The sequence below is a fragment of the Ruditapes philippinarum genome, unplaced genomic scaffold (genome assembly GCF_026571515.1).
Source record: "Ruditapes philippinarum isolate M1 unplaced genomic scaffold, ASM2657151v2 ctg1266_1_1_1_1, whole genome shotgun sequence".
In the NCBI taxonomy this organism is placed as follows: Eukaryota; Metazoa; Mollusca; class Bivalvia; order Venerida; family Veneridae; genus Ruditapes; species Ruditapes philippinarum.
Window position 1 is genome coordinate 10,166 of NW_026851704.1, and position 72,089 is coordinate 82,254.

General features: G+C 31.3%; 5 protein-coding genes across 7 annotated transcripts; 4 read left to right on the forward strand and 1 right to left on the reverse strand.

Moving 5' to 3' along the window:
• Positions 1–7,684: 7,684 nt before the first annotated feature.
• On the forward strand, positions 7,685–12,094 carry LOC132737635 (uncharacterized). The gene is made up of 4 exons (XM_060724973.1): positions 7,685–9,628; positions 9,843–9,865; positions 9,991–10,442; positions 10,928–12,094. The coding sequence occupies exons 1-4, from the start codon at positions 8,539–8,541 to the stop codon at positions 11,583–11,585; spliced, it is 2,223 nt and encodes a 740-aa protein (XP_060580956.1). The 5' UTR covers positions 7,685–8,538; the 3' UTR covers positions 11,586–12,094.
• Positions 12,095–25,993: 13,899 nt separating this feature from the next.
• Positions 25,994–38,251, forward strand: LOC132737678 (gamma-aminobutyric acid receptor subunit beta-like). 3 transcript variants are annotated; one of them, XR_009626771.1, is made up of 10 exons: positions 25,994–26,232; positions 26,654–26,727; positions 32,057–32,127; positions 33,084–33,170; positions 33,749–33,831; positions 34,437–34,565; positions 34,889–35,196; positions 35,521–35,541; positions 36,019–36,265; positions 37,327–38,251. XR_009626771.1 is itself a non-coding variant. In XM_060725018.1 (9 exons), the coding sequence occupies exons 5-9, from the start codon at positions 33,774–33,776 to the stop codon at positions 36,124–36,126; spliced, it is 624 nt and encodes a 207-aa protein (XP_060581001.1). In that variant the 5' UTR covers positions 25,994–26,232; positions 26,654–26,727; positions 32,057–32,127; positions 33,084–33,311; positions 33,749–33,773; the 3' UTR covers positions 36,127–36,266. The 3 variants fall into 3 exon arrangements, 1 of the variants encoding a protein (XP_060581001.1); XR_009626766.1 differs by having other exon boundaries at positions 25,995–26,232; positions 33,084–33,311; XM_060725018.1 differs by lacking the exon at positions 37,327–38,251 and having other exon boundaries at positions 33,084–33,311; positions 36,019–36,266.
• Positions 38,252–44,497: 6,246 nt separating this feature from the next.
• Positions 44,498–51,587, forward strand: LOC132737693 (17-beta-hydroxysteroid dehydrogenase type 6-like). The gene is made up of 5 exons (XM_060725030.1): positions 44,498–44,869; positions 45,210–45,468; positions 45,893–46,056; positions 50,254–50,359; positions 51,189–51,587. The coding sequence occupies exons 1-5, from the start codon at positions 44,545–44,547 to the stop codon at positions 51,280–51,282; spliced, it is 948 nt and encodes a 315-aa protein (XP_060581013.1). The 5' UTR covers positions 44,498–44,544; the 3' UTR covers positions 51,283–51,587.
• Positions 51,588–52,431: 844 nt separating this feature from the next.
• On the forward strand, positions 52,432–56,378 carry LOC132737644 (uncharacterized). The gene is made up of 2 exons (XM_060724980.1): positions 52,432–53,654; positions 55,884–56,378. Exons 1-2 carry the CDS (start codon positions 52,701–52,703, stop codon positions 56,376–56,378), a joined length of 1,449 nt encoding a protein of 482 aa, XP_060580963.1. The 5' UTR covers positions 52,432–52,700.
• Positions 56,379–67,510: 11,132 nt separating this feature from the next.
• LOC132737706 (transient receptor potential cation channel subfamily V member 4-like) lies at positions 67,511–70,528 on the reverse strand. The gene is made up of 2 exons (XM_060725037.1): positions 70,091–70,528; positions 67,511–69,744 (listed from the first exon to the last, which is right to left on the reverse strand). The coding sequence occupies exons 1-2, from the start codon at positions 70,523–70,525 to the stop codon at positions 68,218–68,220; spliced, it is 1,962 nt and encodes a 653-aa protein (XP_060581020.1). The 5' UTR covers positions 70,526–70,528; the 3' UTR covers positions 67,511–68,217.
• Between the last annotated feature and the right edge of the window lie 1,561 nt (positions 70,529–72,089).

A 72,089-nucleotide genomic window follows, 5' to 3' on the forward strand; every position in this document is an offset into this window, starting at 1 on the left:
GAGAAAAGATCGCGAAGTTCATTCTCTGAACGTATTGTATTTTTGTTCTTTTTTCTCAATAATTGAATAATTATTTTCATCTCAAATTGAAACTGAACATTTTTGTAAGCCTAGTTCATACCATATATCTACTTACGCATATCTGTTTCATGTCAGTATGCACTTTGTACATATCTTTTTTTGTTTTCTTTTTCTGTAAACTTATAAATCAACATCATCTATACTCATCTTATTTTCTAATAGCTTCTTTTTGTAACATTCGGATTGGTTTACATGGCATTTATGTTACTTTTTTCACTTTTGTATATGTATGCATGATCGTGTTTTACATGTTCTTGCTATCATTGTCAACAGTTTCATAGATATTTACAAACTCCCCTATACGATCGTGCTTACTCTTCCTTCGTGTTCATGGATCAAACTTTCACAGCATATTTCACCCTACCACATATCAAAATATCCTTTTATAAGGTAGTAAGTATATTTTTTCTACTTATACTATTGTTAATTGCCGGTGATGTTCATCCGAATCCTGGAATATCAACAAATTCAGACAGCTCATTTGCATCTATTTCTTCTACTAGTACAACTACATTATCAGAATTAATGAAAACTTCAAGTTGTCTCTCTTTTTTACACTACAATGTACAAAGCCTCATAAGTAAAATTGATATTTTGGAAGCAGAATTTGGTATGTTTGATATTCTGACGTTCACTGACTCTAACATTACACACACCGAAACAAACATTCAATCCTGTCATACTCCAGAAAGAAAAGATAGGTTTGAACACAACTATGGAGGTGTAATTTTGTATGTGAAGGAAAACTTCACTTTAAACGGAGGTTAGACCACTAGAATGTATATTGATTGAAATCATGCCGTCTCATTCAAAAATGTATCCTATTTGCAGTCTTTTATCGTCCCCCAACTCAGATACTTCTATACTAATCTAATTGAAAGAATCTATCGGCCTAGCCCTTGATACTGGTATATCAGACATTATTGTAAACTGGCGACTTTAATTTTAATGAAACGAATCCACAAATGACCCGAACATTAAACTCTATCTGTCAGCAATTTAATCTTGAGCAAATTATTTCTGAGCCTACGCACTATACAGAGTCATCTTCTTCTATACTTGACCTCATCTTAGTATCTTGTAGTCAAAATGTATTGAAAATCTGGGGTAGGTGAACCAGTTCTAGACCAGAATTTAAGGTTTCATTGTCCTATTTATGCCTTTCTTAAGTTTTCAAAACCTTGTGTTAAGTCTTTCAAGCGTCTTGTATGGCTGTATGACAAAGGTGTCTATAATTTACTTAGAGATAAAATTTCTGCTACAGATTGGGATCAATTTAAGGACAACGATATCAACAACTACGCTTCCTTATTTACAAACAATATACTTAAACTTGCAAAGCAATGTATTCCAACAACGAAACATTAATGTAAAACACAAATGATAAACCATCGATATCGTCACACACATTAAAAAGAAAATTACTAAACGCAAAAAATATTACCATAGAGCCAAATTAACACAAAAATCCCATTCACTGGCATAAATTTAAAACATTAAGAAATGAGGTCGTATCTCTGATTCGCACTGCAAAACAAAACTATTTTCAAACATCTGGCCGATTCACTAAAATCAGAAACTCTAACATCAAAAGACTGGTGGAAACTCCTTAAAAATTTCATTTCTCCGGCTGATAAACAAACTATCCCGCCTCTATTCAATCCTGTTACATGTGAACTTGTTTTTGATTCATTTTCAAAAGCAAATATTCTGAATGAATTCTTTTCTGCACAAGCTTCAATAATCAACCAAAACACTGAATTTCCTAGAAACCTTTGCAATCTCCAAGAAATAAACTAGAAATGTGTTGCATATCCCCTCAAGATGTAGAAGACGCTCTAAGATCTTTAAAAACAAACAAAGCTTCAGGACTAGATGGAATAAATAACAGAATACTACGAGAAACTGCATCTGTTCTTAAACACCCTCTTTGTTCTCTATTCAATCAATCTCTTCAATGCAGTACGGTGCCCCTTATGTGGAAAGATGCAAATGTATGTGCAGTTTTTTAAGAAAGGTGACCCCTCATTACCGAACAATTATCGACCAATATCTTTACTTTGTTGTATAGAAAAGGTACTTGAGCGTATTATATTCAAATATGTTTTTAACTTTTTTCGTGATAACAAATTTCTTTCTTCTGTACAGTCTGGCTTTACACCAGGAGACTCAACAGTTAATCAGCTTACTTATTTATACAACACCTTTTGTAAGGCTCTCGACGATGGATTAGAAGTAAGAACAGTATTCTTTGATATAAGAAAAGCTTTCGACAAGGTATGGCATGATGGTCTTCTCTATAAATTAAAAAATGCTGGATTAAATGGAAAAATGCTGAACTGGTTCTCTGATTATCTTTCTAACAGACGTCAATGTATCGTTCTTCCAGGAGCTCATTCTAATTGGTCAACTGTAAATGCAGGAGTTCCTCAAGGATCTATTCTGGGGCCTCTGTTGTACCTGGTATACATTAATGATATTGTTGACGATTTAAACTCAAGTATACACCTCTTTGCCGATGTTACTAGTTTGCACATAATAGTTGACTATCCAATAGCTGCCGCGACAACTCTTCAATCTGATATTGATAAAATTTCAAGTTGGGCTGATAAATGGCTTGTAACATTCAACCCTTCTAAATCGGAAACTATGATCATGTCACGCAAAACAATAAGCCTTATCATCCGCCACTTCTAATGCATGATCAGCCTATCTCCTCAGTAAAATAGTCATAAACATCTTGGTCTTTACTTTTCTGATGATTGCTCTTGGCATGTACATATTAATTCTATGAAAGAGAAGGCTTGGAAAAGAATTCATATCATGAGAAAATTTAAATTTACACTAGACAGAAGAACACTAGAAGTTATATATCTATCATTCATAAGACCTCTCATTGAATATGCAGATGTAGTCTGGGATCAACTGTACACAATATGAAAACTTTGAACTTGATAAAATTCAACATGAAGCCGCCGTATAGTCTCAGGGGCCACTAAACTTGTATCTCTTCAGGAACTTCAAAGAGAAGTTCTTTGGGAATCGCTCGAAAGCCGTAGACAGAATCACAAACTTATTTTTGTTTTACAAAATGGAAAAAACGGTCTCACACCAGATTATTTATCGTCCTTAGTTCCACCATCAGTTTGGAGAAACGTCTATGTACAATTTTACGAAATGCTCCTGACAATGCTAAACAATACGTACAAGAACTTCTCTTTACCATAATGCATTTCTGCCATCTACTTTTAGAGATTGGAACTTACTATCAACAGAGGTACAAAACTCAATATCTTTGACCTCTTTTTAAAACGCAAACTTAAAGGTAATATTAAAAAATGCCCCAAATACTATTATATAGGTGAAAGAAAATGGCAAGTCATGCATACACGGCTCCGAACAGAATGTAGCTCTTTAAACCATCACTTATTCAGAAAAAATATGTCCCCCTCACAAATTGTCAATGTGGTCTCCTGGAAAGTAACCACCACTTCTTCTTTGAGTGTCACTTCTATAAATGATATCAGACTCAGACTATTTGATGCTGTTTCTAATATTTGTACTATAACACTTCATACCTTACTAAACGGAGACCAGAATCTTAGCCATGACATTAATTCTAAAATTGTTCAAGCAGTTCATGTATATATACGTGAAAGTAACCGATTTTCATGAGCAAATAATATGCCAACTTGACCTATCCGAATGAATCTTCTTTACCTTCTTTCTTATTCTTTTCAATTATTTATATTCTTTAAAAAAAGATCTTTTGAACAATAGCTAAAATCTTCGATTTTTTTTCGTTTCAAATATGTTAAAAATTAACTTCATTGTTTCAAACAATATTGCAAACACTGTCATAATTTAACTGCATTGTGCAAATATGTAGGAGAAGACCTTTATAAGCTTTATAGCTTTCGGCTCTAATCCTTTTTCATTCGTGTATCTAATTATTGTAAATGTATTAACAACATGTACTTGTATCATTGTTTGAAATAAACTATGTTTAAACTAACGCAATAAGAGGTATTTTTTATATATATTTTGACCTCTTTTTTGGGTAAATTACGTGAATTGTACGTGCCGTTTACTTTCTTTGATTACTTCACAATATTTTACTTTTAAATACATTTTCAACTAGAACTCCGCGAGTCGGATGTGTCGCCTTGTGAACAATGTAGTTTAGGGGAAATGGCCAGGACAAAAATGAAATATGAAAATTAACAAAGGGCAATAACTAAAAAAATAATAAGTGCAGAGCAGCAGTTTCTGTACACTGCACTTCTTATCAATAAGATCTATCATTCTATGATGTTTCAAGTCCATAGCTTTCATACTTGAGGAGAAATGACCAGGACAAAAATAAAGTAAGAAAATCAACAAAGGGCAATAACTCAAAAATAAGAAATGCAGAGTATCAGTTCTTATGCACTGCACTTCTTTTTAATGAGATCTATCATCCTATCAAGTTTCAAGTCCATAACTTTTATACTTTCGGAGAAATGGCCTGGACAAAAATTAAGTATGTAAATAAACAAAGGGCAATAACTCAAAAAATAAGAAATGCAGAGTACCAGTTCTTGTGCACTGCACTTCTTCTTAATGAGACCTATCATCCTATGAAGTTTCAAGTCCATGGCTTTTATACATTAGGAGAAATGGCCCGGACAAAAATAAAGTATGAAAATTAACAAAGGGCAATAACTCAAAAATTAGGAAGTGCAGAGTACCGATTTTTGTGCACTGCACTTCTTAATAATGAGATCTATCATCCCATGAAGTTTCAAGTCCATAGCTTTTTTAGTTGAAGAGAAATGGCCCGGACAAAATTAAAGTATGAAAATTAACAAAGGGCAATAACTCAAAAAATAAGAACTGCAGGGTACCGGTCCTTGTGCACTGCACTTCGCGTTATTGAAAGAAGCATGCATACCAAGTTTGAAGTCAATCAGACTTATAGTGACTAAGTTATGCTTTGGACAAGCTTTAGGGGACGCCGACAACGACGCCGACAACGACACAGACGCCGCCGACACCGCCGACAAAAGTAACCCCTATATGTCACCTTTTCAAGGCGACACAAAAATCTTATGAAAATTAGCATGAATCTGGAGGCATTCTGCTTTAAAATTTTAGGTATCTTTTAATAAGCATATTAAAACTATTACTGTCCAAGGCATTAGGATAAACCATTACGAGCGTGTCAGATCTGTCTATATATAAATCAGACACATGGTGCCGGATTCCTGGCACAATACGACATTGACACTTAAGGGTAATCGTCATGCCACAGTATAAAACGAGTATTACTATTAAGCCGTAATGGTAATGTTTCCCCCTTAATTTTAAAAACTGCGCAGATCTAAAAGGATATTCGTATACGTAGAAAATATTTGGTTATTCTAAAAGAATGCAGTGCACAGCCAACCATTCCGTCGCAGCCATTTTACACGTACATAAAACCTCGCTGGTACAACCTACTGTGGACGTTGCACCTGGTCGGTAGATGGCACGTAATAATATTAAGGTCATTAGATCAAACATCGGGGTCTTAATGACGCTTAATATACAATCATTGTCCAATCAATAACTTGTATATACGGCACTATGACAGTATAACGATGGCACAAATGACGTGTGTGGTTTAATTTATCTCGTGCGCACGAAAAGTATGTCGTAGCCACGAGTCACTAAGTCGTGCGCACGAGATACTCTGTCGTGGCCTCGAGTGACTAAGTCGTGCGCACGAGATATTAAAGTTGTGCGCACGAGACACAATGTCGTGGACACGAGTTACTTAGTAATGTGCACGAGATAAATAATTGTTGCGCACGAGATGTTATGGCCATGAGTTACTAAATCGTGCCCACGCGTTACTAAAACTTTCGATATCAACATGTCAACAATAAGGAAAGACATTTATGACTTTAGATATGAAATTTAAACTATATAAACTGGGATATCAGTATAACCTAGCCTAGGGAAATCTGCATTTACGCTGAACCATTACAGGTGCTTTGTTTGTAAAAGTTTTTTATAAAAATAAAAAAAAATAAAAAGTCGGTTTGATTTATCATAAACAAAAATTCTAAATGCTTTTTATAGACTTAACCTTTACATTATCAGAATTTGCATTTCACCCCTAACTCTAGATTTTAAGAAGTAAACATCCCTTGGCAAAAAAATATCTGGAACCCTGGTAATTACTTATTCCGTTTTGAAGTAACCCTATTTAGGTTACCCTAAAACGATCTCACCCTACCTAGACGTAGCTTTATTGATTTGAGTTAACAAAGAAATTCTGTCATAGTTCGCCATTCGTCTCTCATGATACATATAATATATTGTCAAAATTTTCTGTTAACTATGCACATTTGTATAAAAATCACAGTGACATTGACATTTGAATTTTACAATACGAATAGTTTAATAGCTTAATGGCTTTATTGTTTCAAATGAAATCAGATAAGAAATGCAGAATACATTTGGCATGTCATAATGATCCAATCACTAAAATTTATTTAGTTTGTCTCGCAAATGATTTTCTTTATCTGATTCTTTTTATTTATTTTTTTTTTTTTGAAAAACAAATATTGTTACAATGACGTGAATCTTTTGTAAAAAGCAGACAATTGAATGATCTCTGTCAAAACAAAAATGCTGAATCAATAATTTCGTGCAGTTTATTGTTTTGCATTGTTATTGTTAAGAATTATGGCTTTTTATCTCTGTCGATCTGTTATGGACAAATCTTTAAAGCAGCATGCCTCCAGATTCATGCTAATTTTCATGAAATTTTAAAATTATATTTAAATGTATTATATTGTGAAATAACAAAAAGGAAGCAACTTACACATTATCAAAGCACTTGCAACAAACGTTAATTTCCTAAAAGAGATCAAAGGATGCAAAAATAACCCTCACTGCTTAGTGACATAGTAGAAATATAGTTATAAATTCTTAAAATTCAGTCATTAATCGCATATACTAACACGTAAATAATTACTTGAGTCTTAAACAGTCGGGAAAGTTTTTTTAAAAATTTCTGCTGTTTGTTTTTTGTTGCATATTTTGTAATCTAGGCAAAACACTCAGCTGAGATTTTTCCTATATGAATCAATGAAACAACTGTACTGCTATTATATCAATACAGTTTTCAAATGCTCATTGAAAGATTACTGAGTACAATGGGTTAGTAAGAACAAAGGAAAAGTTCCAAACCATGCGATAATGACGGTATAAATATTTTGATACTTTAAATGGTATGGAACGATATAAAAAAAAATTTTATCACAAAATGCACAAGCATTGATTGGGACAACGGTTTTTGCAAATGAAAAATAAGGTTAAATCAACTTGTGTTATTCTGTTTAGGTTTCGTAACTGGTCTTATCCAAAATCCAAAATGCCGTATCAGATGAAAAACAAAAATATTAAAAAGCGGCATATAAAGTTTTGGAAGCCGGAACTAGGTGCTGATATAATATGTTCTGTTTTGATTTTTGTACTACGCAAAATGCGCATGTGCGAAATGAAACATCCTATTCTATGGAAATTTCGTTTCAATAAAATGTCTGTTTTGAATCAAATATGCACAAAAGAAAGCATCAACACGTATGAAAAGTTCAGTGTCAAGACAATTCTTAAAAATATCAAACCTATACATAATTAGAGACATAAATCAAAAAGTCTTTTTTTTATTTTAACGTCTATTTAGATTATCGGAGAGAAGTATAATTATTATTTATTTAATGAAGTTAAAAACTACCCCACTGCAAAGAACAAATATCATAAATACGTTTTAACTTTTTCTCATGCTTTGTCTTAAGAGACCATTGCATTAAGCGAGCATTTTAGATGTTTCCTTTGCGTGGTCGCTTAATTAATGTTTGTCTGATATCGACATGAAACTTAACGGCTATATCTTATAAAGTTTATGTAGGGCTAGCTTTAAGATATATATGAACCATGTTTAAACAAATTCAAATGCCTTTAAAATACCAAGGCCTCTATGATAGGAGGTGATAATTCAGGTATACTAACGAACCGTGAAGGCACTGATTACAAAACATTGATCGTTGTGTTTCTTATCCCTGCAAATTGAACAAATGTTTAAATATATTAACATATGCACATTCAATGTTCGGTAATTGGACAAGTTAGAGCCGTTCAATAACGTTTCTCCCGATATCAACGATTAGGGATAGTTTTGCTTTAGCTTCTAGAAATTGAATATTTTCAGTATTATTTTACAAGGAATATTTTTTAAAATTAATATGAAATGAGAGAAAGCCAACGCAGAATCTTATAAAAGGACAGATTCATGCTTGTAAAGTTACTAGACAAGTTTTTGATTGCTGATAAGAAACGAGACTTAATTGTGATAAGACATATCGGAAAACGAAAAATCTTGAAAAGTAATTTTAGTTATTCTCGATTTTTGTTACAAACAATAATATGCCTTCACGTTATTCAAAAAACGATTTGCGTATTTTAAAACTGTACGCCTCTTTGGAACGGATTGCTATGAATGATGATATGGAGAGCAAAGAGCTTGAAGAAATGAAATCGAATTTTACATCGTTCTTTGCATATCTGAATAAAACAGGAAAAAAAGAAAAAAAACGTTATCTATTGGATTCAATTAAAAGTGAAACCTTTCTCCGGACTACACAAGTACTCGAAGCTGATTTGAGGGAGATCGGTATAAAAAAAATTACCGATTTTAAGCTAAATGGGGAGTCACTATTATTTCGTGCAATGTCAATCAAAAAGGGAAATGGTCTGCGAAAGGACATCCTTGAAGACATTATTATAAACTTGATTGAGAATTTTCCGGATCTCATCACTTTGGAACAGTTTCATAAATCCAATGAGAGTACAGGAGTTACCCCCATTCATCTTGCCGTAGTGCAAGAGAATCCAGAGCTCCTACATTTAATGGCAAAAAGTATAGAAAATAGTTTTAAAGGGGCAATAAAAAACGCAACCGGTGAAAAATTTCAAGGCACAGTAATGATGGCTGGATCTCTACTTGGCATTGCTTCTTTGAAATGCAACGAGAAAATATTCAGCATTATTCTCGAGAAGTTTGATCATGAGATGGATGTTACAAATGAAAAAGGTGATAATATTATCCATTCTCTAATAAAATATGCTTGTTTTCAACCTGATAAACTAGACTCAGTACTCAACATGTTAAGATACATCATATCTTGCAAATTTCTTCCAATTGAATCGGGAAAACAGAAAAACAAAATCAGAAATGTATGCGGATTTTATGTGGAAAATGACAGCAAGTACAGGAAGCAAGTTGGAAAACTATTGATGATGAAAAATAGGGAAAAGCTTACACCTCTACAATTAGCAACTAAACGGCAGCAGTTCAAAATATTTGAAATTATATTGAACGATGAGGTATGCTTATTTTTTATATTTTTAAACACCTTAAATAATATAAATTATGCGAATGTGAACAAATATGCAATGCTAACAAGACGATTTTTGTTTGCTTTTCTTTTCGGTGCCTTCAAGGGGACAGTCATTTGTCAGAATTGAGTAAAATTAGTCAAAGTGGTATAATGAATGAGGAATGTATTGGTATAAATAAACTAAAATTATTGTGAATCAGATAAAATATGTTTAACTGTGCAACAATATAAATTTGATAAAAATCATATCAACACAAATAGAGCAAAATATAATAAAACCATACAATTTTGATATTTGCTCAAAGAAAATCATAACTTGTTTCCAATTAGTCACTGGCATTGAAACATTTTTCGTTCAATATTTACATTAAACATATTTTGATTACCTGATAATCTTTCCTGACAACCTCGTAAACATAATATCATCATAAAGAGATCAAATGTGTGACATTAAATGGTATTTCATTCCTTTTGATAGGTATACTTATCACAGGAATCAAATGATGGTATTTTCCAAAGAAACCAATACGACATCACAGAGATAGAAACACTTGCATTGAAAAGTGACGTCAAAGGAGCAGATAATGAGGACATCAAGGACGAGAATCACGAATCCGTATTGGAATTTGTTCTTCATCACCAAACAGCTAACGCTTTTTTGTTTTCAAATGTCACCCCTTTGAAAGAAATTATCAAAGAAAAATGGAATCACTACAAAAAATGGATATATGGAAGCTTTGCTTTATATTTGGTCTTTTTGGTTCTTTTGTCTATTTCTGCCGTTTACAGGTCACATTTAAAAGAGACAGTAAACAAAAATGATACAGCTCAGTTTTTGTACTGTGTAACGAAGAATGGTTTTGTCACTTTTGTTTCAGTTCTTGGTCTCATTTTTGATATCATAGTGATTGTCATAATCATAACAAAATTGTTATTTCTAAAAACCCTTTTAATTTTTAAAAAAGTCTAGAAACCCATTGGAAAGATTTAAGGGTGGGATTTTTAAATTGCCATACTCAAAATGTCATGTTTTCCGGGGGTTACTTTTTTATTCTTAAAATGGTTTTTTGGGGCTGATTTTTTTTTGCGGCACTTTTATGCTCCCTGAAAAATTTTACCCGGTTTGAAATTTTTTGCTTGGTTTTTGGCCCCGTTTATTATTGGTTTGGGATCCCGGGGTTTTTTTTTTTCTTCAAACAAATTTTAAAAGGGTCCAGGTTTTTAAAACGGGGTTTTTGGGGGTTCCCGAGAATTATAACAGATATTTAAAAAAGGCTTGTATAATGGTTATATTTTTCATTTGCATTTTTTATTGGGGGAATGTATATGAAATGCCCAAAGGAAATGATACGGGGAAAAAGACGATTTTTTTTAATTTTTTGGGAAAAAAAAAATTTTTTAAAATGAAAAACAAACATGCTTGGTATCGGAGAATTAGATATACTTTTTCAAGCAAGGAAACCAACATTAGCCGTGCTGGTATTTTTGCTATTTGTTCTTCTAACAACTATTCTTCTTCTAAATGCACTTATTGCAATGATGTCCAATACTTGCACAGATTTGATGAACAACCATACTGGTTATTCAGCCTCAAAGATGCATTATCGTCTCCAAAAGTTAGCTTTAATTGTGTTTCTTGAGAGTTTTCTTCACAACGGGTCACTTAAACGGGTCGGTGAGACCAGACATAATATCAATAGGTATGACAATGAGGTACAAAAATTTGTTAAAAAAGATCGGCTATTCTGGACACAAAGTTTTGTGAAGGAAGATGTAGAAACGGCCATTGAACCTTCGGACGAGCAGTTGCAACATATAGACAGGACAACTATTTTAAAGAACGAACTGATTGAAACGATTAAACAGGGACAAGGTCAACTACCAAAAGTGAAGAGACCTAAAAATGCAAAACGTAAAGTTTCAGATATATTAGCCTTTCCCTCGGAACTCCAGACAGTACAAAAACGCCTTGACATCAAAGATTATGAGCAAAGACAATGTGGACGATGTATGGATGAAACAGTGACATGTTTGCAGTCACAAGAAATAAAAGAGGTCACAGAATTTATTTGACATTTTTGTAAGTCAATACAAATTTAAGGTTATACCCGAAATAATCTATTGTCTATTGCGTGTGTTACACTTATAATGTACAATAGAAAATAGATTCCGATTTATAAACTTAACCATTTGTTTTGAGAATAATACTAGTAACTGATTGATAGTGCAAAGATTTAATCGTTACAAAAACGATTGTAATGACCTTCAAATATGTGTAACGTTACATTACGTTTATGTGTATAAGCATGAAGCGTGTTTATAGCTTTACCTGTTTGTTAAACTTTATGCAATTTAATGTTTCAATGTAACCTTTCCAACGACTGATGTTAAAAAAATATGCAAATACATGTATATTCTGTATGTAAATATACTTAATGTGTAAACTGTAATCCACTGGTACGAACACAATACGTTGTATTTATTTCATTTCATCTGTAATAAATTGAATACACTTTGATCAAGATTTATGTATATGTGAAACATTTTTAATTTTCTTTAAACATCAGGACATTTGAATTAAAGATTTTTATATGACAACAATACTCAGTTTTAATATAAAGTAGTATTGGTATACAATACAGTAACATAGACATTTTTATAAAACACTTGAAGTTGTGTTTGAAAACTTTATACAGCCTTGAGTGAAAAAAAATGTTTTATTTCGGAAGCCTGGCGTTTATGTGCTAAATACATGTATACAACTACTAGGGTGTGTTATAATTTGATCAAACGTGTCACGATATCATTAACTACGACGTCTATAGCAAATGCAAATAGACCAGATGCAAAATTGTGTCTTAAAAAGCATTTTATTCATGCCAGCACTTCCATAACTGAATGTTTAAATGTTGAAACATGTAACAAAAAAGACAAGTTAAGGTGACTTCTGGAAAACAAAAATTTACAAAGGATTACTTGCTGAATCTGTTTTAAAATATCTCGTAGTTAAGTCATTTTTACACATGCAGTTATATAAATACTTAATCCTTACCGCGCTAAAAACTTTACATGGACTTGTCCACCTTTCAATCTTGACAAAAAATTCTTTACCAGTAATTACATTATAGGTTTGTTACTATTTCTCTGTTCTTATCAATCCATTATACTCACTCAGTACACTTTCGATGAGCATTTGAAAACTGTATTAATATATAACTTTGCAGTTTCTTTTTCATTGATTAATATCGGGGCAAAATAACTCAACTGAGTTTTTTTCGAACCTTGTATACATCAGCGTAGTTACTCATGCGGCAGGTGTAATTAATGAAATGAACTTTATTCTCATATAATCAAAGGTACATTCGATGAAGGAATTATTTCAACTAAAAAAGCCCTTTAATCTTGAATAAACATTACTTTTTCCACCAGATAACATTTTAAGAGTAATCTTAATAAGTTAAGTAGCTAGTTAACCTCTTAATTAATTAGTTAATTATATGGTTAACTAGTTACGTAACTAGTTTACCACTTAACATTTAGCTGGTAAAATAAAAAATGATGGCAGTTGTAGGCACTAACATGCATTTATTTCCCGTTATGATTACCATATAACTAACTAGTTAATTAAGAGGTTACGAAACTAGTTAACCTCTTAATTAACTAGTTAGTTATATGGTTATCTGATGACAGAAGTATGCCACCATAGGTATGTCATTCTATTTCTTAAAAATCTTACCTTGGGAAGTTATGAAAAAGAGATCTGATTTAAGGTATGACAACCCTAATGCATTATTGCATTATCTCAGCTTTAAAGAGTATTTAAGTAGGCTACAAATACAGTAAACTGTATTAAACTGAGGGTAATGAGTTCAAACCGCAGTATGGTAAACATTTTTCTTTCTTTTTCAACATTATTTATGTATCATTCAGGTCTATTTTGAAAGAAGAAATGTTTGATTTTAATTACATAATTAGTATACGTATTTATTGGCTGAATTATTCAAGATTCGTTTCCAAATTTGGCATCCAATATTTTCAAAATTTACTAAAAACTACACGGTATAATAAATTACATTTTGACAAGATCAGCCTTTATACTGATGAAGAGAAATTAAACAAGCTTTGAGAACAGCCCCTCAATTGGGTAAGTTATAGGGATATTTCGAATGAGAATGTCTTAGCAGGAAAATAGTAAAGAGGTGTTAAAAAGGGTGGTGTATGGTAACAGTGTAATATATACATATATCAAACATTTTTAGAAGAAATGATCATTTCGCTGCAGTCGTTTGTTAGTCAATGTTATTATTTGTTATTGAATAAATAGAAAACATTCCCATACGGATGATATTATAGATTATCAAGAGTTCCATTATTTCATAAAAAGAGCCCTTCTATTATTCAAAAAAGTGTCGATAACTCGTAAACAGTACGTAAAAATGTTCGATGCTGGCTAATTTTTTGTAGGAATAAATGAACGAAATCAACATAATTAAATGAAGCATAATAAAATAAAAGCATCTATATCAAAACTGCAAAAGTGAGGATAAGGTACACTGAAATAACAAAAAGGCAACGAAGAAAGCGGTAAATTCCTGTATATATTTTTGTGTATAATTATTGAAAATCATGTATTTTTATTTTAAATTGTTGTGTATGATTACTTTGTTGTTTTTTGTTGTTGTTTTTTTTGTTGTTGTTTAAATGAGCATCTAGCATTTTAAAACTTGCAATATAACAAAGAAAACACAATTGTTAAATCGTTTTCCTATATAGTCTAAAGATCATTTAAGGATACAAATGCCTAAGTTTATATATGATTGATATCTGATAGACATATTGTCGAGACAATAGAATAATTGGTCTGTATCGTATATACCCGTTCATTCATTGTTCATTGTTTTTGATATAATAAAAGATACTGTTTGATATTACAATTGCATATGTTCGTTGTTTTTCAAAATGATAAAGCAAGTTTTAATCAAGTAGAAAATGAATTTTAAAAAGTTGAATTGGTGTGCATGTTTGTATGATTATTTTTGTGTAAACTCAAGAGTTGGTTATCTTCTATTTTATCTATTTTATGTTGACTTAAATTGAATTAAATATGAAGTAATTACAAAGATACCTTAATACGATATGTTGTTGCATCACGATATCTTATATAATAAGATGTTAATAAATTCATACATGCATATCAGAAATTAAGGTAAATCATGGATCTAACTATTAAAACCTTTCCTATTAATTACAGTTTTCAGTTTTTTTGCTTTTGCATGATTATATCAATCAGTTGTTTTTATTTCATTTTATTTATGTATGTATTTGTTTTTTAAGTTTTTTTTGTGACATTCATTGATTGATTTTAATAAATAGACAAAATAAAAACAATGTTTTCATGTTGTGTTTAATTTAACTTAAAGCAACATGCCGCCAGATTCATGCTACTTGTCATGTACATATTGTAAGAGTTGTTGTAAAATGTAAGATTGTGTGAAGTGAACAAAGAAATTGCATAAAAGAGGTCAAAATATGCAAAATAGCCGTAAGTTAGTAACACAGTAGGTATATGGTTATGATAATGATTGGTGCAAAATTTATAATAAATCACCATTAGCTTGAATCATTTTACTTGTCTTAAAATCTTAGTACTTTTCTCTCAAGTTTGATTTTCTTGAATCTATTTGGCTCATCTGAAGGCATGCAGCTTTTAGCGTGTCCTCGAATGATTATACTCAAAACTCTTCAATACAATAAATGCATTCATTTGTAGGCAGGTTTCTCAATTCGGCAATATAACTATTAATCTGTACACTAGTATGATTTGGCCCTGTGCTAAATTTGGAACAATAGAAATATTGTAGATAATTTCGTGATTTAAACAATTTTATTATATAAAAAAAACACTATTTTATCAAATTTAACATAGCAATACATCTTTATCCTACGATAAGGAAATTCAATTAAACTTCTAAATATAAAATAAAACTAACTAACTATGTTCTTATGTATTTACCTTGTTTTGGTTTTTTATTGTTCCTTAAGCATTTTATTCAGATATATAAGCAAATTAATATTTAATAAATTTTAGATATTACATAAATAAAGTTCTTACTCGATAAACCAATCAACTGAATCTGATTTATTAAGCATCTTTAGAATAAACATAAATTATTTATTTCCCGAATACATATTAATATAAACATTTACAATAGAAATCAAACATTTTTATATTCAAGGAAAGGATGAGAACGGACGACTCAGTCTTTTAAAATTCCACTCCTTAATGTATTTTTGTGTCGAACTGACAGTATTTTAGGGAATTAATGTTGAAAACAGATACTTAGGGATAGAGATGATCACATTAAATTTATGTCAGAAGTTGAATTTTATCAGAAATGTCGATTTTCGAATCGAAAGAGTGTGCACATTCTATACCCGGAATGATACAAATAGTATGAACTATTAGGAGTATATTCAGCTCCTGTGATATCAGTACTGACGCAAAAAAGAAGTGAATTTATACGATTTCAAGTTTGAAATTTCTTGAACTTCCTTTATCCATGAAAATAACTGTTCCCGTGTTTGTCAATGTTATCATCAAGACTTCATGAGTCTATATATAGGCCCCATATAAATGTTAATGTTTTAATCAAAGGCTTTTCAGTTATTTATTGTTTTGTTTTTAAATATTAAAATAACAGCTAGATACAAGTCATATCACACTTTTTGAATTTTTGGATTGACAAAGAACTTCTAATCTATATATTGATTTTTAAAGATATTTCAAAGGAAACATGACAGACCAATATCTTCATGGCGTCATGAATAACAATGGCATAAAGTAAACTTAGATGACGTCAAAGTATTTTAATTTTAAAAAAGCTATAACAATCTACGTAGCAAAACAATATTTTTAACATTTGTTTAGCATGATTTATATACTGGTGTAGTGTTTCATTACTTGGATCCATTTTGTTAGTTTGTAACTTCAATAATAACTGTGTTATGTTTTACCGCTTCAGTCGTTTTGTTTTATCGAACATAGATTTAAATTCTTTTTTATTTTTGTTTTCTTGTCCATTAAGATTTTTTATAATTAATTCTTTTAACATTTTTCCACTTTGGTTAAATCCACTCTATTACACGACATGGTTACACTTTTGCAATGTATATTGAATAATGTTATGCACTAAAACTGATCGGTCAACTTTTGAAGTCTCCCTCACAAGAGGTAAGGTTGAGTAAACTAAACAAATACCACTTTGCACATTGTGAGTTACTTACCGGAAGTCTACTCCAGCGTTACTTGAGATGACCGTTCGTGAGTTTAAGTCACGATTGAGATTAAGTATCGTTTCTGAATACTGGTCATAATGGTGAAGATCTTGAATTACGAGTAATGAGTGGTGTTGAAATAACCTTAATTTTGTTACTATATACATGTATAGTAAGATAGGTATTAAAGCTATAACACTTTGAATACATGTTTTGTATAATGACAAAAACGGAAACGTTCTATTAAAAGAAATACAATATACCAGTTTTCTATGTAATTGGGACTATTAATAAGTTCTGTTTAAACCATTAAACACTACCGAGTTGATGATTAGAAGTGGTGTAAGCGAAAAACAATAAAACAAAGCAAAAATCTATTAAATAGATATATGATTGCATGTATAAAAAAAGAAAGAAATATTTTAACCTAGTTTCACTTTGAATTCAAGGAAAATGTTAATCTGATCATTTCCTAAAATAGAACACTGTATAGATTAAACAAATAAACTCGTTTGACTATGTTTTTGTCCTCTAAAAGTTATATTGTAAACACCTAAGAGTCCTACATTTAAGACAAACGATATATTGTTGAAATACTGTTGTTCATGTTGTTATCATATCAAAACTATCAAGCTAAATATAACAAAACACTCTTATACTTGTCAACAGTACTTTAAACAGTAAAAAATCTGGTCTTGTGGTGCATTTTCTAAAAAAAGGAAATGGCCGCCATTTGTTTTTTTTGTCGATTCAACGTCCAATTTTCCGAAGATGACTACGTAGGGTCATTCCCTGATTGACTATATGTACCCGACAAATTAGTAGTTTATAACCTACACTTTATTTTGCCTCTAAAACATTATTCGGTTGAAAAGTGAATGTAAACATCCGGTCCAGACATCTGGTGACAAAATTTCAAAATCCATATTGGTAAGGTCTGAGTCTTAAGGGAAATATACATAAGACAGCTTAACGAAACACGGTTGGATAATTCTTCAAAAAAAAGAGAGAAGCTGATTTTAAAAGCACTTAATGTGTCTTAGATAGATCTAAAAACTATATAGAAAAATAGGATGTCGTATTTCCACATGAAAAAAAAAGTTAGATAAAAGATGAAGAATATTCCGGATCACCAGCTCAAGACACGTATATATGGGTGTGTCTTTTGAATTTCTTTATGAAATACATCTCATTTTATGCGTCAACATGTACTAAAAATGACAAAGAAAAAACCCTTCTAATCTAAAAGTTAAACATTGGAAGGTAAGAATTTAAATTTGCTTTGTGTAAAGTTTTATTACAGTTTTTTTTTTTATTTTATTTCAAATCAGATTTTGTTAAATATTCTTATTATCGCATACATTAATTAACGACTATTTGAAGTGAAAAAGAACCATTTTTCATTGACGCGCCTATAGTATAACGCTAATATTTAGCACATCTGAACGCTTTGTTTGTATAACGCAATTTACGTCACGTCAAAATATATGCACTGTCGTGCAATACCATTTTTACGAAATCGCAAAATCGGCAAGGGTATGTGATAAATCAAGATACTGAACTAGCTCGACTAGCGCGACTAGTATTATATCCGATGGGACTATATTTATATACCTTGTATAGTGACATAGGTTATTAAGCTTAACTACCTTTGAATACATGTTTTGTGAATTTGACAAAAACAGAAACGTTCTTTTTAAAGAAATACAAAATATACAATTTTCTATACAGTTAGGAATATTATTTTATGTTCTATTTAAATCATTAAACACTGTTAATGATTAAGAATGGTTTAAACTACATACAATAAAAACAAAACAAAAAAATCCACAATAATGCAAACTCATTAAAACAGCTTTATTTACTTATACAGCGTTTTTGTTGAAGAGAACTATTCAATAGTTATATGATTGCATTTATAAAGAAGAAAGAAATATTTTAACCTAGTTTCACTTTGTGTTCAAGGAAAATGTCAATCTGATCATTTCCTAAAATAGAACACTAGAGTAAAAAAATAAATTCGTTTGACTATGTTTTTGTCCTCTAAAAGTTATACTGTAAATACCTTCGAGTCCTTAATTTGAGACAAACGATGTTGATATAGTGTTGTTCATGTTGTTATCATATCATATCATCACTCTTATTTTTAAATCATCATTTGGTTGAATATTGAATGTTAACATCCGGTCCAGACATCTGGTGAAAAAAACTACAAAATCCATATTACTCAGGACTGAGGGAAATATACATACGACAGCCACAAAACTAAGTGTTATTTGTATACATTTATGATTTTGGTTATTTGTACACATTTCTCTTATTGTGTAATATGAAAATATGGCCGCCATATTTATCTCTACTTCCTCTGATTTTTTTTAAAGATTGCACTCCCTTTGAGGTGGTGTAAAAAAACCAAAATCAATTTATTGATTGATATAATCTCTAAAATCCCCAATAAAGACATTAATCAAGATACTGAACTAGTTTGACTGATATTAGATCCGATGGGATAATCAAATTGATTACATTGCAAGTTATAATAAGAACTTACACGTGTTTCAAAGTGGATTGGTCTACAATTGGTACATTTTCCATAAGATTTTCAAATATTGATAAAAACAACAGAAATGTATCATTTGAAAATTCTTATAAAATATTTCCGGATGAACAGTTGTTGATAATGTTCTTAGTGATTTATAATTAGTATCAACAATATTTGTAATGAATGATAATATTTTTGTTTAGAACAATTTGATATAAGCAGTACTTTGTTTGATTAATGCTAATTACGTCACGTCCAAAGATGTGCACGGCGGTGCGATACCATTTTTACGGGTGTATGATAAATAGGGGATATTGAATGAGTGTAGGTTTAATACTAAATTAATTGAACGAGTTTAATTCAACACCGATTCAAGGTCCAATCTGCATGTATCCGGTTGATTTCAGAGTATCTTAAGCGCTCCCATACATGATGGAACATTTCATGTACATGTTCATCAAAATGACTCCAAATTAAAACCAAATTCAGGCCACAAACGTGCACGGTCCATAGTGATAGTGATTAAATTCGAGTTCATATCCGAGATGACGGTGAAATTTTACACACATGAACAGTGACGTCATGAGTAAGATGAAAATGTGATATTTTTACAATTGAATGATATTTAGTCTTGTTATATAAAAATGTTATAAATTTGACTAAATAAATGTGATATTATATGTCAGTAAGCACAATAGCTTTTCCTTAAAAAACTGAGCATGCTGGTACATTTTTTCAGCGCATGAGGGTCAGAAACCGTATAAAAACTTCCCATTTCTCCTTATATAAAAAAGGAACAGCAATTTATTTTCTTCGTTTATAAGTCCGCTATATCAGGTCATGTTATAAAAAGAATATATATTTGAAGAAACTGGTTCAGCCATTTCGATACACAATCAAAAATTCTTTAAACAACCGCTGATATTTTAAGCATAACATAATAATGAATTATACAAAATAGAGGGGTATATTTGCCGTTATTTTTAATTATTTGCTTATATTTTTCAATTATTGATAGAATGTCAAGCTCCTGTGATATTTCTAAACAGTAGTAAGTTTGTATGAATATATGTTTCATCTTGGACAATATCGCAAATAATGATAAATGATAAACATGAGACTCATTAGTATTGTATTGATATTTTCCGTTACTTTTATGTTTTCTTTTCATTTGATGTTAAAATAACATCTCACATACACTAACGCCACATGTTTTATCCACGACAGTAGTTATAAATGATATTAGAGAAATAACGGCAATTCATAAGCAGCGAAATGATGTCATTCTCAGATTGATGTCATTTTAAACTGACGTGGTAGGGGATAATGATTGATTTATCTGGGAACAATGTATATAATGCAATCCAGTCTGGCATGTAAGATTTTAATTGTTGAAAAATTGTAAGATAATTCTTAGTAAGGAATATAAGGTGAAATTTATTATCATTCTACATTTTCTTCAAATCTTTAGTTTAATACATTATTCTTTAGCGACAGTAGGATGCGACATAGTAAAACATTTTCTTACTAACCAGATAGAAAAATCCGTAAGTGTTACTAATAATAGCGGTGTTGGAAAATCTCATCTTACATAGGCTGATCTTACACTCCACGTGAGAACTTCTTTTCGTATTCCTAGGCATCAACACAAGGGCAGTAATACAGCATAACTAAATAATGTAAACAAATAGGAGTAACTTCCCTTGTCATGATAGAAAAAACGCAAAACAAATAAGATGGAAAAAGTAAATTTTCTTGTTGGTGACACAGTTAAGTGCGGTTTAAATGGTGGAATGGGCAAAATAGTTGAACTAATACATCCACTTGGTACCTATGCTGTGTATAAGGTACAACTATTCAATGATGGGAAAATTTTCACTCTGGAAAAACATGAACTGGTAAAAGGTCTTCCTGATGATTTAATGATGTTCAATTCTGACATGTACAATCAACTTATTGTTCCAAAAAAGACAATTCAAGTGCAAACATCCAGCCTGAAGCTTTTTAAAACTTCAAGCCTAGACACTCTTAACAGCTCAAAACTTGACAACCTTGTGTCTGACACTTCTTCACCTCTCCCTAAAAAAGTAAATAAAAGTGCTTTACCTAACTAGATTCCAAGAACAACTTCTACTACTGGTGAAAACAGGATCTAAATTGCCAAATATTTCCCAAACACTTCAATGTAACAGGTTTGCACCTCCTTTTGAAATTGAGGTCTACATTATAGAGAATGAAAATCAACAAACAAGAATGAAAACAATATCACATCAAAGACTCCTTGAATCGTACCTTGTTGGTAAAAATGAAAATCGCAAAATCCATGAAATCCCTGCTAATGAGCTAAATCTGTACCTTTGTCAATTAATTTTCAGTGTGCGCCAGAAGAATGGGGATAAATATGAACCAGTCACAATACGAAGCATGATCAGCAGTTTTGAAAGATATCTGAAAATTTAGTTCATGAGTATGAATTTGGAAAGCTTCGTGAAGTATTAATTAAAAGTGTAAACAAAAAGACTAACAAAAACAAGGCCGTGGCAATAAACTTAAAGCAGCAGGCACAATCAATGATGACGAAATAGAACTTCTGTACACCTCAGGACAGTTGGGTACTTCTTCCCCTGTTGCACTTATCAACACTCTATGGCTGAGCAACACTCTACATTTTGGAATGAGAGGTGGTGGCATTGAACACAGACGACTATGTTGAGATGATATTGCCCTTTGCTTTGACAGTTATCTTGGTAGGTCAAGTCAATATTTTATTTATTGTCGGAATACCATATATTTACATATTTCAATAAATAAATAATTGTTGTAAGTAGGAATACATTTATATATTCCTAATAGAATTGAAAAAGTTTGATAAATACTCGCTATGTACTAAGCTATTAACCAACATCAAATATAGATTACAGTAAATTTATTGCCAGGTGTAATTAAATAATTTAAAACAAGACATTAGTTACTTGGAAGACAGGATTATCATGGATTAATCAATTGTTAGTAACAAAATTTTATTTAATATTAGCATCCTGATATTTTAATCACTCTTAAAAAGATTAAAATATCATGTAAGTGAATAATAATGATAAAAGATACTAAAATGTATCATTTACAGTCATCGAATTTAGATCTAGCCCGATGGCCCATGGCCAATGAAAAATAGTTCAGGCCATTGTAAATTTTAAGACAATTTAGTTTAATATATCAAAGTACAATAAATTCAAAACTGAAATTCGGGCCAGTAAAAACCAATGACTGCATTTATATTGGATAATGGATACCATAAAGATTTGCATTAGCATGTAGCTAATCATATAACAAAATAATAAACATTATATGTGTAAACAAAATCTTTTATTGAATTTACAGGCAAGGAGTATTTACAATTTAATACTGGCTATGAACAGGCTAAATCAAACCGAGCCTGCAATATTTTCAATTTCGTCGCTTTTGGCGTCCTTCAGGGATTCCGTTTTTCTCGATTCGATATGTTTCTGTTTTGCTGAAATGTGATTCACATAACGTCTGTGGAATATCCTTAAGATTTCAAAGCAAAGGAACATGTACACATCAAAGGAATCAATCTAGTAGTACTTATAAAATAGTTAAAAACAGAATCCCCGAATAAAGACAAACACGGAAAAATGAAACTGATGCAAGCGCGGTTCTATAGAGCCTGTTTATGTACGGTATTGGTAATTGCAAGCTCCCCTTCACGCCCTAGCCCTACCTTAAGCAGAATTCAAAATTGGACGTGAACTGGTAAGATTTTGAATTTTTAAACATCCGCCTGCAGATTTTTCATATTTCATATTTAATCTTTTAATATATATTTATTAAACAGCATATATGTACATTTTAATCAATACATGAGATAGAAATATGTCGTATGTAAAGTTTCTCTGAAGACATGCTTTTGTTTTGTATTATTTAGGTACCTTGTAGGTACAGATGCCAAATACACCTATCGGTTGCTCTGGAATTTGCCTGAATGTATAAATGATTATTACTTTGCCAAACAAGGAATTTACAATGTTTAGATCCACTGTGTATAAAGAGAACTGACGAACACTGCTGGTGTCGTCCTTCTGGAAAATAGTACACAAGTGTATGAAATCATATATATCATATTGTTAATACAATTATAAGTTTATCAAGCAGAATTAATGTATAGAGGATTTTTCTAAAAGGGGTCTGGTGTCGGTGGATGCATGGCCGAATTTCAATCATTTGCTATTCATCATTGGAGGTTCGAATCCTGACAGGGACTAGGAATTGTCAGCTCTGATGCCGCCCGGTACTAACTAATGTCAGTTCGGATCCCGCCAGGGCCCTATAATTAGAAACATTGTTACTTTGCAAATCACTCTTCATTTTTTATGTCGCCTAGCACCGTACCATATACACATATTATTATTATTATTATCATTATTATTATTATGTTATTTATGGAAACATTTGACATAACAATTTTCAGTTAGTTGTAATTATAGACATTTGTGTCGTTACGCAGTTAAATACTTCAAGTCATATGTTTCATATACTGAATGCGATTGCTTAGCTTGTACAAGAGATTTTAAATCATCCAGGACTATGAAATATTTTTGAATAGCCGTACAAGACTGACTGACCTTTTTATGACTTTTCTTTATTCTTTGTGGCAGCCATCTTGAATTCAATTGGATTAAATACTTTTTGTACAACTATTAGCGAAAAGGGATTACTGCTAAATAGATTAACATATTTTTCAGCACAAATTCATTAAGGCTACTATCATACTTCAATCCAGCACACAACTGTTCCTCAAACAGCGTAAGAATGATAACACTTTAGATCCTGAAACTTTCTTTTAATAGATTGTCATGAAAATGGGTTTATCTAACACCTGTGAAAAAAACTATAAAAAAAACTTTTCTTATATGTAAGTATTTGATATTTTTATGATAATATATGAAATATATTTATGATAATATATGGAGAATAAATAAATATACGATAGCTAAAAATAATACGGCTTTTTATCTTATTATTTATTTTCCTAATTATCTTGCGACAGTAGGGTGCAGAAAAGAACAGCCAAATAAATTTCCGCTGTAAAATCGACCTGGGCGGTGTAGCTTAGCTATCTTACAGATATCTTGCTGCGATAAAAGTCAACACAGTATGCATCAAAACTCCAAATCGATGTTTAATAGCCAATAGTCGCCGCAAACATAAATTCTTTATTCGACTCTGTGTTTTACTTTATCATATTTTCTTTTGTAATTTCATATTAAAATCAGGGTGTTTAACCACTGCTCGATACATGTAAGTGATTCTCTGTCATGCAATTCATGTTTTACAAGTTGCACTAATTCATTATCCCTCATGTGGGGCTCAATCAAATCGATTCTGCAATTTTCATGTATTTTTGTTGTGATTAATGCTACCTGGGACAACGGCAGGTTTCAAGTGCCCTGTGGCAGCTGTAAAAAAAATTTCATTTCAGTGTTGTTATATTTTTCTGGTCCTTCGGGATCGTTAGTACTATTGAGTGTTGAGAGTTGGGTGCCGCTCGGGCTAGGGTGGCGTGAGGGATGTTGGACTCGTTCATTATACCTCATGTGCGGGTCTGTAATTTTCACGTATTTGTTGTGATTAATGCTTCCGGGGATCACTTTGTTTCCAGAATGTTGGTACCTGTTACTCTTGGTTAAGTTAGAAATTTAGATGTAATATAGAAAGAGATAAAAACATAACAACATAACATCATACAATTGTTTTGCCTTAAAGATGAACAAGTATTTAATCATGATAAATTAAGGTCTTAAGTAATGATTTTTTCTAGTAAATTTGACAACAGGAATCTACTGAGTTTTTTGACATTACGGAGATGTTAAATGTTTTTGAGATGTATGTTCCATCTGATGTAGATCCAGCCCAATAATTTGTTTGCAAATTTTCACATCATTCTCTCACTCCGTTGTTTTTTTCATAATATATCTAATTATGAAAACCAGTCCAGACTTGAAAAGCGTTTCATTCAAAAAGGTATAATAATAGCACAAATTGCAATTTAGGTTTTAGTATATTACTGTTTAAAGTGCCCAAGGCAACCTAAGTAACTCAATGGAATTCCTTAAAATTGATAACTAAAACAAGACACGTAATAATGGAAAAAATATTTTTCCGTGACTACATCATCATGCAAATGTTAATTATTCTCTATGAAATCATGTTATTGTAATAACTTATGATTATGTCTTGATCTTACATCATGCAAAATTTAGAGAGCTAAATGACTGATGTCTATTTTTGTATAACAATGTAAATGAAATTTTTATGATCAAGCTATAGCAAATGTTTATAAGTATTTCCTCTTTTTAAGTGGTATTCACAATGCTTATGATAGTAATTGTATAGTTCATAAATTAAATATATTTTAAGCAATGGATTTTATCGTAGTTTCGTTTTCCTGTGACTATTTTATGTTCAAGAAATAACTCATTATTTGTAACGCATTAAGCTAAGTTACCAAAGTAAGAGATAAATAAATGTTTAAATCGATAACGAGCTTTAGATCTTGTTTGCATTTTGTATCTTGTATTTTTAGTGGGGGATTAAGTAGGAAAAAAGAGTGAAACAATTTAAGGGGGGGGGGGTTAATTTGGAAAAAGGAGTGAAATATTTATTGGGAAAGCAATAAAATAAGTGAAGTAAAACCATTCATTAACAACTTTATGTTAACTGCAATGTTATGGATGTTGAAGTTATGAGAAATTGTACCAACAACTTCGGCTTGAGACAACGTTCAATGGCGGTCAACACAGTAGTCAATTTTATCTTTATTATTGTATTAATGATGTGTTTAACAAATATCGCAGATTGTTACTACATTCAAAGCAACATTTCCAAGTGAGTTTTTACATTTGATTTCATTGATTTATATATAACAATTATTTGAACTGAAATCATAATTGAAATACCGTAAGAATATTGTTTTGCAATTATGAATTATTTACACAATCAGCTTAACATTTAAATAAAAAAGTTAAGTTGCTTGTAAATTTACATTTTATACTTTCTTTTTTTAATTATACAAAATCTTAGCTGACATGTGTTGAGCTATTTGGGAAAATACCTGCTGGTCACATTTTACAATTCTATAGAATTTGTATAACTCCTGTTCACTTAATATAACTGAAAAGTTACGAATGATTTTTTAAAACACATTATTTTTGACTCCATATATTTATTTTTATCATATTTAAAAAGAGTATGACATGTGATAGAACCTTTCTAAATTAAAATTATTTGTTTATATGATCTTTTTAAGACATGATCTATTAGAAGCACTTCTCAATCCTAGTCGTTACGACCCAAGTATACCACCAGAATACATTACAGAAGGTAAAACAATTCAAGTTGCATTGCTTAACTTTATTATCATGAAAACCATGTTTTGTTTGTAAATATAAGAATATGTTATACGAATAATGTAATGAACCATTCTTAGCAGCGAATAAAGGTCATGTTACGGTACACTAACAATAAGCTAGTGGCCCGTGAAATCAGTCTGCCCTATAATGAAAGGGCGGACAGGTCTTCGTCCCTTTCTTGTAATGGAAGGGGAATCCTGTGAAACGTGTATGTGGTCTCACGGTCACTTTCCTTACAATGTGTCCTCGATGCGTGTATGTGGTCGTATTGCCGAAAATTTCTTATTAAATGACAATGTTTTCAAAAGTGTTTTGGTACAGAACCGTCTGGTGTAAAATCTTATGTTGGGAATTTTACTCTTAACTAGGAGAAATAAACCTAAAATACAACTTTACACACTAAAATTCGGTATTGCTTTTAGCATTAATATGAGTAGTGGTATTTAACAACATTCTATTTCAATTAAAATAATAAATTTGTGTTAGTTATATTATGATTTGGTTTAAAAAGAAACTTACAAAGTATTGTAAGTGTAGGTACTAACATTCACTTGACGTTTTATAAGTAAATTTTAAATCATAATGTCTATACGCCCCTCGTACAAATCAGATAGCCCCGTGTTTCTATGCTCTTTCAATACATATTGACTTTCTTTAGTGTTGAATATGATGTGGTATGTATTGAAAAAAGTAATGTCGCCTCAGGCTATATTACTTTTCAAGAACATACCACACCATATTCTCAAGCTAAAATGTACATGTCCGTTTTTAATCATTATAATTCACAAATAGCTTTTAAATTTATTAAATTAAGTCTGCTTCAGATTACGGCGCAAAATTATTTACTTTTTTATAATTTTCTAAACTTGAGCCAGATATATAAAAAGAACGCACCGGAACGCTTCATTTTTAAATATAAATGCGGAGCCAACGGCAACTTTGATTTTTATTCATGCGTGTCAGAATTAATACCTTACGTCATCTTGTATCCTCGAGTAATTTGGCTGATTTCCAGAACATCTATTTTAGGACCAAAAATGATCAATATACTTTTAAAAATTAAAGAAAAAAATAGTGAATATACTCTGATATTTTATTAACCAGTTGGGAAAATGCATTCGATTGCTATCTTTAGATTATATAAAATATACAACCATCAGACGTTAAACGGTTACACGAACGCAGCTCAACCTAACATAACAAGATATGTTTGTAAAACTTGTATGCCCCCTATCGGCAGCCAATTAGCCATGTGATCAGTTTATTATGACTGACTTTTGACCTAGTTACCACAAAATCAATGAGGGTTAATTACTGGTCATGACTAGTCACTAGGTAATTGTGACCACAAAGGTTGTATGAAGCAATTTTATGACAAAGTTATTTCAAATCTTACCAAATAATATATGCATAAATTGTATGAAGCATGTCGGCCTCATTAATGACAGCCAATCTGTTATATTACACAAAACCTTGAAATGTGTATACCAAAAGGATTTTTATTTTAATAAAAAATATCAACCAAAGCAACTTGAGTTAGTGAGTTATTGGTCAACAAAAGTCTTTACATACAAGGACAATATGACATTGACCTTTGACTCAAAATCAATAGGGGTTATCTACTGGCCAAGACCAATGCACCTGTGAAGTTTGAAGGTAAAGGGCCCATGACTTGGGATATTGATCAGAAAGCATTGTTACCTATAAGGTCAATGTGATCTTGACTTCTGACCCTTTAGCGCCAAAAATCCATTGAGGTCATCTTCTGACCAAAAGCAATGCATTTGTAAAGCTTAAAGGTCAAGGGTCCATGGGTTGTCCAGTTATTGATAGAAAACTATTATAAAATACAAGGTCAATACAACTTTGACCTTTGTTCCCCTGACCCAAAAATCATTAAGGGTCATGTAATGGCCAAGACCAATGCACCTTCAAAATTTGAGGGCCAAAAGCCCATAGCTTGTGAAGTTATTGATAGGAAACCTTTTTAAATACAAGGTCAATGCAACCTTGATATTTGACCCCTTGACATCAAAATCAATAGGGGTCATCTACTGGTCAAGTCCAATGCACCTACTAAATTTGAGGGCCAACAGCCAATAGGTTGTCAAGTTATTGATAGGAAACCGTTTTCACCTACAAGGTCAATGTGACCTTGACCTTTAACCCTTTCACCCCAAAATCAATAGGGGTCATCAGCTGGTCATGAACAATCATCATATCAAGTTTGACATTCCTAGACCTAAGCGCTCTTTAGTTATTGATCGGAAACCGTTTTTATCTACTAGGTTAATGTGACCTTGACCTTTGATCCCTTGACCCCAAAGGGGTAATCTAGTGGTCAAGTTCAATGCATCTATCAAGTTTGAGGGCCAATAGCCCATGGGTTTTCAAGTTATTTATCGGAAACCGTTTTTACCTACAAGGTCCATGTGAGCTTGACCCCTTCACCCCAAAATCAATAGGGGTCATCAACTGGTCATAAACAATCATCATACCAAGTTTTAAATTCCTAGGCCTAAGTGTTCTTTAGTTATTGATCGGAAACCGTTTTTATCTACAAGGTTATTGTGTGTCAAAATCAATAGGGGTCATCTGCTGGTCATGAACAATCATCACACCAAGTTTGAAGTTCCAAGGCCTATGCGTTCTTTAGTTTTTGATAGGAAACCGTTTTTACATACAAGCTAAATGAGACATTGACCTTTGACCCCTTGACTCCAACATAAATAAGGATGTGCTGGTCATTAACCATAATCATACCAAGTTTGAAGCTCCTAGGCCTTAGGGTTCTTTGATTATTGATCGTAAACTGTTTTTACCTACAAGGTAAATGTGACCTTGACCTTTGACCCCTTGACCCTAAAATCAATATGGATCATATGCTGGTCATGGGCAATCATCATACCATGTTTGAAGTTTCAGGCCTAAATGTTCTTTAGTTATCACTCGGAACCCGTTTTTACCTACAAGGTCAATGTGACCTTGACCTTTGACCCATTGACACCAAAATCAATAATGGTCATCTACTGGTCATGAACAATCATCATACCAAGTTTGAAGCTCCTAAGCCTCAGTGTTCTTTAGGTATCATTCGGAAACCATTTGGTCTACGGACCGACTGACTGACAGACCGACGGACCGACCGACAGACAAATGCAAAGCAGTATACACCCACTTCTTTGAAGGCGGGGGGGGGGGCATAATTACAGAATATATGTCATCAATGGGGTGTAACTATAAACTGTAATAAGTAATTGTATTTGAATTGAGAGAAACAAAAAGCAGCAAATAAAGTTTATCATCACCCTACGATGTCTTGTCATTGAATATGAGTCTGTTCTATTTATAAATCCAATTCAGCCAGTGAATATGATACTACATTCAGTGATTATGTTTTTTTTCTCACCAAAGAGGTTGTGGATGTTTTAGATTATATCTTAAGTTAAGTCTTGTCCGCATTTATTTTTCTAGATTTTTATACCCTACCTCAACGGCAACTGTATGCATGCTATACTGGTTTGAGGCTGTCTGGTTTGTCTGTTTCTTTTTAAACCTCTAATCCATTTTTTATAAATTTGACAGGAATAAAAGGGTGAAAAAACCCTTGGATTTTGAAAGGAATTTGCCCTTTGAAGATGGGGTTGTTAGTTTTCGGCGTAAGCCCTTTTGAAACACCTTTCAAATTCAGCAACCCTACAAACCCCTCCAAATAATTTCGCTTTTTAGTTTGAGGGGTAACCATATAAAAAAATTTTTTTACACACCAATCATGGGCGATTTTTCTTTAATTTTGAACACTTTGGGGTTTTTCAAATTTTTAAACCCCTTTGGTTTAAACCAATACGAGTGGGTTATATTCACTTTTCCCGAAAAAAACCTTTTCGTTGCCCATTTTGCCGACGGGTAAACGGGCAAAACAACCCTTGCCCTTTAAAAATTTACTCTTTGTTTTCAAGATTTTTTTTTAAAATTTACTTCAAAACATTTTTTTTTCAACAAAAAAGCAATCTTTTTAAACCCTTCCCCACGTAAACCCGGTTTTGGGAATTTTCTTCTATCCCTTTATTTTTAAAAAAACCGGGTTTTTTGGGCAGGGTTTAAAAAAGATTTTCCTGGGGAAAATGGAATTAAAAAGAAATATTATTCCGTCGTCATCAGATCTACATAAAAGAAATAAATAGATCTGACTTGAGTCAGATTGCCACCGCATCGTTCCTGATCAGGCTGTCAAGCATTTCATTCGTACTATTTGCCTTCACATTCAAAAGAAACTGAACTATTGAGCTAACCGGACGCCTAAATTGACCTAGACCAATAAATTACATTTAACTTCAATGTAAATTGCCTGAATGAAACATCTAAAATTATGCTATTTTTTCTAATTTCATACTTTACCAAATCATTATTATTGTTTATGGAAATAGTTCAATGTCAAGTCAAAGCAAATTAGTGAGTAGTTACCTTAAGTATTTTTTTTTAAAATACAATGGGGATAATATGAATTTTGACAAATCATGTAAATAAAACCATCTATTCATACAACATCGCATCGGTGTACAAAAACGTCTTCAATGACTGCAACTTATTCTGCACATTTTGACATTTCCCTAAACATGTATTGATGGTTTTGTCTAGGTTGATAGATGAAGAGGTTTATTTAAGATATTTAGCGTGGTTAGGGGTAAATCACCAATTTTATAAGCAAGTTTTTTTTATTAAAATAGATAGAAGATAGAAGAGGCTGTTTTGATAAATTTTGATAAACAAAGTAAGAAAGTAAATAAAACTTCTTTTGCAAGTAAGACACTTACACCCCTTGACTTCTCGACCCCTTATTCGGTATTATTCAAAAAACAATCTACATGTTTTCAGTTCAACTTTGAGAATTACGTGTACTATAATTTACAACTACACTGTGTATTATGATATGTAAAATACTAGTTATATAAACAAGAAAAAAGGACATTGTGACATAAAAAAGTTTAATTACATTCCCAAAATATTTTAATACATCTCGCATTTCATACACGCATTTTCTCTCATACATTGAAAGACAAGCTTCAAAAGCATATTTTGGCAGCAAACGGCGTGATGTATATATCTTTAAATTATCTAATATCTTGAAGTCGATGCAAATATTGCTATGTTATATATATTGTTAAGATATTTTTATATATAAGTACACATACAATACATATTTAGCAAATTTATGTGTATATGATAAAGTGTTACATCAGCTAGCATCTCAATCACTTGTACGTATATTGTTATCAATATTCAATCTTTTACTCTAATAGAAGGAGCAACAACCAAAGTGAAAATTCAGCTAACGATCCATGATATTATTTCTGAGAATGAGAAGATTATGGTAAGAAGTTTGGAGTATATAATGAATTGACCAAACATATAGCTTGCATGAAATATAATGTTGTTTAAAACCATACCATTTTATGTGACATATTTAGCTTTACTTCTTACTGAATTTAATTTAAACATTATTAGCTTTATAGGTTTAAAACTTTTTTGGGATACGCTTGTTTACATTTTTATTTATGTGGACACTTTTGTGTCACTGTTTCCCAGGTTTGTAATTGTTCAAATGGGATGTATTTTTTTCCCTGGATTTCCATTGCTTTTTGACCACTTTAAATAAACCCCATTCATTGTCTTTAAGAGTTCATCTCTTTGTCTTCCGTTTTCTGTCCAAAATCTTTAATATCCTCATATTAGTTTTCTTATTTTTCTCTAGTTATTTATTCTTTGGGGAAATTGCTCTCGTTTTTTTTACCTCCTTTGTTTTGGGTCCTTCTATACTCTTGGGGCTTCATTTGGTGAATTGAGAATACCAATACCATTGATTGATGTTTCCCGTCCATATTTATCACTCAAGGGGAAAGCTTTTTTGAATATGTTTTAAGCGAAATATTTATGCTCGTAGCCTTTGCAGATGTCTAGTTAATAATCTCAAATAAGTATGATAACTATTGGAGAGTATATGGATATAATTAATTATCCCTTTTAGTTTAATATGAAAAGGTAATGATTTAGGTGATATATGTTTGATGTCTGGAGAGGTTAAATGCTAAGTATATATAATGCAAAGAAATGATAAAAAATCATATTCATGCCACAGGTACCACATTTTATATTATTTATTATTTATTGATATTGCCATAGATAAAACGGGATTGATTTTATAAGAAAAAATAAGAAAATATACATTTTGTAATTTTTCTATAAAGTGAAACAAACAGCAATGTTTTGATATTAAATAAACCATATTCTTTTTTAATAATGGAAAGCTTTTGAAACATTATTCAACAGGAATTTTCTTGCTTGATGTACGTGAGGATGTACTGGACAGACAGCCGCTTGGACTACTCCAACAATGCGTCATACTCTAATCTAAAAGTAAGCGGTTCATTTATATCAAAGGTTTGGGTCCCTGATATATTCTTCACTCAGAACCGTCAAAGTTATTTTACTGGCGTGATTGGAAAAAAATGAATTGATATATATAGGAAGATATGGAAATATCACGTTCAGTGGAAGGTATGTTTAATGATAAGTTATAATGAATAACAACATTATGAAATCTTTATTTATTGTTAAAAAAATTCCAGAAAGCTTTTTATACCAGCAAGTGTGCGTTTCTTAAGGTCAATTAGTTTATACAAAAATTATTTTAACTTAGCTGTTAGCTTCAAGACACACATTCGAAAGCTTCTTTAAAATGTTATACTGTTGTTAAGCAAAGGAAAGGTAAATAAATAAACAAACCAAGCTTGAAAGTTGAAAAGATTTACTTGTGTAAAAACATAATGTTTACAAACGTATCAAAGAAGTACTCTGTAAAAAACATTGTTAAATGTTTTCAGTTTGTATCGATAGGTCGAATATTGAGATAAAATTATCAATTTACCTAAAAGCAATATTGGTTAATATGACCCTGTATGTGTAATTTAACAGATGGCTATATTTCCTTACAGGATCGCAACAACACTGCTTTGTAAAATGGATCTTCGACTTTATCCATATGATCTGCAACTGTGTCAAATATCACTCCAAAGCTGTATGTAGTTTTGTTAAATTTTATTTATTTGCAATTTTTGTTCAATAAAATTGACTGTCCTAATATGTTTTACACCATACTTCTTCTTTGAAGCTCAGAGTCTTTTTTTATAAGAAATTGCTTTTATTTCTTATAAATCATTTGTGTATGTATCTGGATAGACCCAGAAGTATAGATGACATATTGTATATTTTATTAGTTATCTTCAACAACAAAGGAAAACAGAAACAACGAAAATTTAAGGGAAGACTTAAAATTTTTAGCATTCCCAAAGAAATTTAATATGGGGTTTAATATAAAATTTTTGTAATCGCCAAAAGTTTTGAATTTTAATAAGGGCCCCCGGGGGGTTTCCCAACTTTAGCCCTAAGAAGTTTATTCTATTTTAAATATAAAAAAATTTTTCTTTAGTATTTTAAAATCAAATTTAGAAATACTTATTTTTTTTTAAATTTAACATATACATAATCCGTATGTAAAATTGTCTAACCTAATTACCGTCGTAGCACTATCTTAATATCGTAAACATTCATACCACGTTAAATACTTTCAAGAAACTACTTTCTTCAACTTTGTATGGTAATATCAATCGGATTTAATTTAAGATACGTATACTGAAGAGGAGGTTCAACTTTTCTGGACAATAGATCATCCTGTGGTGGTACATGGTAAGACTATAAAAGAGTACCCCGCATGGAGAAACAGAACATTTGTATCTCCGGGGGTAAATTCAGGTACTGTTACATTGAATAATTGTTTCATGCATTCTGAAAATATTGTGCTTTATTATTTTTTAAACCAATCAAATGAAGTTTTTTTCTGAATGGTTATAACATATTTCCATACAATCATGTATGTTTCTTTTTGCATTGCTTAAAATGTACGTATGTGTATCCAAATGAAAGTTGTTCATGTAAAAGAGCTGATGAACTATAGGAATTTTGATAAGATAATGTAAAAATAACAGAATATATTACGTTTAAATATTCAACATATAAGTGTGTATCTGTGCTTTTTGTGAAACAATCTTGGCTCTAAATTAAAACTTCCATTCCAGTGGGCAATTTTTCTAACTTGAACACGGGAATACAAATAAAGAGGTATACACATTCAGAAAGTCAGACTATATGTACCCCTATGGTACTAGTTTTGATTGCTATGACGTCCTTTAGTTTCGGTGATAATTTCACACCAAGGGTTGCACTTTCCGGGGCTTCCATGACAACAATTATAATGCACTGGGCGGGAATTTATAATAAGATCCAACCAGCCGCTACTTTGAGCTGGCTCGACAGCTGGATGCTTATCAACCTCTGCTTTGTTGGAGGAATTATTTTCTATACAGCTATAAGCTACCATGCCAAGGTAGGTATTACTATTATATCATTTCTTTAGCATCATGATAATATATTTTTATTATCATTATAATAATTATTATTATTTTTATTATTGTTATTATAATTATAATTATTTTTTTTTTATTATTGTTATTATAATTATTATTATTTTTATTATTGTTATTTATTATTATTATTATTATTATTTTTATATTTCTCAAAAATTTAATTTTCGCTATACGTATCTGAAACAGAAAAAAAGAAAAGTCATTGAATTCATTTGAGGTGTTTTGCTGTTGTTGTTCGTCGTTTTGGTTTTTTTTCATTTTGGTTTTTATTTTTTGTCATTTAGCATCCAAGAGAAGTAGAGGAGGTAAGTATTGATTTCATCATACTTTTTATTGTGATTCATTACTTTAAGAATCAAATTATGTGTCATAGAAAAATGTCCATGTTTGAATGGTACAAACATTGTTTCAAGATTCAGTAATAGGCCAAAACAGATTGTCATACGCCATGACATGATGACATAATGAATTATCAAAGCTAAAGCTCCGGATCAAATATAAAGCAATATGATACAAATATTGATCAATTGATTTGAAAGCTAGTTGATGGGTTCAAACAATTTAATTACAGTTTTCCGTAAAAGTACTCATTCAGTACGTTTTTTGAAGATGTATGTATTTGTTTGCATTTTAGATATTACGCATTTTACATTTATGAATTTTGAAATTTTTTTTTTTTATGACCCAAAGATGCACTAAATAACAAAACCAATTTCCATCACAGAAAAAAAAAATCTTAAAAAATCGATTATAGTTTCACATCAAGTTTTGTTGTATTTCAGTTTAAACATTTAATTGAAGATACAATAAGTATTCAGCTTGGTAATTGCAAGCAAAGGTTGCCAAAATGGAGTGAGGTTAAGAAAAGCGATGAAACACAAACCAGATGAAACTGAGAAGGAAACAATACTTGACAATTCTTTAACCTCTTCTTATGAAGAAATTCGTTTTACTTGGACGGTTGATCGTAGATTTTATGCTGTACAGAATGACGAATTAAGGGAAAAGTATTTTAGAGACTTTGTTAAGGTACGCTGAATACATTTAAAAGCAACTTGAACCTCAGAAATCAACATCCTTTAAAGACAGAGCAAATATAAGTTTTGAAACGTTAAAATAATGGTTTTATTGTATGTTAAATATTTATTTACTAGAGAAAATAGTGGTAAATAAATTGCTTGTCATGAAAGTAGTGACATGTAAACAAAGTAGTTTATTGACTTTAATACAAAATACGGTATCCCTATTATATTATTAGTTATAAAGATCGTTGACAGGTTATATGGCCCTATATAAAGGGCTATTTGTAAATATAACCCGAGCCGTTAGGTTGCAAACAGCCGTTTATATACGGCCATATAACCTGTCAACAATCTTTATAACGAATTTATAATACAGCAAGCATCATTTTTAGAGAAAAAGTAAGATTTCTTCATGAATCGACAGCAGCCGTGTATATAAAAACATATAAACGTCACGATTATCCAATGAAAAATGACGTTACAAACGTGCAGTATTATAAAATTGTCTAATTGCTAAAAAGAGAAACGTATTTAGCCGGTCCTTTTTGAGAAGCTATAATAGGACACCAAAAAATTAAAAGCTTTCAGAAATAATGTAAATAAATAAGTTGTTCGGCGAAAAAAAATCATACATTTCTGTTACAATTTAATTATCAAGGACAGAGAGGTTAGATTTATCACATCTGTTAAAAATCAGTTATCAGTGATTGAGGATTACTGTATTACTCTAGTTTTAAAATAATAAATACTGCATTTATTGAACGAGTTAAATAAAATTATATTGAACACGCCTCTATTAGTGAAATTAATAATGATTCTACACGAATATAATATGTAAATAAATAAAACGAACTGTTTCAAAGTAAAAAAGTAGTAAATTTTTATTGCATTGACATCACAAAGTGTTACGCAAACAAACTAGTGGCAAGTCTTATTTCTAGGTTTTCATACCGCAAGGACGTCACATATAAATATATGCATGACAGCGCAATTACATGTGAACGGAGTCGCAAAATTTGCAAGGGTATATGATAGAGCTAGTTATGTATTTTCATCGTTTACTTTCAGGATAAAGAACGGAACAAGCCTGAAATAAGATTATTGAGGAAATGTAAGCAATATTCCGGCAGGTTTATTTTAGATGTTGTCGGGTTCGTCCTATTTTTACTGGGATACATTCTTTTTACAGTGATATACGCTTTTATCTGGACACGAAAAGACTTTAATTAAGCTGAGACTGAGTCTGTGTTATTGACATTCATTGTTTATATTTTGATTTATCGTTGACATCTAAGTTGTAACTTAGACAAATGTAATGAAAACGACTTAAAAACATTTAATTTTGTTTTCTTAACAGGACTACATTTGAACGTACAAATTTTATATTGCAACCTCTGGAATCATTAACAATTTTTTTAAATATCATAATCGTCAAAATCCCTCTAAATATTTATTAAACAACTGTATTAAGAACATATTAAATTGATATGAGTTTCTATAATTTTAAAATACTTAATTTACTTTTAAAAAACTAATGCAATGTGTTGTATCAGTGAATGCTTGTAAATATTGGTATATACAACTTCCAGGTGTTTATTATTTAATTCAAGTTGTTGCTATTTTGATATTGTTGTTGTTGATGATGTTAGTGATCATGATGATGATTATGTTGTTGTTGTTATAACTTCTGTCCTGACCAGGACAATTTTTATATTGTCCAATAAGTTAACAAAAAATAAAGAATTTTACTTGGTAAAATAAATATTATTGTTAAATGGCTTAAAGGGTAAATATTTTTATGAAATATAGAAACGGAAACGTTAAATTTATGTCATTTCTATACTCTGAAAGAGTTGTAATATAGAATGTTTATGTTATCTTGCTCACATAAAAACTGTTTGTAAACAGAATAAAAATGTTCCGGAACAAATTATTATGGTGTTATTATTAAAAGGTTAAGGTTAAGGAATAATTTTGTGCATGCTTCATTCAACCCAAACTGTAATAAAACAAACATATATCTTTTATAACATATTCGTATTATTCTTTTTCATAACGCAAAGGTAAAATTAAGGCTTTTTTCACTTTAACTTTGCAAAATATTTAAACAAAACTGGACCTGACAAATGACTATTTTTAACTGAAACATTAAACATATAAATTAATACATGGAATGTCAGCACAATAATTAAAATAAAAATGATATCCTGATATTTACCATTAAGTTTGGAAAAGAATCAATTTTTCAGAAAATATTTTTGCATATAGTTTTCATGATCATTCTTGAAGTTGTTTTATTGGAATATTTATTCTGTTTTCACATTTCGTGAATTGTCGGCGAAAAATTAAACCAATTACAAGTTGTCTTTTTCCTTAAAAACATTAATTAATCGGTTAGTTCAGTTTCACGCATTGGTTATGAGGTTAAATTTGAACAGCAAATTTTATAGTCATTGCCTTTAGCCAAATGTGATTACATGTAAAATAAAACAAGTACAAATGTTTCTGCAATGGAGCAACTGAGCAAATAAACGCGCTCATTACAGATACCGTACAATATACCATATACATCTGCATATTTATTTGCAGAATAATACTTAATTATAATGTCAATGAGAGAGGGGGCAGATATTAAATTAAAAAAATAATAAAAAAACAAACAAACAAAATGCTTTCCCTAATGCCTTCCTGGTAAGGAAAGTAATTCTAATAAAAAAAGACTTCGAGACTTGTTAATGTAATGTGACATGACAGTAATTGAACATTGTTCTGTTTGTGTCACTACTTTTGTCAGTAATATTAGACGATAAAAGATATCAAAGCATGTACATTTTCTTTTTCACATATCATGCTACTCATTTTCTACAAATAGCAACAACAAATCATGGTAAGAAATATTAAAATCCATATGTACGAGGGGAAGTCAGAAAATATCCGGACTTTTGACTTGTTCTCGAAAACCATTCAACATTTAAAAAAGATCTTTCAACTCTTTTTCAAAATATTCTCCACCTACGTCTACGCACTTTTGCCATCTTCGTGGGACCTTTTGTATCCCCGCTGTGAACCATGACGTAGACCTATGTTTTAGGTACTGTGTAACAGCAGATATTAAAGCCGTCCTGTTCTTATATTTCTTTCCAGCAAACGCCTATCATATATCAGAGGGCAAAATACTGTGTATACACATTTATCATTGAAAATAAACTGACCACGTTATTGGCGAATGAATGTAGTTTTCACCAATATATAATGTGTGTATATAGCTGCACGTGGAAAGAGAAGAGTATGAAAAGTCCGGATATTTTCTGACCGTCCCTCGTTAATACGCCAAAACAAATACTTTATTCAAAATGTCTTTCGCGGCTCTTTCGCGGCAAGTGGTATATTATGATATAACAAGAAAAGCATTGATGCAAAGTATCAAATACCGTCCAAGTCAGAAATGCAGCACATGCTGATAAACAAGTAGACATCTGATGACCAGATATTCTTATAACTTTTTCAATTCTTTATTGGATTTTACTAGCAGTGGCGTAGCGCGGCCAAAAGTAATTATACGCCTTGGGGGTGGGTTAAGGGAGGGGGTGGCCCCCTCCCTTTGTAAATGGCAGGGGGTTCGGGGGTCTTCCCCCGAGAAAATTTGGATTTATAGATGCAAAATAACGCAATCTGGAGACATTTGACAACATATTTAATTCCCTTCTTATCTGATAAATACAGGATATTGAAAGAGTGTAAGTTTAATACTAAATTCATTTAATGAGTTGAATAAAATCATATATTATGTGAGCCTCTGGCGGGTTAAGGGAGGGGGCGTCCCCCTCCCTTTGTAAATGGAAGGGGGTTCTGGGGATTTCCCCCGAGAAAATTTGGATTTATAGATGCAAAATAACGCAATCTGAGACATTTTACAACATATTTAATTCCCTTCTTATCTAATAAATACAGGATATTGAAAGAGTGTAAGTTTAATACTAAATTCATTTAATGAGTTGAATAAAATCATATATTATGTGAGCCTCTGGCGGGTTAAGGGAGGGGGTTGCGCCCTCCCTTTGTAAATGGAAGGGGGTTCTGGGGATTTCCCCCGAGAAAATTTGGATTTATAGATGCAAAATAACGCAATCTGGAGACATTTGACAACATATTTAATTCCTTTCTTATCTAATAAATAGAGGATATTGTAAGTTAAATACTGAATTTATTTAACGAGTTGAATAAAATGATATTATGTGAGCCTCTGGCTAGCATAATATTATTTTATTCAACACGTTCAATAAATTAAGCAATAAACTTACACGCATTTAATATTCTATTTTTATCGCATGGCTGTGAGCTTTTCCTTTGTTCTTTCTAACCCATTATACTCAGTACACTTCAATGAGCATTTCAACACTGTATTGATATATAACAGTACAGTTTTTTCATTGATTCATATAGGAAAAAAACTCGACTGTTATATATCGGTCGAGTTTTTTTCGTACCTTGTATATATCAATACAGTTTTTTCATAGAGGCTCCAATGGGGCAGTGGTAACGACCATTCCCAGTAGCAAAAAAACCCCATAAAATAATAAAAAAATGAAATCAATAAAATAAATATATAAATACAATGAAAAATATAAACAAAGATAATTAATGAAATGAAAAAAGCCCTTTAATCTTAAATCAATCTTGGTAACAGTATACAATCTGCCTCTTATATTGGATGTCTTTTGTATATTTTTTTGCGGCAGCGAAAACAACTTGAAAAACTGCCTTATGATAAATAACTGTAATGTAGCTAATGATTAATTTATTTATTTGTTTCTATACAAAAAAGAAAACATTATGCCATTGCGATAAAACAGTTATAGTATATGAAACTCGTTAGTTACGGGGGTATATCACTGGCTGGGGCGACATCTCGGGATGTTTCTGCAAAAAAATTGTCTCGGCCTTACGGCCTCGCCATTTTTTAGCAGAAACACCCCTTGATGTCGCCCCAGCCAGTGTTATACCCTCGTAACTAACTCGTTTCATATACTATAACTATTACATCACACACCAAAAACAAAGACCGTTTGAAGTGATAAAGAAACATTTTTCATTGAAGCGCCTATAGTATAACACTAACATTTAGCGCGTCTTATCGTTATGTTTATGTAACGCAAAATATGATGTTTTGTCAAAATATAATTATGCCAGTGCAATACCATTTTTACGGAGTCGCAAAATCGGCACGGGTATGTGCTATCTATGCAGAAATGGTTATTCTCTGAAGACAAATGCAAGGCGGCGTTGTTTTCTTGCAGCAAATTTGTCAACTATGTACTCAAAATAAATTTTCATGTCTCTGTAAATATTCATTAGGCCAAGCCCAGACAGCCGTTCTGTAGTCATGGTAGATCTCTTCATGGTGCTGAATGATTGTTCAGCTGTAGCCGTAGACACTGGCATAGTGAGCATTACTAACAAACAACGACGGACATTGGGATAGTGCTGCTCATTAGCCAGTGGTAATGTTCCTAGAAGTGTATCAGGAGCTTGTGGACGGTCCAACGCAAGTGGTCCATCTGTCCAACATGTAACCACTTTCTCACTTCCCTGGTAAAGGTAGCTTCGTCCGTACGCCCTAGACAGTAGACACCGTTTAAAAATGACTTTATATTTCAGTTTTATTATAGATCTAGTTAAAAATAAAATAGAATAATATTTGATGTAATTTGATAGAAAAAAATACATTTGAATATGATTTAATGATAAATTGCATTATTTTACCTACTTTAAATTTCTTGATCCGCATAAACTTACCTCGATTTAAATGCATATTTATGTACATTGGGCCTATCTGACTTTAATAAAGTGACTTTCAGCTCATCGTTTAAAATGGTGCAGTTGAAAATATCAACATTAGGAGGCTCATGTTCTTCGGACGTTTTACGTTGGGACGCCATTAAATTTTGATTTTTCCCGCTAGTATAACTTCTTATGTAAACAACATTCGGAATATAATAGGATTCTACGATAAGATACAAACAAGTCAATACGCATGACACTGTCTTACCTAAAATAGTACTAGATCTACCTAGGTACTAGTTAGCTGTTCTACACTTGCAACAAAACATACCGATACACTATTTAAATCGCTTAATAACAAAATATTTTTTGTCAGCAAATCCTTTTTTCTCCGTCAAAACTCACGGCGATGCCTAACACGGGTTAGGGTACTGATTTGGACTACTGTTTTCAACATTTAAGACTTTTTGATTTTTTAAAATTCATTTTCGTTTAGTACGCCTACGGCGTACTGGCGTATGCCCGGCTACGCTACTGACTAGAATTGTATACTATAGATAAATGGGCGGACGAAAGACATTGTTGATCATGAACTTTGGTAGGCTTGCTAGAGATTAAAATATTAAATGGTTTTTCTTTAGACGTACAAAACAGTAGTCAAAATGAACAAAGTCTGTTTTTAAAAATAGTAACAAAAGACTTATAGAAGTATATTACACGTAAGTTTTTCATGTCGGATAAAAAGAAAATGGTTTCTATTTATAACTGGGACTTAAGATACATTAGTTAAATTTCATGTCGCAGATTAATACTGATAGTAGAACACACATTTGGGATGAATTTTAAAAAGACCAAATTCAGAATTTGTTTTGTTATACACGCTGTATGGTGAAAGATATCAATATAATGGAAGACTGTTACCTGAATTTTAGAAAGTATGAGGAAAGTCACTTACATCATGTTCGTGCGAGTCAAAGATATAAAAGTTATTTGACATTGGTGATAAATAGAGGGCCATAGTTAATTGTTTTATTGAGAGATCGATCTACTATTGTGTTGAATTGCTTCAACATCCTCGCCTGATTTACCAGTGCCATTACATTCCTATCAATAAAAACTTAACACCTCATATCAAAACTGCAGACGGAAGTTTCTGTTGTTAAAATATCACAATTTGGCAATTCAACATTCCACTCAAACCACAATAAAACCGAGTGCCTTCAATCAAAATAGTATCAACTTGTTACAGCAAAAATCGTTAAGTCAGGGTGGATTTAAATATTCACGGTAAAAATGTCAGATGTGCAATAAGGGCCGTCAAAAATCAAGGAGCTTGTAATTTACCGGAAAGAACCTACGAAAAACAAAATTCAAAATAATAACAAAGAGTGCAATTTATTGTTGAATATGTTTGCATTTTATTTTTTGCAATATTCTCTTGTTCGTTATTTATTACCATAGCGCGTCACGAATGATTGTTTCGTTTAGACTAAAACTACTTCTATATATAGAATTTCAAACTTTCACAATGTTAAGCCATGTCATCTTTTTAAAGCTTTCGAATTCATGTACAGCAATAAAATACATACATACTGTGTAGTACAAAATAATAAGTAATTTACTGTAGAAGATACACATGTAAGAAATAAATTACCGTTTTGTTTTATCTTTTATACTGCCTACCCAGCGGTTGAGGCACGAACTTTGTTCCTGTTTCCATTCATTTATGTGACATGCTGCGAATCACCGAAGCGGAAACCAATATATGACTTTACATAATATAAATCGGAAGGAATTGTTTATTAAGAATTTATTTTTAGCTGTAAATCGAAGGGATTAATTGATAAAATTCGGCTCCATGGACAAAACAGATAATATACACAAATAGCTCCGCTTGTGGGCCAAGAGTAATAAAACTATAATGGCTGAATATCAAATTCTTTCCTTTTTGGTTGGGGTGTATGTCGCATCAACACTGTCAAGGTCACAATAAAGTTTTCAAGGTCTACAGGTGAAGGAAGACCTCAGGCGCCCCTTCATGTATAATTTCAGGTACAAGAGGGTACGTGAGTGGAACCAACGACGTTCCATACACTAGTTTGATAGCTTCCTCACCTGAAAGAATTTGAAATCCTTGGCGAGATTCGGACCCAGAAAGACGAGAGACATGTTGTATTTATAGTGACTTAATATTTTGTATGGTAGTCAAATTATTTAAACGTTTTAAAACTCTTGTTTGGCCTTTCTGAAGAATTAAATATTTATTCATTTCTGAGGCATAATGTGCCTTTAACATAAACATTTAGAACTGTTATCAGTAAAGTTTTTACGACACTCTGGATCTTTAACTCTATCTTTCTATAATGTGTACACACATACAGATGTTTAACATTACACATATATACCTGTGTTTAAAAGTTTAAAATTTAGACTTGTCAGGTTATTATAGATAAAGACTTTATCTCGCTAATGTAGGTCAGATTTTATTTTTTGTAAAAAAGCAATATGTTGTGGAGTTTAGTATCAATAGTTTTAACTTTACTTGCACTTAAACTTTTTATGAGTGTTTTAAATAAAATCAAAATCAGCAATTATAAGGGCCGGTATGTACTCGTCACAGGTTGCGATTCAGGGTTTGGCTATTTGTTAACCAAAAGACTGGACTTGTTAGGTTTCAATGTGTTTGCTGGATGTCTAACCAAGGCCGGAGTTGAGAATCTAAGAAGCGAGTGTTCAGAAAAAGTAACCGCTGTTCAACTAGATGTATCGAACGATGACAATATAAATGCAGTAGCAGGCCTCGTCAAAAAGAAGCTTAAGCCAGACCAAGGTACAATCTTACTTTAATCTTACTTTAATCAGAGTAATGAATCAAGCGCCAAGTATTGTTTATTAAATAATTATACAATGATATTGGTGTTTCAAACACCTGCAGACAAGATGTAACTCAAAACATGAATAATTCAAAAAAGTTTTCATGTTACTTCAAGGTGTTCTTATATTTTACATAAATTGGTAATCAATTTGAAATGAATTTGCTTAAATGTTCAAAAAAGCACAAGTTAAATTATCATTATGTCTATTTTTTATACCTTGCATTAGGACACCAGTTGGTATGTGCATTTAAATAAGATATCTAGTAACTGATATATATTGCGATTGTGAAATAGGTTTGTGGGCAGTCGTAAATAACGCTGGGATTATTGGCAGTATTGGCCCAACATCATGGCAAACTAGAGAAGACTATGAAAAAACAATGTCAGTAAATCTTTACGGTGTCATCATGGTAACCAAGACATTTATGCCGCTTGTTCAAAAAGGAAAAGGCAGAATCATTAACACATCCAGCATCATGGGGAGAATTGCCTTTTCCAACGCATCATACTGTATTTCTAAATATGGCGTGGAGGCTTTCTCAGATGTCCTTAGGTTTGTGACTTTATTCACGTGTAGAATAGAATTTATTTAAACACTTAACTTTATATTAATGTAATTTCTACAAATATAAAACTGAATCCCATATTTCAATCTTTTTCCTGTATTCATAACAATCTAAAACTGTCTTTCGGATTGAATGTTTAATCTTTGTAAAGAGTGGGACAGTCTCTTTACATTTTAAATCGTTTTAATATTTCATCTTAAACCTTTATTTAGTATCGATTATGGGCCGATAGCGATTATATTTAGTATTGCTTATATATAAAAGGGTATGTAAAAGGCATTTCGATGGATTTGTTTTTACAGTTTTGTTTATGTTGGTATGCATATATGATTTTAATATTTTTGTAATAGAAGAATATTTAGTTAACTTGCAAATATAAGACAAGGAAAGGTACAATAATTTACATTTCAGACGAGAGATGTATGGATCAGAAGTAAGCGTACACATTATAGAACCGGGATTTTATAGAACAGCTATATTAGATAGAGAATTATTTGAACGAAAAGTGGAAACCAAGATAACAAATTTACCGAAGGACATTAAAGAGACACTACCTGTCAATTTAGTTACACTAAGTATATCACTTTTATCAAAGTACTCGTATGTAGATGTTTCTGTAGTTGACCGAATGATACATTCCTTGCTTGTTTGTTTGTTTGGATATTTTTGTTTCAAGTGTGCATCATGTTTTATTTTAAATGTTTCGTTAATATTTATTACTGAAATAACATCTAGCCTGGTAATGATGGTGGTGAAACTTTATCCCTCGGACTACGGCAGTAAGCCACATTGAATTAAAGCAGCACAAGTCAGCTAACACTGGTTCTTACTTATAAGAATGGTTGTTGCAATCAACTATTTATTCATATTAGGAAACCATTGAGCAGTTTTTAAACGTTTTGATATATTTTATGGAATGTCAATCAAATGCTCATTGAAATATTGAATTGTCGTGACGGCAAATCTCTTATATTCAACATTTTACCCGTGATTGTGTAACTACACAAAATGTAATATGAAAATAACAGGGATAAACATGCTGATAGAATCTGGCTGTTCTTGTTTACATACGCTCCTTCGAATAAAAAAGAAAAGAACACAATCGAGAGTAGTTGTTATGGGTGATTTCAACTATCGTGATATAGACTGGAAGCATTGGATTTCAAGTGCGCCTGAAAATCATGTAAGTCATGAATTTATAGAAGCTGTACGTGATAGTTATCTTCATCAAAACATAGAATTTTATACAAGATACAGAAACGGCCAAAGACCAAGTACTTTAGATCTTGTTTTCTCATCAGAAGAACTTTTAGTGAACAATATTGAACACTTCAGTCCCCTGGGTAAAAGTGACCATATAGTGATTACCTTTGGTATTGACTGTAATTCCAGCAATGAGGCATACATGAAAGAGTCATTTACTTATGATCGAGGAAACTATGATGAAATGAAAACTGACTTGAGTAATGTTGATTGGATAAGTGAATTTCAAGGTAAAGAAGTGAATGAAAATTGGATATTTTTCAAAGATAAAATAACAGAATCAATGAAAAAACATATTCCTGTTAAGAAAATCAAATCATCAAATAGGGGTTATAAACCAATTTGGATGACTAGAGAAGCTCTTAAAGCGGTGAAAAAGAAACATAGGGCATGGAACAAATATAGACAAACAAATGAACATGTTCATTTTCAATATTTTTGTCGTCAACGTAATATAGCTACCCGTGAATGTCGTAAAGCCAGAAATAACTTTGAAACAAAAATTGCAGAGGATACAAATCAGAAAGCATTTTACAAATATGTGAATTCTCGCAAAAAAGTCCAAAATGGAATAGCAGACTTAAAGAGAGACGATGGTTCGATTACGGAAAATGACTTGGAAAAAACTGAAGAACTAAATAGGTTTTTCAAGTCTGTATTTACTATTGAAGATTTGAACAATATTCCATATATAAATGATAGAAGTTCTGGTAAAAGTATCTTGGAAGTACAGTTCAATGAGCAAATTACCATGAAATTACTTGAAAATCTTAACGTAACTAAATCATGTGGACCTGATTTCTTACACCCTAGAGTCCTGAAAGAAGTTAAGAATGCAATATGTTTACCATTGACTCTTTTATTTCATCAATCTTTTGAAGAAGAAGAAACACCGATTGACTGGAAAACGGCAAATGTGAAAGCGTTGTTTAAGAAAGGGGAGAGAAACCAGGCAGGAAACTATCGACCAGTAAGTTTGACTTGTGTCCCCTGTAAGCTTATGGAAAAGGTGGTAAGGGATCAATTAGTGAAACATATGACTGAAAACAATCTATTTTCAAATTCACAATATGGATTCAGAACACTGAGATCTTGTGCTATACAATTACTGGAAGTTATGGAAAAATGGACGGAATGGATAGACGATAGTCAAAATTTTGATTGTATTTATTATGATTTTCAAAAGGCGTTTGACACTGTTCCATATGTTAGATTATTGAAGAAACTTGAAAGTTATGGAATTAATGGTAAATTATTAAAATGGATTGATGCTTTTCTCCGGGATAGAAGACAAAGGGTTGTAATTGGTAGTGAAAAATCTCAATGGACTGAAGTCACCAGTGGTATTCCACAGGGAAGTGTCTTAGGACCTACACTATTTTTGATTTACATTAACGACATAGAAGATGCCATTGAAGGAACATTGCGTTTATTTGCTGATGATACAAAACTGTACAATTTAGCGAATGATGATGCAGATATAGAGAAAATTCAATCTGACAATGACAAATTAAGTATATGGAGTGAAAAGTGGTTACTTAAGTTTAATGCAAACAAGTGCACTACATCACACTACGGAAATCATAATGTCAATAATACCTACCATCTTAAAGTAAACAACACCAGAAATGAAATTTCAAACAGTGAATCTGTAAAAGACCTTGGAGTTACTTTTGATGTGAATATGAAATTTAGACAGCAAATAAATGATTGCATCAATAAAGGAAATAAAATTACAGGACTAATGAGAAGAACATTTCTGCATTTCACAGTGAAATCTTTCGGGAAATTATTTAAAACCCTAGTTAGGCCTCATCTAGAATATGGAAACATTATTTGGAATCCTCGTTTTAAGAAAGACATCAATGCAATTGAATCAGTACAAAGACGTGCAACAAAACTAGTTGGTCAACTAAGAAATCTGTCATATGAACAACGACTTAAAACACTGAAATTGCCGTCACTAGCATATCGTCGATTTAGAGGTGACATGATTGAAGTTTTTAAATTGTTACATCATAAGGAGGATATTAACTATGAAGTGTTTTTTGAATTAAATAACAATGCAAATACAAGAGGTCATGGGTATAAACTGAAAGTGAAATCATGTAGAACTGAGATTAGAAAGCATTTCTTTTCTCTACGGGTTATCTCGGACTGGAACAATTTACCAGAAGTGGTTGTGAATGCTCCTTCACTTAATAGCTTTAAAAACAGGTTGGACAAATTCATGGGAGAAACACAGTATACCACCATACCGGATCAGAACTGGGTACAAAACCATGGGGGGGTTATAGAAGACGATGATGACGTCTTGCGACCTCAACTCCAGTAAACCTAAACAAACAAAGGCACCATGATAAATATTGTATCGATATTTTCCGTTCCTCTCATATGTACTTTCATTTGATACTAAAAATCATCTCGCATTAACTTACGAGGCCGGTTTCGAAATTTGTCCTTTTATTACGATGCTGTGGCTACTGGCAATGTAAAAGAGCCATCGCAAATGTGACGAAGCCGACATAAACATATAATGGCGTAGACATAATGGAATTATCTGATTTATATTAATGGATAGACGTAAAGAAAATCTCAAAATTGAATGAGATAGGGTGTTCAGTATCTACTACGCCTATATATCTATAAAAGATTAAATGTGAAAAACTATTTCATCACTGATTGGATAACTTGCAAGTAAAAACTTCAGTATTTTGGTATAGTATGTTAGATGTGCATAACTAGTGTCTTTGATCGGAATTATTTGATTTTTGTTTTTGAAACTTGGTCATGTAAGTGTATTCTTTTATTGATGTATCTGCTTGTGAAAGACAACACACAAGTTGTTATTTGATAAACATTCTAATAAAGTCATTTTGTGGAACTTCGCATCTAAATTGCATCTACAAAGATGAGAAAAATTTTCTACTTGGCATAGCGTTCATCGATTTTTTAAAAACAACGGATATTTTTAGAAACTGGGTTTTAAAATTTGATCGATGGGTCTACAACAGAAGTGTTGAGGGCTCTCATTTAAACATATCTCCAAAATGTGAGAGCCGCTGTTTAGTAGGGGTGTTAACACTATACAACCAAGTCTGATAACAGAGTAACAATATCAAACATGGATAGTGTACTCCGCATCAGAACTCCGAACCAGTATAAATTAGTCGTTAAACACCGCAGAGATTGTTAATATTTCAGTTAGAAAAGAAAAGATTCATAGAAGGCCTGTTAATTTCCTGTTAACATCGGATTAACCCCAGAAGTTTGATTAATATAATTTTATGATGTTGTATACATGTATTCATGTTTTGTAGGTAAAAGCAGTTTTTGAACACGTGTTGTTAATATTTGAAAATGTATACCTTTCAAATACCCTATTTTATATAACTCATGCTATATATATCTTTTTTTCGTTTTTTTTATATAAGTAGTTCTAAAAATATAAACAGCAATTAAAAACGTAGATAGTTCCAGTACATTTCGATTCAATTTGCATTTCACAGTGGGCGATGGATTTGAAAGATTAGTAAAGAAAGTGGCATCTTCAAATGTGCATGAGGTTGTAGACGCATACATAAATGCAATAACATCAAGGTTTCCAAGGAAAAGGTACATCATTGTTTAAGCATTTAATGGATTATATATATCAAAGATAAAAGACCATAAGACATTGTTTAGCCATTCTTTACAGAATTACATGATACTGTGTCTTTGTTTCTTAGAGGGATACATCCACAGTTCGTATTCTAGAAGTATTTTGTAATCTGGGGATTTAGCCCCTTTATTTATACACACCATGGTCTGCATGTCTATTTTGATTAAAACAATACACAAGAAAACATTGAATAGCTTGAAGTGACTTGATTCATAACAGAAGACATGTAATACCATAAATACTTAATATGTTGATAGTATTTAGTACCATAAGTGATACCCAAACAATTGGATTGTGATGTTAAGTCTGAGATGACCAAATATGACAGCAGATAATTAATTGATCAAGAAAGAGAATAATACTAAATTTTATTCATTTTATAAATCTTAATAGTGTAACACCTATGACTCTAACAGCATGTTTATGTTCAAGAAATATGTCATAAGAATATTCAAATGATACATTTCTACATTTGTATTTGAACTAAAATAAGCTATATAGATAACGTGAGATAATATGTATATATGTTTATCAATGGATCTAAACGTCGGCACCATTTAGTTAATATAATCAGTCTAACATTCATCTCCAGTAAACCATCTCACATTGAAGTGAATAGTTATCAGGTTAAACATTCAACTGTTGAAACGATGTTTTGTTACAGTTGCAAAGCCGGTGCATTTTAACGATGTTTGACTAGTTTAAATAAGAGCTAATTTCACCAAATATTGATTACTTTTATACTTTAAATGTTTACCAGTCAAATGTTTATTTATTTTACAGGTATTCTGTCGGGTTTGATGCCAACTATATATTCCTTCCTTTGTCAATTTTACCTGAATTTATCAGTGACTGGGTATTAAAGAAGATGATATAAACAACCACAGTTGATACCGCCGACAAATATCCAAGAATAACACAAACGCATAATTTTCTTTATAAAAGGATTTGCGACTCTAAACATATCATTTACAATGCTGACATTGTAGTCAAACTCACGATCTGTGATTCTAGTACGTTTTTTTTAATTTAGATACAACGTGAATCATTTTAACATTATGTTTAGCTAGCCGGAGTTCATTCAATGACTCAATGAGAAATTTTATTCCTCTAATGCAACTCTCCAACATTGTCATACGCTTCAGAATATAAATCAATTAAATACAAATACATTCTTCTTTTTTGTCATGTTAAGACCTTATTATACCGTCAAAATTTTATCATTTAAAGTGTATAAAGCTAGATAGATAGATAGATAGATAGATAGATTGATAGATAGATAGATAGATAGATAGATAGATAGATAGATAGATAGATAGATAGATAGATAGATAGATAGATAGATAGATAGATAGATAGATAGATAGATAGATAGATAGATAGATAGATAGATAGATAGATAGATAGATAGATAGATAGATAGATAGATAGATAGATAGATAGATAGATAGATAGATAGATAGATAGATAGATAGATAGATAGATAGATAGATAGATAGATAGATAGATAGATAGATAGATAGATAGATAGATAGATAGATAGATAGATAGATAGATAGATAGATAGATAGATAGATAGATAGATAGATAGATAGATAGATAGATAGATAGATAGATAGATAGATAGATAGATAGATAGATAGATAGATAGATAGATAGATAGATAGATAGATAGATAGATAGATAGATAGATAGATAGATAGATAGATAGATAGATAGATAGATAGATAGATAGATAGATAGATAGATAGATAGATAGATAGATAGATAGATAGATAGATAGATAGATAGATAGATAGATAGATAGATAGATAGATAGATAGATAGATAGATAGATAGATCTCTTCATCATAATTTGCCAAATAACAAATGCTCTACCAGAACCAGTAGCTATTGGTTCTTTACAATATTTCACTTTTCAAAATTTAACGCGTGTTCCTTTATGGCTCCATTACCGGTAATTTTATCAATATTTCAATGCGTCTGCAAACAATATCATTGGACTTATTGTTAAGAGGCGGACTTAATATGATTGACGGTTAGGCAATTTTAAGCGAATAGAAATGTACAGCAGAAAATGGTTTTTGGTTTAACTTTAGCAAGACTGAAGCGTAGTGTATTTAAATCGCAAGGGAAGTAAAATTCGATTTGGTAAATAATTGTACTCTGTGCTAAAGATATCTTAAAAATACTAGTAAACAATATCAAAGTTACTTTTAATAATAAAAAGGAAAGGAATCTTTCTAATTTTTGACTGGATATAAACACTTGATACATAATTTTGTACTTTACAAAATGAATACAAAAGAAAGAATTGATTCTTCTGATTCTGACCTTTTGTTACTTTATGCGCATTTAGAAAGGATTGCTCGTAAGAAATATTTAAGTGATGATTATCTTAAAGGTATTGAATCTCATTTTGATGAGTATTTCAGAAGTATTGAACAGAATCCTACTGGAATGGAGTCAGTCCCTAAATTGACTCTTCTCAACAGTGATAAATGGGCTAAAGAAGCGAAAATCACTCCACAAATAGCAAAGGTTGCTGGTGTCGATATATCGGAAAATATTCCTATAAATGGGGATTCTGTGTTACTACGTGCGATGTCAATAAAAACCAAAAATAATTCGAGAAAGAAAACGCTTGATAAAATAATCAACATCATAATAAAGTACTGTCCGTTTCAAATTAAGAAAAGTCATGATAATATCAAAGGAGCAAGTCCAGTCAATCTTGCTATTGCACTGGAAGACATAGAAATTCTTAAGACAATGTCAATGAAAATAAAGAAAATAAAGGCAATGTCCAAAACAGAAAAGATAGATATCGAGTGTGCCGAGGGAGAGATATTTCAAGACACCGTGATGATGGCGGGAACACCTCTAGGTATTGCTTCTCTGATATGCAACAAAAGGATATTCAATATCATTCTGAAAAAATTTGAGCAGAAATTACATCTTGTCAATGAGAAGGGCGATACCCTTATTCATTCTATGATAAAATATGCTCATGTTCAACCAAATAAGTTAGAAGCAATACTTGAGATGCTCAGATATATCATAGATTGTAAATTCGAAAAAGAAAAATCTAAGAAAAATAAGATGAGCTATTCAGCAGTACGCCAAGAAGACTATAGAAACCAGATTAAAATTATGTTGATGACGAAGAACAAAGAGGAGCTTACACCATTGCAACTGGCAGCCAAGAGGCAACAGTTTGAAATATTTGAAGTAGTTTTGCAACATGAGGTAATCAAGGCAAAATTAACATTACTTTTATTCTTAGATAATGCTGAATTATTTGATAAATGTTGCTATTCATTTGGATATAGTCGGCGAACCTTAAGTTCGTCTCATTTTATACAAAAAAAGTAGTTCACTGAATTCCGTTAAAGTACAAAAAACAGTGCCGCTTGCACGTTAATTTGCTAAAAACTTGGTTGCCCGGGAATGACAAATTAAGCGATAAAATACAAATACACAAATGCTATGTCATATCGCTAGAGAAATTATTTGCTAATGATCTGAGGTTAATTCGAAAATCAATGTTCAGGAAAACACATGTCGATGATGTTGACACAAACAAACAAACCACGTTTATTCTAAATCAAATGGGAAGACCAACTATTTATTTACAATACGCAGGGAGTTTTAGTTTTTAGTGGCATAGAAGTAGAATTTTCGCAAGGTTTCCAAACAGTTGGTGGTTTGAGTCAGGGGTTGTGTGCTCACTTGATTATAATCTTTTTTGGAGCAATTAAACAAACCTGAGATAGATATTAAGATCAAAGTTATGTTTAACTTTTAGCTTTCGGGATTATCCGAAATTAGACGGAATTTATTTATAACATTGATGATTTACATGTTGTCTTCATTAAATTTGTACCTCCCTAAAATTTAATGTTTCATCTATTTAATTATTAAAATATTATTGATTTAATGGCACCCAGTGCCGTCTCAGACCACCTAAAATAAACCTGGGAACGCCACAGCGACATAGCTCAAAGAACGCGCTGTGTGTTAAAGTTTTATATTACATTATTTAAAAGTGCTTGATAGAAAATAGGATCTTGTCTAAAATTGCGGGAGCTTGGTGTTAAACCCAATTAACGTTTTTGTTAATAGTTTGAATAGTATCCTTCAGAAACATCAAATATGATAAAAGAAACCATCCATGTGTATTTTATGAGTTATAAATATTTGTCGAGCGGTAAAGACGAGTTTTTAGAAAGATGGACTTAAAGATAATACGAGTACTTTATGGTATAGAAGAATGCCCATGACGTTGCAGTGAGTCTTGAAAACGACAATGTGTTGTCAGATATCTAAATGACGTTATAAAATTCTAACTGATAAAATGCATATATCTAAGATTTATTTTAAGTATTCAATTTATGTAATACTATCCAAAAAGTATTCTTACAATGTTTGAACTTTGATAAATCCAAGTCGATGGATTAATTTTGCTTTGTGATCAAGGAATACTTCGCTACGGTAAACGAAAACTACAACGTTTTATTTGGTTTGAACAATATGTATTTCTTCTTCAATGTTTACAGACAAAATTACAGCATATAAGTTGCATTCAGGATTTCTTTTTTTTATTTTATTTATATTCGTACATTTACATACATGCGTGCACCTGTTGTTTTTTCAGCATCAATTTGATCATGCACGTTGTTCTTTCATTTAATAAAATGATGTTAAGAAATGAAACATATTTTATGCCTCAACTTCAGATGCGTATTATTTTTCGATTTCCCCAACAACCAAATCTAACAATAATTCAGAAGACATAGGATTGTGTTGCTAGCACACTTTCGGTGAATACATCCGGAATTGTCTAACAAAAGCAGTCTTTATGGCTATAACGGATTATAATTATTCACCTAATGGGTTATAAGGTATTGACCTTATATTTCGTACAGCGGCAAATATTTTGAAAACATTTTAGAATGTTTAACGTCACGGCTTATGATATTGTAACAAAGTTCAGACTGCGCCGTATGCGAATTATTTTGTTTTTTTTTAAATTATTTTTGCATTAAAATTATTTAATTTATGGCTCAGTTCCGGTTATTCTGGATCATCCCTCGTTTACATGTATCTTAATACATGTTGTTGTATTTGGTTTAATATCGCTTTATAATAGTAATTCAGTTATATAATAGAAAACAGTAACTACCAACTTTTCCATATGTTTCAGAGTTATAGTACAATCTGTTTATATGCAGTATTATAGTTGTTGACAAGTATTCACACTTTAAGTTTCAGTACGTACATGCGTGTTGTACTATTGTCCAGATCTGTATGTTTTGTTTGCCTCATGCAGGAATAAATTGAGATTATGTCAATATAAACGGGATTTAAACAGTGTCCTTGAAGAATTAAACAATAACAATATTTCTTTATGTTTCATAAACGAACTATGACTATGTTTCTCATTTTTAATGTTCCTAAACTTAAACTTTTTTTCAGATCTACATTCCTAAGCATACAAACGACAGTCTCTTCCATTATCAAAAATACGACATCACTGAAATAGAAACGCTTGCACTGAACGACGGAGTCAAAGGAACACATCTCGAGAACATAAAGACCGAGCATCATGAATCCGTCTTAGAATATGTTCTTCATCATAGAACGGACAAGGCTTCCCGATTCACAAACATAACGCCAGTGAAAGATGTGATCAAAGAAAAATGGAAGTATTATAGTTGGCCCTTTAGGATCTGGTTCTTAATGTATTTTATTTTTATGGGCATTCTATCTTATGCCGCTGTTAGGAGGTCACAAATCCGGAAATCTTTGGGAAGTAATGGCGAAATTCAGTATTCATATCAATATCGTGTGACACAGGACGTTTATGTTACAACTGTTTCATTTCTTGGTGCGTTTTTTGCCCTAATATTTATTTCAATTGAGTCCCGCATCCACTATATCAAAAGGTTCCGTACAAAAACATCGGCATAATTAAGGAAAAGGCTTAAAGAAAATATCAGCTTCGTAAATATCATACTCGAAATTTATGTTTATGGTATACAATGTTATTTTTTCACTTTTTCTGATTTTTGACTGTGTACTTGCTTTAAGTGCTGGAAAAATAAAATATCATCGTACGAAAACTACTGTCTGATATTTGCCATAATAAATGGCTGGTATCTTGTGTTACTCTTTCTTCGAACATGCAAGGTATTTAGTTTCTACACTCTTCTTATTCATAGGGTTATACTGGATATGTTAAAGTTTGCAGTTGTTATGATAATATTTCTTGTAGCGTTTTCCATTGCAATGTTCATGGTAATGCAGGGTGCAGACTCGAACGACGACGATTTTGACAACATTGGTAAAACGATGGTAAAAATGTTAACGATAATGCTTGGTATCGGTGAGCTCGGGGTGTTATTTCAGGCACGGGAACCAGTTCTGGCAGTGCTTGTTTTTGTGCTTTATGTTCTACTTACAACGATTCTTCTCTTGAATGCGCTTATAGCAATGATGTCAAACTCCTGCACAGGTCTGATGGACAAAAACGCAGATGTTCATTATCGTCTGCAAAAGTTGTCTGTCATTCTGTTCCTTGAAAGCTTCCTGCCCTTGTACTTGTGTAAAGAAGTAGGAGAAATTGAGAAAGTCAATCATTTTGAGAATATCAAGAAATCAAAAAAATACCTACCTAGTAAAAGGAGGATGTGGACCCGTAGATCTGTAACGAAAGACATATCAAATGCGTCTGTAGCTTCTGATGTCCCCATGCAAGACGCTGACAACAAAAATTTTAATCTTCAAGAATTACTTTCCAAGTTTCGAAAACAAAGCATATCTAAAAAGATTAAACCAAACAAGATAGCCCAATCTCCGGAGGTACGAAAGCACATTGAAATCATTGATACGACGCTACAACGTTGTGACAATTGCGGAAAAGAGGCATTGACAGGATTGCAGACACAGGATATAACAGAAAAATATACAAATCTGACTATTTAGAACATATATTATAAACATGTGGCAAGGAATGTAAGCAGGTATAGCAAGAATTATATAAGTATATAATATACATGTACATATATACATATATATTTACATATATATTTCAATATATATATATATATATATATATGTAGATCCCATCATTATAAGTACAAAACTAAAATTAATTTTGTGGAATTTAACTAATACCAACAGTTAGTGATGATAATCAACAGAACGATTAAATTGGTCAAAAATGCATGTTTTGTTCTCGCAAGTTAATTACAACTTTATTTCCTTTCGAATAATAGTTTATCATGTTTATTTAGATTGTTAAACTTACAACGTTGCATATTGATATTTTCAGTTTTAACTTGTAAAAGCTGATTATGGGTTTGTATAAGAGGCGAACAGCTAAATATGAATATGCCGTTAATCTTTCACGGCTTTATAAATGTTGCTATTGTTGTTGATGTTGCTGCTGCTACTGCTGCTGCTTCTGCTGCTGCTACTGAAGTATGTTGTTCTGCTGATGCTGCTGCTAATGCTGTTGTTGAAGTATGTTTATAAACATCTCAACAAACAACATTTCATTATAACATTTATTTTAAGAATGTTTTTTATGGTAAAATTAGATTTATATCTTTATTACTTATTACAATGTAATATAAAAATTTAATTAACTGAAACTAGACAATTCATTATAATTTTTGTTCAAATCAAAATCAGATTAATATCAAATGTTCAGTTATTGATGATAAACGATAGAACGGTTAAATTGATCAAAAATGCATATTTTGTCCTCGCAAATTAATTACAAAAATATTTCCTTTGAAATAATAGTTTGTAATGTTTATTTACTTTTTTAAACTCACAACGTTGCATATACGTAGATATTTTCTGTTTTAACTTGAAAAAAATGATTTAAGGTTTTGTATAAGAGGTAGACGGCTGAATATGAATATGTCGGTTATGTTAAACGGCTTGATAAATATTGCTCTAGTGCTGCTGCTACTGTTGCTGGAGTATGTTTTCAGCGATATGCATAAACATCTCAACAAATAACATTTCATTATAACATTACTGTAAAGAATAAATATGAGAATATACCTTGTCTATTGGTTCAGTCAGTACTTAAAAAAACAAACATATGTTGTCTTAAAATTAAACTCCCTGGATGTTTTCATCCAATTTGAAATGCTTGACTATACATAGCTGCAAAACGGAAATAGTTTTCATTCTGTTCGTATTTGTACTCTTATATGCAACCAGTTGTTGTTTATGTGACTCGTTTTGCGATAAAATTAAAAATTCCTCCAAAGATCTGACGTTTACGGATCCTAGAATGTTTGTTTATGTCTGTAATGGTTTTATCAAATACTGAAAAAGTTTCAAAATTTTATCTGTATAAGTAATTACAATGTAACTCATGTATACAAATTTAATTAACTGAAACAAACTAGACGTTTCATTGTCACTTTTGTTCAAATCAAATTCTGTTTAAAACGAATCATATGTTTATTGTTTAAAACTAGCTCGATTACTTCTGAATGCATTAATGTCTATGGTTTGTTAGAATAATATTGAGAAGACATGGTCCGTTAACTAGCTGCAATGTAGCTTCCATGCGGTTTTGATGTAATGTGCAAGCTGTCTGTTTAAATTTTAATTATAGGCTAAGCTTTTTTTTTAAAACGATTGATTAATTTTACATTGTTATGAAAGTAATAGGATTCTTGTTTGTTCAATAATGATTTAAAGCTATGTTTTAAGTGCTGACAATGTTTAAATGAGTACAATTGTTCAATCGTTTTGCTCTATAGTCTAATGATCGTTTATACGTTTCAGAAAAGGATACAAATGCCTTTTTATGCCGGTTTTAAATAATTGATATCTGATAAATATCTTGTCGAGACAATAGAAAAATTGGCCGGTATCGTATCGAATAAACCCGTTTGTTCATTGTCATTGTTAATTGTTTTTGATATAATTGAAGTTACTCAGTGACATTACAATTGCATATTCGCGTTGTTTTTCAAAAGATAAAACAAGTTTAAATCAAGTGGAAAATCAATATTAAAAAGTTAAATTGGTTTGCATGTTTGTATGATTATATTTTGTGTCAGCTCATGAGTTGGTTATCTTCTATTTTATGTTGATTGTAAATTGACTTAGAAATGAAGTATATCCCTTTAAAATTTTCTATAAATACCTTAATACGGTATCTTGTTGCATCAGGATATCTTATATAATAAGATGTTAATAAGTGCATACATACATGTCAGAAATTGAATTAAATCATGTATCTAATGTAATTAATTAATTAATTTATTTATTTATCTATTTGTTTGTTTTGTCTGTTGGGTTTATTTTGTAACATTAATTGATTGATTTTAATAAATAGACAGGATAAAAACAATGTTTTCTTTTGTTTAATTGTAGCTTAAAGCAGCATGCCGGCAGATTCATGCTACTTCTCATGAAGATATTGTAAGAGGTTTTTGTAAAATGTAAAAATGTGTGAAGTGAACAAAAAAAGTATTTTACACATTACAGACCGCATTTATTATCTACGTAAATTGCATAAAGAGATAAAAATATGCAAAATATAGCCCTGTCTGAGTTAGTCACGCAGTAGTAATATGTTACTGCAAAATCAGTCAGTTATCGCCATTGGCTTGAATCATTTTATTTAAAATTTCCTAAAATCTAAGTACATTTTTCTCACGTTTAGTTTTGCTTAAATCTTTTTGGCTCATCTGAAATAATGCAGCTTTAACTTAAATTGACTTGACGTGTCCTCGAAACATTATACTTCAAAACTCTTTAAAATAATAACTACATAGTTTCTCAATTTGGCAGTATAACTATAAATCGGTATATTTTACTATGTTTTGGCCCCGAGCCAAATTTTGAACAATAGAAATATTGTAGATAATTTGGTGATTTAAACAATTTTATTATACAAAAAGCAACAATACATTAGCAATTCATCTTTATCTTTCGATAAGACAATTCAATTAAATTTATTAAGTAAAAATTAAAATCTAACTGACTATGGTCTTATTTATTTACCTCATTTTGTTACTATATTGTTCTGAAGTTTTTATTCTTATAATAAACAATATAATATTTTATAAATTTTAGATATAACATAAATAGAGTTCCTTTCGATAATCAAATCGACTTACTCTGATTTTATAAGCATAGTTATTTTAAAAATATCTATTTCCCAAATACATATAAATATATATATATACATACATACATTTACAATACAAATCAAACATTTTTATATTCAAGAAAAGGATAAGAACGGAAGACACATTCTTCTCTTGTTCCGTGTATTTTATAATGTGCTGAATTTTGAACTATATAAAAAGTAGAACATAATCAAGAATATAAATATTCTGCAAGAAATAAAGATGCAGACATGTGTAAGAAGTACGGAAAATATAAAGTAATCAAAAATGACTAAAAAGTATTGTGTAAATGTTGTGTTTTTGCTTACAAAAAATATAACTAAATAGCAAAATTGTTCTCGTTAAGAGATGGAAAGCAGGAGTGTTTCAAAATTAGATCAGAAAAATCGTTTTGTTTCAGATATGTTAATAGGAACATGCTTGACAATAGTGGCATTATCTGTAAAAGAAATACATGGTATCGTTAAGGGTATTAGAGTAATGTTGAAATTGTTAACATCTGGGCATTCCAAATAATAGTGAAACTAAATTTCCATTGTAAAGGATTGCTGGCCAAGTTGGTTCAAACCCAGTCAGTGGCAAGCCGTTGTTTCCGTGAGCAAGGAACTTTACACTCATTGCTTAGTACTGGTTCGTTCCAGGAACGGTTTAAGAGTGTTTCAATAAGCTAACACCTTCAAACACAATCGAACTAAAATAAATTAGTATAAACTAATAAGCAATATCAATATGCATCATTTGACAATATTTTAAAGGTGTACAATGGAAACACAACAGCGGTAAATATCATTTCTTCTTTGACATTTACTGTTACACGTATTTGGGGTTTGGCAAATGTATTGGAGTTTTTTTTAAGTTTTTTTCAAGTTTTCTGCTGCATTTATTTTATTCCGTCATAATGCGTATGGTTAAATAAAAAGCTTTTTTGAGTGCGAAACACTAGCGTTCCTTTAATAACAACCCTAGAAAAGTATAAATCAATGCAGAAAAAAGAATTCTCAGAACTGGGCACTCAAGATACTCCTTATCAATATTGTAGTTTTTTCTTTTAGACAGACTGTTTACATTATGAGTTTTTATTTCGATTTTTACAAATATAACCTATTAGCTAAATAGATACTATTTACACACATGTTTGTAAGACGCTGGGTCTTATTGATTTCATTGTAAATGATTAACGACGGTTAAAGCTTAAACTATTATTTTCGAAATCTGGGCTCTTTGTAAAGTGACTGCAAATTATGTCTTTTTTAGCCAACTGAATATGTGCGTGTCATGTCTGTCTAAATTGATCTATAAGTGTTTGTTTTACTGATCGATGTATATATTTTTCAGTTATATTATGTTGATTTTCCCAGAGATCTGGTCTCCCTACACCATTTAGAATACTTTCATGTTGTATAGATCTTCCATATTAAGCTCTGTTGAATGCTCTTGATTATGTCGTCCAAACAGGTTATATCACACTGTTTAAATTTTGGATTGACAAAAAATTCCCAATCTATATATTTGTTGTTGAAATATATTTCAAAGGAAACATGACAGAAAAATATCTACATGGCGTCATGGATAACTATGACATAAAGCAAACTTTGATTACGTCTTAGAATTTTAATTTAAAAAAGCTATTACAATCTACGTAGCAAACGATATCTTTAACATTTGTTTAGCATGATTTATATACTTTACTAAACAAGCATGGTGTTTCAATACTAAGATCCAGTTTGTAACTTTACTGTATTATGAATTTTGTTTTACCGCTTCCGTCGTCAGGTATTCAGGCATCACCATCACGGGTTGTTGTTTGTTGTTGTTGTTGTTGTTGTTTATTTTTTGTTTATATTTTTTGTGGGGGGATTTTGAGAGGGATGTTGTACAAAATCAATGAAATTTATTTAAGAAAAATAAAAAGATGAAGATCCTATATTTGCAAATACCAACGACAAAGATTTAAATGAAACAGTCTTGTTAAAGGCAAGTTATGCCTCATTCTTTTTTTAATTATATAGAAAAATATTTAAAAACTATTTAAAGTTGCAAACAACGTGCATTAATGTGTTATGAAGGTAGAAAAAAGGAAACAATGTAGTATTTTGACTATATACAAAATTATAATGCACTATGATCATACCCTTTGCAAAAAAGAGGATAGTTAAGAATTGTTAAAGATACCCAGAGAAATAAAAGTCATCGAATTTCTGGACAATAATGGGCCTTTCAAAATTGTCATAAGATGATTTAGAAAAAACGTAATTGTAATGAATGTTTATTTATTGCCGTAAAAAATGGATCCTACTTTCAAAATGAAGTTAATGCTATTGAAATGTAAATGCTCAGTTCTAAATGCTTGTCAGAAGCTTTTCACTACTTTCTTAAGCTTCATTTTCTGACATTTACTACAAGAAAACTATTAAATTCTTTTAAATATCTCCTCGTGATTTTGTTTTATCAAACATAGATTTAAATCCTTTTTATTGTTTTCTTTTATATTAAGATTTTTAATAACAAATATCCACTTCCGGTTAAATAACTTTTTTACATGACATGGTTACACTTTTGCAATGTACATTGAGTGATGTAATGCAATAAAACTGATCGGTCAACTTTTGAAGTCTCCCTCACGAGAAGTAAGGTTGCGTGAATAAAACGAATACCACTTTGTACATTGTGAGTTACTTACTGGAAGTCTACTCCTGCGTTACTTGTGGTCACCTTTCGTGAGTTCAAGTCGAGATTGAGATTAGGTACGGGCAAAAATGGTGTAGATCTTAAACAACTGGTAATGAATTGTGTTGAAATTACATTAATTTTGTTACCATTAACATGTATAACAAGATAGGTATTAAAGCTTTACACACTATGACTACATGTTTTGTACAATGAAAAATAAAATAAATAAAATAAGAAAGACAATAAATTATACCATTTTTCTATGCAGTTAGGAATATTAGTATGTTCTGTGTTAACCATTAAACACTACCAAGTTAATAATCATGAGTGGTTTAAACTATTAACAATAAAAACAAAACAAACAAAAAACACCAAAATGCTAACAAAAAAAGCTTTATTTACTTATACAGCGTTTTGGTTTAAGACAACTATTCAATGGTTATATGTTTGCATGTATAGAAAAAGAAAGAAATATTTCAAACTAAAATATATTTTTGTTGAAGACAACTATTCAATAGTTATATGTTTGCATGTATAGAAAAAGAAAGAAATATTTCAAACTAGTTTCACATTGTATTCAAGGAAAAAGGTAATCTGATCATTACCTAAAATAGAACACTTTATAGATTAAACAAATAAATTCATTTGACTATGTATTTTATCCTCTTAACGTTATACTTTAAACATCTAAGTGTCCTAAATTTGAGAAAAACGATATATTGTTGATAAAGTGTTGTTCGTATTGTTATCATATAAAGATATCAAGCTAAATATAGCAAAACATTCTTATATTTATCAACAATACTTTTAACAGTTAAAATCCGGTCATATGGTACATATTAAAAAATGACCGCCATTGTGTACTAGTGTGTTTGTTTTTTAGGTTTTTTTATATATATTTTGAGGGGTTTTTCTTGTTGTTGTTTTTTGTTGTTGTTTTTTCGATTTAACGTCCAGTTTTCAGAAGATGACTACGTAAAGCCATGTACCCGTGAATTTAGTAGTTTATCCTACTTCTTGGCTGTTATTTGATTTGGTTTAAACATTTAAAATATCAATATTGGTAATGTCTGGTGGAAATAATCATAAGACACAGGAGGAGGATTCCTAAAGATTTTGGCAGAGAAACTGATTCTTAAAATAGATTTAAAATAAAATATAGAGAAATAGGATAGCGTATTTGCTTATGAAAAAGGGCAGATTAAAGAATATTCTTGAGTACATATAGACGGGTTTGTCTTTTGGCATTTATAATGAAATACAGCTCATTTTATGTGTCGACATGTACAAAACAAAATGACTGACTTCTCAAGATAAACATTGGAAGGTAAGAATTTTAATTTACTTTTCGTTAAGGTATTTCAAGTCATTATTGTGGAGAATTGGAAAAATAGGAAACAGTAAAAATATCACTCCTCGTAAAATTATCTGTTACCCTCGATTAACGCCACAAAACTAAATGTTATTTGTTATGATTTCATGCTAGTTGTAAACATCCCTTTATCGCAATATATGAAAAAATGACAGCCAAATTTATCTCTACGTCCTGTTTTGTTATTTATACTTTTGAGGTGGTGTAATAGTGTCCCAAACATTGGATGTAAAAGTGATGTAAAAATCCCCGAAAAATGTCTCTCGGATTGATTTATTAACATAATCTATAATAAAGATACATTGTATTTATCAAGATACTGAACTAGCGCGGCTAGTATTTTATCCAATGGGATTGTTAAATTGTTTAAATTTGCATGTTGTGACAAACTCTTGTGCGTTGGTCTACTATGGGCACATTTTATAAGTTTTTCAAATATTGATAACAACAATTGAATTATATCATTTGAAAACTCTTATAAAAATTTCCGGATGTAAAGTTGTTGATAGTGTTGTAAGTGTTTTAGTATGAACATGTTTGTGATGAATGATAATATTTTGATTTAGAGCAATTTGATATTAGCTGTATTTAGAAAGGTAATATCGGATAATGTAGCTCATACTATCTCACCTTTATCAACAGCATTCATATATACTTATCTCGTGGTCTGTTGTAATGCGTGATACTAAATACTAACATAATTTTGTATGTCATTACAAATCTTCCAGTATGGACCAGTTCACTTTAATATGTAGATGTATTGCCAAATAAATGACGGGTTCTATAACAGACACGTTAAGTTAAAGCTTGTCAAAATATTTTCTTACCGAAATACCATGAGTGCTATAAATTTCAAAATAAATTATTCCGATGTTCAGAGTTTTACACAAAGTGAAATGTAAAAGCGCATGAGCGGTCAACAAAGCTGTACTTGTATGGGTAAGAGTTTGTATTAAGACGACCGTAGGGAGTCTTATCAAACTCTTACCCATATAACTGCAAATCGGCTCTTACAACTTGATATCAGATAAAAATATAGAAAGTGTCACCTCTTTAATCAAGCATAACATTGTTTTTCCCCAGCAGTCACGTACAAAATGGGGTCCAATTACTTAATCTGGCAAGTAAAACAATGAGTTTTCAACAAAACCTAGGATTGTTAATGCAATTCATTCCTGTCATATGAAACGAAATAATGTTTTGCTTACTTTTCTAGAAAATATAAACAATCAGCAATTAATAATTGACATTTTTCTTAGAGTTAAAAGGATATCAAAAAGTTACTGTGTACTCATTTGTCTCTACGTGTATTATCTATGTAATAAATTGAATGTATCCTCACATTGCTACAGTGTTATCAGCCTTTTTAGAAACACATGACCGGGCTAATTAAAATATGCCAATCACGATTTTCACTTTCAGCACTGGTTTCTTCATGAAAAAAGCGGTTACACTAATTACTGCCGAGTAAGAGCCGATTGGCATTAATTAATAATAGTTAGATTGTCGACAAATTTAAAATGAAAGACCATTAAAACAAATTTCAATGAAATAATGTTTAATTATTGATTTCTTTTCCATTTAATACATTCATGCGTTCAGCGACGTTTGTATAAATTAAACACTTTTCAGGTATTTATTTTCAGTCCCCTCTCGTAATCTGGACGTTGCAGGGAGCGAAAGAAGTCGAAATAAACAAATATTATTGCATCAAAAGTGTGCATACCTTTTATCTACGAGGGAAAATTAATTATCTTTCATCTCTTGTTTTTCTCTTTAGTTTACTATCTTTTAATGTCACCAGTTTATGTAACAAATATTAATTTGCTAGTAGCGGGTGTTCAACAAAAAGAAATAGACTGTCTAGTAAATATGTATGATACACACAGCTTGAGGATTATTAAACCTTTTATCTTGTGTCTGGCGAATCGAGCTCATTGAAGTTGTTATGTATGCAACATATTACATGTATATAATTTATATCTGACCAGTTGGTATTTCTAATATTATCATTGTTCTATTTTTAGAACATAAACTACATGTATGTACTAGAACTTTCTTAACTGTTGTAGAAAACTCATGCATTATAATTAGATAGAAATTTCCGGAATGATCTTTATTGTTGAAGTTGCTAGATTATGATTATTGTAGAAAATGAAAGACTATTCTAGAAACTTCTTTTTTTTCCGTATTACCTTTTAAGTCATCAGTGATCTTTTAAGTCATCAGTTACATTTTAAGAAATCAATATATTTGGAGTATTATTCAACTTGGATATAAAGTGATTTATTGGAGCTTGGATTATTTTTAAAATAGTTTAAATTATTCTTGTGGATTTTATTGTGGGAATTTATTCTAAAGTGTTCTTGGATTTAACTTGGATTTAACTGTGCTATTCAAAAAGGATCATTCCAGGATCAGATAAGACATTTGAATTTTACATTTTTATTTGGACTTCAGGTATTTGTACACATAATTTGTTATTTTGATTTTCTTTATTAATTTTTCTGTAATAAATTTGTTATTGTTACAAGTTTGTTGCTGGATTTTCTTTCTCGTTACGCCTGGCTCGTAACAAAGTGTATTTATAATGCTTTTGATGGAACAATATTCTTTATAATCAACGTTATGATTCGCTTTGTTTTGTTACATTAACCTTTGACACATAATGTTTACAAAGGTTTATGTACTGTGAAGTTTTATGGTTGTAGGTCGCATGTCTCCCATTTTGTTTCTAAAAGAGACATATCAAAACAATATGTCTTCCTGGTCTTCTCGTGGGCAGAGAAGCTGAAATTGATGGGTTAATCTACTACATTTAAAATGTGGTTAAACAATGTTCATATATACGTGTTACTAAATCTTTGAAATAAAGAATAAAAGGATTGTATAAGTTAATATATTTTTATTATTGTTTATACAATGTCATATAGCTATATAATTTATATTAATGCATGTTGAGCAATCAGATATAAATGGGTTGAAATATTTAATACAATTCGTAAGAGTTTCGTAAACAGCAGCTAAATATAAAAAGATAACTCATGACGTAGCCAATCTTTAAAATTTCAATACTTTAAAACTACCTTACATCACTTTAAGGTTGAGTTTTATGTTTCACCAGCACAGTAGAGGTCCTATGGCGACTTTTCTGCCTACAGATGGAGGAAGACCTCAAAATGTCTTACCTCACTTATTTTTGATTTTCTAATTCTCTGCTTAATATATTAAAACACTTGTAAAATGTACAATATTATAAGCCTCCAGTTAACACTTAGAACTCTTCACCCTATATTTGAGTTATGAAACGTTACAAACATCACTGCGTAAAGCCTAACATCACAAAAAAGACTTCGTTTTGATTTGCAAGCGTAAAAGCTAGGTCTCTATGACAACACAGGCGGATAATTTCGTACAAAATTTTTAGTCAAATCGTTAACTAAAGAAACATAAACATTTTTATGTAATTTAATACATCCCTTCAACTGCTTAAGAGGGAAGTTGACAATATAAAACGTTACACAAAAACGTGTACATGTCAATACATTCGATGCGTACTGCCCACTTCTTGTCTCGTCTCGTCTTCTCGTCTCACTTATCAATGTCTCGTCGACATTGGTGTAAATAATGAACTAGTAACCTCAATCTCACGCTTACAAGTCCGACATATGGCGACGGTATCGCTGTTTTCACCTTCAACGGTATTAACCTCAGGTTCATTTATGAAATGCGTTGTGGTGTTTACTGGAGTCACTTTGCTGTCTGGTAACTTCAAACTTTCAAGATATGGATTTAAGTTTTGCATTATCATCGAAACAACTCCTTCGTTCGGCGAGGTGTTGTTTAATATATGCGTAGCTTTTTCAGTGTCCTTTGCTCTATTATGTTTATGAACAGATGTCCTCATCCAAATTCGTCTCAATACATTTTTTTCCCATTCGTTGTTATGGTATCGATGTTTTCTTTTTTCTACACCAACTTCTTTACAAAGAAAATTAGGAAAACAACCTTCCAAAAATAGAATTGCAGACAATTTTTGTAAACGACAATGAAGTTTTGCAGCGACTTCACCTCCATAGTTGCTCATCAAATCAGTACATGAGTTTGACATAATTGCAATAAGGGCGTTAAGGAGTAAAATGGTTGTCAACAATACAAACAAAACAAAAACAAATATAGCTAAATACGGTTGACGAGCTTGAAACAATACTCCCAATTCTCCTATACCAAGCATGATGGTCAGCATTTTGAACAGCGTTGTGCTAAAGAAATCAAAGTCGTCTTCATCCGTTTCTACTCCCTGCATGATCATATACATCGCTACTGAAAAAGCGACGAGAAGAAAAGTCATAACAAGTGCGAATTTCAGCATGTCCACAATCGCTCTCTGAATCAAAACAGAGAAAATACTGAAAGCTTTGAAGGTTTGTAAAAAGAATAATGTCAAATACCAGCCTATAATAACAACGAAAATAAGGCAGTAATTTTCATATCCTGAAAAAGATCCAGAAGCCTCGGTTGCAGCAATAACACAATCAAGTATGAGAAGCAAAGAAAAAAGTGTAAAATATATTCTAAAAATTTGATTGGAATAAGGTGAACTAATATTACGAAGTACACGTTTTAGAAGATTTGATGATGGTCTGTACAGAAAGCGTGATATCAGAACTCTAGATATTTCCATCATCAAGTATAATAAACCAAACACAAGGCCGACGACAGATACTACGGATACAAACGTGTCATGTGTAACAACATATGTAAATTCAATCTTGGTATTTCTAGAAACGGGCGCCTTCACTTTTGACCTGTAAACTGCAGCTACCGAAAGAACGACCATGAACACCAAATGGAACACAAACCAGCTTAAGAAAACCCATCTGTAGAACTTCCATTTTTCTCGTATAACTTCTTTTATAGGAAGACAATCAACAAAGAGGAATGCCGTTTTAGTTTCCTGGTGGACAAGGTATTCCAAAATGGATTCATGGTGTTCAGGTCTGATATCATCCTCAAGATTTTTAGAATTGATTTCTTCCCTTTTCAACTTGAGTGTCTCTATCTCAGTAATGTCGTAACTTTCTTCATTGAAAAATCCATCTCCCGACTCCGTGCTACGGTAAACCTGTTTTAAGGTATATAGTTGTAAGATATAAGTTAATTTCGATGTAAATTTTAGATAGAAAATATGTCATTTAATCTGTTAAAACCCTTGAAATATGATATAGTGACAGCGCTTAATACAAAATATCAGTTTGAAATCGTAACAATATTCTATCTAAAATTTTGAAACAGTTTTGTTTATTTAAGACTATGTCAAAAGAAAAGAAATTGAAATGCCAAAAAAACTAATTTGTTGACAGTAAATATGTCGTGTATATATAATTAAAATTATCCTATACATTTAAATGTAACTGAATACACTCAGCAATTCAATTTACGTTGTTCAAAATATAATGACTTTGACTAACCTCATTTTGCATAATGAGGTCGAAAATCTGAAACTGTTGTCTTTTGCCTGCCAATTGAAGGGGATTCATTTCATCTTTGTTTGTCATCATCAACAATTTCCGGGACTTCTCCCTCAATTTCCGTCGCCTCTTGTCCTCGTAACCACAAGTACTATCATTGACAAATTTGCAATCAATCACATAACTGATCATTTCAACAACCTTGTTTAGTTTTTCTGGCTGTATGTGGGCATACTTGATCAAAGAGTGAATAATGTTGTCCCTGTTACTGTTCATTACATCTAAATCGGTAGCGAAGACTCTGAGAACAATATTGAAAATGTTCTTATTGAATTTCAGTGCAGCTACACCAAGTGGTGTACCAGCCATCATCACAGTGTCTTGAAAAACAGGACCTTTGGCACATATTTTCTTTTCATACCCTTCTGGTAACATTTTTTTTACTTAGGTACATTGCAAAGCGTTTGCCATTTTAACTATAAGCTTTTCATTCTCATTGAGAATGGCAAGATGCAATGGCGTGATCCCTTCGTAATCATTGCTTGTTTTTGGTTTAACAATCATTTCTGGGCATCCGTCCACGAGTAGGTCAATAATCTCGTTAAGTATTTTCTCCTCATCAGTGTCTTTCTCAACATTAATAGACATTGCTCGCAAAAGCAACGTATCGCCATTGATTTTACTGTCACTTGTTTTAATCACACAAGATGTGTTTCTGTGTTCATCTGTAATATTCCCATGCAGAATATTTTCGTCGAACATCTTTTGGATTTTTTTTTGTGATAGACAGCCTTTGAAAAACTGTTGGAAATCCTCTTTGATATCTCCCAATGAGGTTGTGTTCCATTCACGACGGTCGATTTTTTCAAGTCCGGCGTACAAGCTGAGAATTTGTTTTGTTACTGTCCTTTTTTTCCCTTTGCTATTGGTTGATAGTGTTCTTGTAAAAGGCGGTTTAATTTGGTCTTCCATTTCCGATTTGAATATACGCTGAAGTAAATTTAATCTTATTCTTATTAAATTAAATAATCGAGTATTCCTTTGAAATTTGCTTTTCAATTTAATTTGCTTTAAAGTACCTTGCGCTTTTATACCTGCTGTAGTATGAAAGAATAATAAAAGGTTGTTGAGTACAAAATTTAAAATCTCCTAAGTGATATTTATACGCAGAGAGGGTATAAAGGATTGTCGTGTGGGAACTTTAATCAATGATTTATTGTTTTGGCAAGTGGTTTCCATGTATGCGACTTAACATAAGCACTTAAACATTAAAAGTGTATGGTTTAAATGAAAATTCTCTTAAATGGGAAAAAAGTACCCCTCTTTATTTTTTATTTTATGAAATTTATGTATCGATTTGAAAAAGCAAAAATAATGAAACAAGATGTCTGTTTGAAATACAAAGCTATGGTAAAATATTTCTTCGTGCAAAGTTAACGGATGCAATAATGCCTTTACTGTATAGAAACAAATGTCCCATCTTTTCACAATTCTGCTCGCCTTTATGGAGACTGTTCGGTGAAGAGGTTTTATATTTTCAAGGTTGTTTAAAAAGGGTATGAAGTATTGAAACTTCAAGCGCATTAGTAGGTTAATACAGTTTTAACACCTTAGCTTGCTGAAAGCAACTGATGGTACGTATTTGAGCAATGCAAACCAAGATCATTCAGTTAAATAATGACTTAAATCTCGATTAAATGGGGATTTTTTTGGTATTTTTGTCTGCATGTTTCTATATTTTTCTTTGCCCTTTTTGTTGTTTTTTCTTTGCTCCCTTTTCTGATCAGCAAGTAAACGTTTTAAAACCCTTTATGCACAAACAATTGAAATAAAAACGTTATTTCACTTGAATTATGGCACAGACTGTTTCTTTATATTGCACATATAAGTTTTATAAAAAAAAATTATTGTTCCAAGAAGACTTTCAACAGTATCATTCCTATAACTGATAGAGCAGACAAGACTTTGCCATATAAGGTAAAAGAATTTCAACAACTCA

Coding starts and splice junctions, on each gene's coding strand:
- LOC132737635 (XM_060724973.1), top strand. CDS start 8,539: ATGCCTTCACGTTATTCAAAAAACGATTTGCGTATTTTAAAACTGTAC. Junction 9,866..9,990: donor CTGGCATTGAAACATTTTTC/GTTCAATATTTA, acceptor TCCTTTTGATAG/GTATACTTATCACAGGAATC. Junction 10,443..10,927: donor GTCATAATCATAACAAAATT/GTTATTTCTAAA, acceptor ATGAAAAACAAA/CATGCTTGGTATCGGAGAAT.
- LOC132737678 (XM_060725018.1), top strand. CDS start 33,774: ATGGATCTTCGACTTTATCCATATGATCTGCAACTGTGTCAAATATCA. Junction 33,832..34,436: donor TCAAATATCACTCCAAAGCT/GTATGTAGTTTT, acceptor ATTTAATTTAAG/ATACGTATACTGAAGAGGAG. Junction 34,566..34,888: donor ATCTCCGGGGGTAAATTCAG/GTACTGTTACAT, acceptor CTTCCATTCCAG/TGGGCAATTTTTCTAACTTG.
- LOC132737693 (XM_060725030.1), top strand. CDS start 44,545: ATGTTGTGGAGTTTAGTATCAATAGTTTTAACTTTACTTGCACTTAAA. Junction 45,469..45,892: donor GCTTTCTCAGATGTCCTTAG/GTTTGTGACTTT, acceptor TTTACATTTCAG/ACGAGAGATGTATGGATCAG. Junction 46,057..50,253: donor TGTCAATTTAGTTACACTAA/GTATATCACTTT, acceptor TGCATTTCACAG/TGGGCGATGGATTTGAAAGA.
- LOC132737644 (XM_060724980.1), top strand. CDS start 52,701: ATGAATACAAAAGAAAGAATTGATTCTTCTGATTCTGACCTTTTGTTA. Junction 53,655..55,883: donor AAGTAGTTTTGCAACATGAG/GTAATCAAGGCA, acceptor ACTTTTTTTCAG/ATCTACATTCCTAAGCATAC.
- LOC132737706 (XM_060725037.1), bottom strand. CDS start 70,525: ATGTTACCAGAAGGGTATGAAAAGAAAATATGTGCCAAAGGTCCTGTT. Junction 69,745..70,090: donor ACCTCATTATGCAAAATGAG/GTTAGTCAAAGT, acceptor ACCTTAAAACAG/GTTTACCGTAGCACGGAGTC.